Source organism: Haliotis rubra, unplaced genomic scaffold, assembly GCF_003918875.1.
Source record: "Haliotis rubra isolate DU_JTF1 unplaced genomic scaffold, ASM391887v1 Scf178, whole genome shotgun sequence".
Taxonomy (NCBI): Eukaryota; Metazoa; Mollusca; class Gastropoda; order Lepetellida; family Haliotidae; genus Haliotis; species Haliotis rubra.
Window position 1 is genome coordinate 1614853 of NW_025765758.1, and position 65078 is coordinate 1679930.

Genomic DNA, 65078 nt, shown 5'->3' on the forward strand with positions numbered 1-65078 from the left:
TCCAGTACCCCTGACGAGTTGAAACGAATATTTCTTCAGCGATACAATTAATTCCTCCAAAGCGCTTCTGAGTATTTTTTATCATCTGGAAAAAAAATATTTTTAATGTAGGGTTTTTAATATTGTACAACACAGTTTAAGATACCATACATACTGATAGGCTCATTGGAAATCATTGACATCCAATGATCGAGGGAAAAAATACCAGCGCCTTGAGCATGCACTAGTGCGTGGATATGTGCGCTATATAAATATCCTATAATAATAATAATAATAAAAACATCAAAATGTGTTGATTGCAAAGGTGGGGAAAACGAGAAGTCTCGTGTACATTTCTTCAAGATATAACGGTTTGTGTATCGCTGCTTCAGATATACGTGGTCTCAGGAATACGCTAGTCATTTGGGCTGTTAGTTGTTGTAAGAGAACCCAGATTCCAGCTGTCTCACGGCGGGACGATCAGACATGGACTTCACACTTTGTACCGATGTGACCCTGGGAATGAACATATAGTTCACTGACCACCACCAGAACTTGATCACAGGTTAACGAGCTTTAATTATGTGAATGTTATTTCCAGAAACATGTGAAATTAGCAGATAATGAAGCTTGTCTTGGCCATCATTAGTGACGAGGTCTAATGACGTCACCGTATCCCCGTCGTCAGCTGACACTCACACGTACAATTATTATGCTAATGGACATGTTTTTTCCGAAGACGGATGTCAAAGCAGGTGGTAGGGGTTGCACGGGTACGGGCTGGGACAAATCTACATACTGCAGTCCACATCATAAATGTCTCTCAATGAAGCGAATTACTTCGAAAAAATAATTACAGTAACATTAATTAATATAACAATAATGGGGAGTCTTTTAACTAGAAGCAACAAAACCCTTTCCATGTTTGATCATACGAGGTTCTTATTACTTTGGACAAAAATAATTACAGTAACTGTAATTTATATAACAATAAAGTAAAGTCTTTTAAAACATGTTTGATAAGACAACGTTGTTATTACTTCGGACTAAAATAATTACAGTAACTGTAATTAATATAACAATAAAGTAAAGTCTTTTAAAACATGTTTGATAAGACGACGTTCGTATTACTTCGGACTAAAATATACTCTTCAAAAAAGAAAACTTGACATAGGAAAAAAAATTTTAGTGAAATTTTAGGAACATGTCCCAACATGTGGGGGAATGGTTGCCGACGACAAAACGGTTGCAAAAAGAAACGTTGAACAAAAACGTAACGTTACACTCACGTCTGTGGTGAATCGCTAAAATGCACCCTACGTGGAATACACGTGCATCATGAAATTGTGTATCACCCTGAGCTGAAGCCTATGGCTGTAGGCTTTAAAGAGCCATATCAATGGTACTCCACATGCATTGCTTTAAGCCACTATAGACGACAAGAGAATGAAAAGACTGACAGAAGCTCAACGACATAACGTCATCGGCCGTTTACAAGGACGGACATCGCAGCATGAGGTGGCAAGGCACTTCAGCGTGTCCACACAGACCATCTCAAACCTATGGACCCAATACAACAATACTGGGAGTGTTAATGACAGACCCAGGTCAGGTCGACGTAGAGTTACCACCGCCGCCCTAGATCGCTACATCCGGTTGAGACATCTTCGTTCAAACACCATGGCCGCATCATCCACAACATCCCAGGACTACGTCGAATCTCCGACCAGACAGTGCGCAATTGGCTATGGGAAGCCAGACTTTTTGCCAGAAAACCAGTTCAACGTCACGTCGTTCCCTTCATCAACGTCAACGCACACAGCACTTCAGCAGGAAGAATACCTACATGTAGTTTTGATTATCCTCTTCAATCTGGTTTAAAGGCAAAATTGTTGTGAAATTTATATGGAAAGATCACTGAAAATCTGTAACATCAGTTGTTCGCGAAAAGAGCAAGCATATGTTCTTCCATGACAAAAGCATGAGTTGATTCATTGAGTCACTGTAGGGTTTGAAGTTTACCATAATTGTTCCAAATATTTCCAGTTCAGTTCTAAATCTCCGAATATTTTCTTTTTGAAACCCATTGATGTCGTGCAGCTGATGGTGAATACAACTTTAATCACGGCGAATAGCACGTTCTCATTGACCAGAGAAATGGATGGCATTTGCAACAGATGCGCACACTAGTAGTAGAACCAGTTTGTAATACAGTGTGCTACATTCGGCCACAGTGTTAGAACGAAACTGGTCATGTTCAAGTGTATGAATACACAAATCCAATTTTAAAGTGGTAAAGTACATAGTATAGTACTTTTTAACTAAGAAAATGTAATCCCAGTTATACTCTTCAAATAAATAAACGCATAAGCCGTTTTTAGAAGAATGTATTGCGTTAGTTTAAGAACAATTATTCCAGGTAATCTGAATGGTAAAGAGGTGACATTTCTCGTCTATAGACAAAGAGTTCGCCAACACAACATCAACCTTTATTGTTGTGATTCTGTTTACTTGAATAAACAAGATGGCGTCATAGTGTCAACGTCAGGACCATTGGCACCGTCTCGGCACAGACTGGACAAGTCGACGAAGTCGCTCTTGCGGGAGTCTTCACCACTCTTCCTGCGATGGCCAGTTGTGGAAGTGTCTGAAGCATGTTTTAACGTTGACGTACACGTCGATCGAGTTCACCCCATAGGTGTTCTATCGGGTTTAGATCTGGTTATCGGGAAGGCCATGGCAAGACATTGACGTTAGAACTGGCAAGCTAACGGACCGTGATGAGTGTTGTATGTGAAGTAGCGTAGTCATGCTGGAACAACTCCCTCTGTAGGTCCTTAATTGGAAGCATGTGACGTGCAAGGACTTCGTTGATGTACCGATTTGCTGTCAAATTTCCCTGAACCACCACTAAATCAGATCTTTGTGTGTTGGATATCTCACCCTACACCATGACACACTCTCCACCTAATCTGTCCACCTGTTGAATGCCATTAGGGGCAAAACGTTCATTTCTCCGAAGGTAAACACGCTGTCTTCCATCTCGCCGGTGAAGAAGAAATCGTGATTCTTTACTGAACCAGACTCCTTCCAGTTTCTAAGGTTCCAGTTCTTGACGACACCACCGCAAGCGATTGTGCCGATGGAAGTCACTCAAAACGGCTGTGGCAAGACGATGAAGGCAAGTGAGCAACCCTGATGTAGAAGTCCTGGCTTTGGGTGGTAACTCTTGGACGGCCGCTTCTCGGGCGATCTTGGGCGGAATTCGTCTGCAGGAAACGACCCCAAAGGCGAGATATGGTGCTCTGATGAACGTTGAAACTGCTGACTGCGATTCCTCAGCTTCTGGGCGGCCTATGGCCATGTTTTGATTTGCGGCCCTCAGTCGTGGCATGATGATTTCCTCTTTTCCAGACAAAAACGAACGACATAATTAAACACAACGTTTGCATTTTTACAGTGATCTATACCGTATGCTTTTCTGCTTACTTGCATTTGCATTTTGCTTTGCATGTTGTTGTTTTTTGGCGAATATTTCTTCAAACGCTTCTAAAGCAAGGGAAAAAATTACTCCATGACATGAATTTGTTTTCCACAAAACCTGCTTTCAAGTTTGAGGTTCATGAAGTCTTTACTATTTAGAAACAATTAAGACAGTGCCTATGATCAAATTCCGCGTTGTAAAGAACCCAACTTACGGCATCAAAATGGAGATTTTATGTCCACGTCAGTGACTCTGCACTGTTACACTTGAAGCGCCGGTGAATCTCTCCATCACCTCTGCATGCTCCACAGCAACTGCAGGACCAACCGTGCTGTTGGCAAAGCCAGAAGACATCAGACAACATTATATACCACTTCACACTACCAATCCCAGCCTCATATTATTACCTTCATGATTAGCGCCACAACATCAGTTCTTTGATCAAATTGTTAGTTTAAGTGACATATCAAATGATACCAATATGGCGCCAGTTTGTTATCAGAGGAAGAAATCTGCCAATATCACGCATGGGTTCCAACAAACTTTTGCTTCCTACACATGAAGATATGTCCATTCATCTTCAGTACTTGATTACAGATTTCAAATCCACGAAAAGGGAGAAATTTTACTGAGTCCCGCAAACATACCACCAAAAAGATCAACCAAGATACAGCCAAGGAAGCGGTTTCGGTTTAGCATTCCTTCTGTAGGAGTGTGTTATGAGCATTGTAAGGACCAAATAAATTTTAAAATAGCCATTGAAAATCTGTTTTTCTCTTTTTGCTGAGACTGTTTCAATAAAGAATGTAGTCTACAGGAACCCGAGAATTAATATGATGTTGCCCGTATCTCTATATTATTTAATCTTTTTAAAAAGGCAAGCGTGAGTAAGTCAGGAATACAAGTTCCCTACCCAGAGACAAGAAGAGGCCACAACACTGTATGAGTGAGTGAGTAAGTTTAGTTTTACGCCACACTCAACAATTTTCCAGCTATATGGCGACGGTCTGTAAATAATTAAGTCTGGACCAGACAATCCAGTGATCAACATGACCATCGATCTACGCAGTTGGGATACGTAGATATTATTGTCGCCATGGGTTACTGAAGACCAATTATAACCTAGATCTACCCGGGTCAGTGCTGTATGACAACTTCAACTTTCCAATAGTCATCTTTCCCGGTATGTCGAGTTTCAGGAGCTTCAGGTTATGGCGTTTACCTCCCAGATCCCCTGACGTACAGTCGAGCAGATATTGAACCTTGATTTTAAAACGTCACACAATCCTCGCTCGTGAATTGTATGATAACATTTACAGCATTTAAGGACCATAATGTCATTTGTGCTTAATTTCCAAATTTGACACATTATTGACACAAATGATATCTGATGAAAATATATGTGACTTGTAACACACGTTCCCGGGTTGTTGTTTTGCTTTGTTTTTTGGGGTTGTTTTTTTTAACATTTGACTTGACTTTTATGACGAGTGAGTGAGCAAGTTGGTTTTAACTATAGCAATATTCCAGCAATATCACGGCGGGGGACACCAGAAATGGACTTCACACATTGTACCCATGTGAGGAATCAAACCCAGGTTTTCGGTTTGACGAGCGAACGCTTTAGCACTATTTATGACGAATGTCACCTATCACTGTATAATAGTGATTCATAATCACACGTCTATGATATATATCTTACGCTGGCTGTTACAAGCTGATTGCCAAGTTAGAACATCACGTTTACCGGAAATCAGTCCGTAAAAATAGTGAAACCAACAACAAAGAAACGTAATATTATTGATATATTAACTTTATTCTAAAAGTAAAAGCGTTTACAAATCGACACAAATCACTGCAATTTCAATGACAGTACTTACAGTACGAATTCATTGGCAGTACAAATCCAATAATATTCCTTACTCTGTTCAAGTATTCTACATATTCCCCACATTTCATTTGTTTCATCCATGTACACATTCCCATACCATATTCTCTGAGTGTTTCAGCTCTAATACTTATTCTCCCTTTCAGGTTCTGTGAATATTCCCTGAACGCTTCACGTATGATCCATATTCCAAGAATGTTTCAGGTCAGTCTCGCGGTCCTGTCGCTCCATATTGGTTGGTTGGTTGGCTATTTAACGCCGCACCCAGCAATGTATGGCGGCGGTTTGTAAATAATCGAGTCTGAACCAGACAATCCAGTGATCAACAGCACGAGCATCGATCTGCGCCATTAGGATACAATGACATGCAACCAAGTCATCGAGCCTGACCTCCCGATCCCGTTAGTCGCTCTGACGTCGCTCCATTGGAGCTAGAATATAACTATATATCACTTCGTGACACACTTACTCTTAAACACCATTCTTTGCCTTAGAGGTTTACTCGTAGAATTGTGTCTATGATGCTTCCAGCCTATAGACTGAATAATGTATACTGGACAAAATAAGTTTGGGATATTGGTAATTTTATGATTGATATAACAGTGTGTCAATGAATAAATAGATCATTATTCATAATTTCAAAATTTACATATATCCCTAACTGGTTTTGTCCAGTATTTTAAGTACATACCAAAAAGCGCAACTATGATCCATATTAAAGGATTTTTCCCGGTAAGTATATATCTCTGACTTTAACATCGATTGATACACAACCGAATACAGTGAAATTTGAGCAACACAACACTTTCCACATCCATGGGAAATATATCCTAAAGGCAGAGTACAATTCTGACTATATCATGTATTTGTATTTGTTTCAGCAGTATTACAGCAGTACGATGTTGTTTGTAAATTGGAGTCTGGACCAGACAATCCAGTGATCAACATCATGACCATTGATCCCTGCAATTGGGATACGATGACGTGTGTAAACCAAGTCAGAAAACCTGACCACCCGATCCCCTTAGTTTGAACTGTACGCTATGACAATTAGTCTGCATGGATGAAGGTGTAGATTTCAACACTCATTCAATCTTGAACACCAAGTGTGCATGCTGACATTTTTCAACCGCTGTTTAAACAGAAATCCAGAAATATCATCATCATATTAATATCATGAGCATGCCATACATGAAAATAAAATGTCCCTCATATGTTGTATCATATGTATTTCATCAAAACCTTTCACTAGATTTCAAAGCAATGCTTGGCATTTCTACATTCAAACCTCCTTAACAACTTGAACCATGACTTGAAATGAGTGAGTTTAGTTTCAACAATATTCCAGCTATATGGCGGCGGTCCAGACAATCCAGTTATCAGTGAATGATCATCGATCTACGCAATTGGGATACGATGACATGTGTCAACCACAGGCCCTCGTGTCTTTGCGAGTAAAGATTTTGAACAAATATAAAAAAGTGAGATGACCCCCCGACTCGAAATGCCTCACAGCACAATACATTATGATCATAATGTATTGTACTGTGAAGCATTTCGAGTGGGGGGTCATCTCAAAAACATAGTTTTCTTCGCAAAGACACGAGGGCCTGTGGTGTCAACCAAGTAAACGAGCCTAACCACCCGATCCCGTTAGTCGCCTCTTACGACAAGTATGGGTTACTGAAGATCAGTTCTAATCCGGATCTTCACGGGTACATGATTTAGAAGTGCCAGAGAGAAGGCAAAAGCAGAGAGGTGATCCAAAATCAAAGGCTTTAAATGCCACCACTAATGAATATGTTATATAGAATGACACATGACATGTGAAGGCTCATCAAACTAGCTTATACAGAAGCAGTTCACATAAAAGAGTTGAAGACATTCTGAAAACTAAAACAGGAATGAAAACGGTTCCTATATGTTAGGTGGCATGCCTTCTCACTGATCACCAGAAAAGGGCCATTCGAACCCTTCGCTCATTCTGAACATCAAAATACATGGTTCAAAAGGATCCAATGCTATTCATGATTTCATTTCTATCAGAGACCCGTGAAGATCCGGGTTAGAATTGGTCTTCAGTAACCCATGCTTATCATAGGAGGCGACTAACGGGATCGGGTGGTCAGGCTCAAACACTTGGTTGACACATGTCGTCGTATCCCAATTACGTAAATCGATGCTCATGCTGTTGATCACTGGATTGTATGGTCCAGACTCAATTATTTACAGACCAATTAGCTGGAATATAGCTGAGTGCGGCGTAAAACAAAACTCACTCATAGAGGAAGCCTTCCGGTGATGCTGATATTTATGGGTGAGGCTATATACACGTGTTCGTCACTACCCCTGAGGATGGCGGCTGTACGACTTAGACCACTGATAGACATGACCAACACGCGGCACATGGAAAGCACGTGTAGGTCTAGAATGACTTTCTCTAACCCCTCACACGTATAGTTCTTAGACCTGTCGATGTGAACAATAGGCCCTTCATTTTCAACATATGTTTCCGGAAAAGCCTTCTGAAATCTTTTCCTAACGTTCTCCGAATCAGTGGCTATGAAGATTTTGTAAATGTCCGATTGATTCCAACTTTGTAAAAATGCAAGCACTTTTCTTTGTTTTGGTTTCCTGGTTTTCCTATATTCATCATTTGGCATAGTCTGGCTTTTGCCCATACGAAGATGCGCGCAGATTAATACCTTGTCTCCTATCCTGTGCTGTAGTGCATTAAGTCTGTCAGCAGTAGAAGGTGATAGTCGGAACAATAACCCAATAATATGTTTATAGATGTCGTATTCAGTTTTGTTTCTAGCCCATTCTAATGCTTTGAACAACGGGTTCCTCATCAAATATCCCACACAGTTAACGTTGATAGTGATGTTTACGACATTCGCTTTGAATATATCATTCAGATCATTGTTTTGCAAGTCGAGGGCAAACTGTTTGTTGTCAATGACCCTCATCCTCTGCTGAGGTCGTGCCCTGATTTGACCAGCGTCCAGTCTCCAGTTGACCATATTGGGCTGCCAGAATTCTGCAAGGTTACATGGGGCTTCCATCACTATACCAAACTCTCGCCCCAACATCTGTGACAGAAGATACCCTGTTACAAATCCTTTCAACCGATCTGACAGTCCTCCAATATATGACCCAATACACACACATACAATGTACTTCTTTTTGGGGTCCACAGGCTGAATTTGATTGAATGTTCCAGTAAAAGATCGAGGATCCCTTACGTCTCTGTGTACCTTGTCTGCGTGTCCACCGCGAGTGGGAAGTTTATAATTGTATTTGGGCCTCCTCATATATACGGTGTAACGGAAGCTGTTGATCACCAGCACAATTGTTCCCACGACACAACCCAAAACGAGAAGTCGCCAAACCAGCTGCTGCAACATCATCGATAATCGCCATCAGAAATAAAAGGTATTATGTATACACAGTAAACGGCTTGCTTTAAACTAGAAATAACATTCAGCATGCCATTTTGTTTGATGTTTGTACTGTGTATTGTCATAGCTTTCATAGTAAATATAGTCATCAGAAGGATGCATTAACGAAAGTTCATTTTCAAGATCTGGTATAAACATCCCACAGTTTCAATTGGTCAGGTTTAAACAGTTTTCTGTGTTACATATATCCACTTAATATATCAGACAGAAATAAATTCCCCAAAATATTGGCATCAACAACCATCCATTTCACGAAATACATCTTAAAACCTCTATCCATTATTTGAATCAACCATGTATGTTTACATTGCCAATGTCAGTTTACAAAATCAGTTTTTAAATCTGAATTCATCTATTAAATTGGTTAAGTCGAAAACACAGTATTTTGAATTGTATCTAACCCATGTTTCTGCCTAACAGTAGGAGTCACTTTGACTTAGATTGAATTCCCAAACTCAAGCTCCGTCCATCATTTGAATTGATTATTACGTAATCACAGCATGAGTGTTTGAGTTGCATCACACGCTTCTCTCTGACAGGTTTACCATACATACTTTATGCTTGCCTTCCGGGGGCCACATGGATGGTCTACGCACAGACAGTCCGCCACGTTCCCGGTATATAGGTAGTCGTCGACATCGGCTTTGCCACTACTCGGCTAAGCTTGTCAATGAGCAACATCTGGTGGCTATACAGCCAATTACAACTTCTTACACATCGATGAATCGATACCTTGCCTGTCGTACCGGTGTAATATTTCAATACAAACACGTTATGTGGCGAACCCGGGGATATTGATGACTAGCTGTTTGGAGAACATTGCCTTACATGCATATAGACAAGGAATCGTCACGTTCCTCTTTTATAATGTGATCTGTCACGACTTCAGCGAGGTGCCACGCTTCGATTCCTGTTAGTTGTAATGACAATTATATTTAATGAGCTGCTGATTTTCGTTTAAAGATTATAGATAGAAAAATGACTATGATTGCATAGATAAGATGAATAAGATACGTATAGAGGTATGGCACTATAATACTGATGCTTATATTGCACACTTAATGAGACGTGAGTGGGTATGGTTTTACTCCGCCTTTTAGCAATATTCCAGCAATACTCAGGGTACACCAGAAATGGGCTTCACACATCGTGCCCATATGAGGGATCGAACCCGGATCTTCATCGTGACGAACGAACTAAACAACCCCACCGCCCCTTGCAACAAAGAAGGTTCGATAGTTTCCATATAGAATTTAAGATCTGCAGTACGTATTTGAGTATCAGTTAGGTCTAAAATAGCCATATCAGGCGCAGGAGAGGGGCGGTGGTTCTGTAACACGTCCAGCAACCTCAGGACCGCCTCCGTGGTGTAGTGGTTAGAGCGTCCGCCCGGAGAGCGGAAGGTCGCGGGTTGGATCCCCGACCGCGTCATACCAAAAGACGTTAAAATATGGTACTTGTTGGTCCCTGCCTGGCGTTCGGCATTAATGGGTACAACAAAGACTGGTCGGCTCGGAGTCAGTATAATGTGTCTGAGTGGGGTATTCATGCTTCACTGCGGCGTGGTATCTCAGTTGGGTAGCACTATAAAACCAGCTTAAGTCTGGGCTAGTACAGGCAGCCGCTCATACACATACACATGCATGCACGTCGTCATATGAGCGAAATATTCTCAAGCACGACGTAAAACCCAATTTCACCTCACCTCACCTCACCAGCAACCTCAATGATGTTGATTAATAAGAACAGACGTTAGTGATGTACCCTGCTTGAATTGCCATTAGCTGAAATAATACAAGAATAAATATTACATATTGATGCAGTCATAACTGAACATTATCCGTGAAGATCAGAACTGATATTAACAACCCACGCTTGTCGTTGGGAGTTACTAAAGGGATTGGATGATCACACTTACCGACGTGCTGCTTCTCGCCGTATCCCATTTGTGGATCATATAAAAGAGGGAATATTGAGGTGTGATGTTAAACAACAACAAGCGCACCTATCAACACAACATATCTGGCATACCTTTTGCGTATTCAAATACTTCTTATGACAGTGTCTGAACGAACATATCATTATTCAAGTGGAACTTGATTTGCACATGGTTTCGTTGAAGGACGATAGATTGCCATTTGTTTGAATTTTATATGTACTGTTCGAGAAATCAATACAATAAGCACTAAACAGTATGGATCCTATGGAAGCTAAAGTGGTAATTTATATGAGTAGTTGTGAATTAAGACTTGGTGTTGATATATTACAACGCAGCGAAGGCGGATGCTCTGATCAATCAAGCACAGAGCACTTGCACAGTCTTCTGAACTCAAAATTTAGATTCTGTCCAATCCTTTGCTTGCATTAAATTGGATTTCATTGCTTTCATCTCGTTGCTACCATGCTCGCAAAAGATTATTCGATAAGTAAATTTGCTCAAATGTGCAACTACAGCATTTTCCAGATTAATCAAAATGTCTTTACCAGCAGGGATGGTTCTATAAACAAGTGAGAAAGGAACGAGGATGGAATGATCTATAATGAAATATGATTCCTCTTGTGAACCAGACATCATTTGCTTGTCCGATCAGTTAATAATGGGTGAATGAGTTTAGTTTTACGCTCAGCAATATTCCAGCTATATGGCGGTGGTCTGTAAATAATCGAGTCTGGACATGACAATCCAGTGATCAACAGGCTACGGGCTACACAGTTTGGATGCGATGACGTATGTCAACCAAGTCAGCGAACCTGACCACCCGATCCCGTTAGTCGCCTCTTACGACAAGCATGGTTTACTGAAGATCAATTCTAACCCGAATCTGCACGGGTCCCGATCATGTAATAAGCGGCAAGACTTATCCATAATCATGAACGAGAGAACGTGCAGTAATCTACGTTTATAACGAACAAGCCTATATGTAACGAACTGTGTCTTTCCCACTTGTATATGTCAGCCTTTATGCCTGTAACTACGGTTATAACGAACTTAATTTAGTCGTCACTTTCAGTTCGTGTTTTTGAAAGCAAAGTCAATTGTTCGATTCCGAGAATATCATACTGATAAAGGCAACCATACCCTTCTATAGTCCCAACAAATCTCTATCAAACGCAGCGTCGATTGCACTCCAGTGACTATACCAAGAGGATGTTTTAAACACATATACAAAGACTGATGACACCAGGTGTTCCTGAAAGGGTGGGTGTATTCACAGTAGTGGCACCTGTCATAAACACATGCAAAGGCAAGCGAACTGTTCAGTTGAAAAAGAACATATGGTATTATTCAAAACATGGAACAGCATCGGGCATGGTTTTTATCACTGATGCTTCAAATTTAGAAATGTCCTCCTAATGTCTACACAAAATGTTTAAATAGATTGACTGCATCTTTAAACGATTTAACTTTAATCAAACAACTTCTTAACAAGAGTTGAATGACGCCTTTTGGTGTTGTGTAGAGAATGTTCTCGATTTTATCCTCAAAAGTAAAATGCAAGTCTGGAGTTGCAGGAATATTGCAAGAAATAGGGAAAGTTGATTATTGGAAAGTTGAAGTTATCCCTCCTTGTAAAGAGCGTTTGTTTATCTATGGTGTTTGGAGCTTGCCATTAAACAGTGATACACCATTCCTAAGGAATACAACGTGACATGCACGGAACGGGTCGTATGGCTTTGACCATGTGTCGATCATTAGACAGTGGTTCAACGAGGTTTATACTCAACCTTCTCCTTTATGCTTCAGAGTTTTACTCAACCTTCTCCTTTATGCTTCAGAGTTTTACTCAACCTTCTCCTTTATGCTTCAGAGTTTGTCTCGAAGATGAATTTCCAAATGGAGTAGGTCTCATCTTCCAAAAATGGTCCCATTCTGTGACTCAGCTGACCCATCTTCGTCTGTCTTACAACGTAATAATGAATGATGCTGCAATTAGTTAATCCCTGCATCCGTCGAGAAGGATTCGACAAATACAATGTGATGTTAGACGATAATATGAAACTGAATTCATTCCTGTACCGGAGAAGAGGAGTAAGAGATGGACGGGTTTCCATCTTTTGGACTTTAGGGGGTTAGTCTTATTTTTATTATTAAAAATAAAATAAATGATTCAGCAAAGAGGGTACTGTCAGGCTGGTGAGGCTCGTCATCAGGTCAGGGTCATTGGCTATTCTGCACGCTTCCAAGGTGGTGATTGCGACTTCTCCCTTGTATCACTGCCTAATCACACCCACCAAAAGCTGTTCGGAGAATGTGATAGAAAGGCCGTGTTCCTGGAACAAACAGGGTACTCATATTGGTGAACAGATTGAGATGGTACCAAACCTAAGGCACCGAGGACAAAGCGGAGTCGGACAACTTCGTACTGGTGGTTTTGTTTGTATGTTTGCGTGCTTTCTTTTTTGACCGCATTCCAATGTTCTAGCTATATGACGGCGGTCTGTAAATAATTCTGGACCAGGTAATTCAGTGAATAAAGCCATGAGCATCGATCTACGCAATTGGGATACATGTGTCAACCAAGTCAGCGAGCCTGACCACCCGTTAGTTGCCTCTTATGACAAGCATGGGTTGCTGAAGATCAATTGTGACCCGGATCTTCAAGGGTCCCCAATTTAGTCGTCCAGTAATTGGTTGCTGAGGACCTATTCTGTCCCGGGTCCACAAGGGGCCGTGCTGGAGGTGCTGGCGTTAATTTAATAAGTGACATCAAATCTGCCAACAGCCTTGACAATCTTTATGTTTTTGAGCAGATACACTGGTTTTATTAGACGTTACTTATACCACATTTTTTTCATGAAACAAGCGGACCTGTGAAGGTCCGGGTTAGAATGACCCTTCAGTAACACATGCTTGTCGTAAGAGGCGACTAACGGGATCGGGTGGTTAGGCTCGTTTACTTGGTTGACACCACAGGCCCTCGTGTCTTTGCGAAGATTAAAGATTAAGAAATATATGTTTTTTGAGATGACCCCCGACTTGAAATGCTTCACTGGCTCGCTGGCTTGGTTGACACATGTCATCGGTTCCAAATTGCGCAGATTGATGCTCATTCTGTTGAACACTGGATTGTCTGGTCCAGACTCGATTATTTACAGACCGCTGCGAAATACCTGGAATATTGCTGAGTGCGGCGTAAAACTAAACTCACTCACTCATGAAACAACTAATGTAGTAATGTTTACATGTAATGATAATGCTATGTACGACTTGTAAGACATGTAGGGCTTCGGGGTAATTGTTGCGACATAATTATTGTTTCCAAATAGTGTACACGAGACGGTGAGCGTATAACGCCCCACCAGGTGCATCCGTCATAAACATATGCAAAGGATAGTCAATAGTTCACCTGAAGAAAATTGGGAACGTATGGTTCAATAAGGAATTCCATTGGACATCAATTTTGTAACTGAAGCATCAAATTTGGAAATGTACTGTACTTGTCTACCATAAATCGTCTTGAAAGTTTTACAGTTGTAACCGTCATCAAACAAATGGGCAAGAGTTGTATAACGCTCTTTGAAATCATGGTTAAAATAGCAAAAGTCGTGAATTGTAAACAGTAAAGGCTGGAGCTGTTAGAATATTGCTCGACATGAAAGAAAAGTTGACCAATGGAAAGTCGGTTTGGATGTTTGTTCTTTTGTCACTCTGAATCTTTATGCATAGATCTAAATATGAAACAGTTGAGACCGTTTCACTTGTCTCCTTAATTTCAAGTTCAACTAGGGTAACAGTAGAAAGGAATTGGCTATTTTATGGTTATTTAACGATTAAAGAGCATCGTCATACCCAAAGATTAAAATAAACCCTCTTGGCCAAATTGTTTTGATTTTGCCAACCGGAACCGAAATTCCGATTCATATGCATAAAATATCCGCTAGGAGGGGAGCACAGTTGGTGGCCGCGGGAATGCCTACTTCGTGTGTAAATTGTTTAACTCAAAATGTTACATGGAAGCTATCAAGTAGGAAATCCAACATTTAACGTATTGTTTTCTCCATAAACTTCAAATGACTATTGCTTTCATTTTTCGCAAACTGCCCTTAAGCTCCAAACATTCCAATAATTGAACAACCTGATATGGAGTTCGTTCAGGAAAAGGGAACGATGTCAATTTGGATGAACCAATAAGCATTGCTATTTTAAACCACAGTGGTCACTTGAGTTTCTATACAGAGTTCTTAGTTCACATCATCACAAAAAGACTCATTCACCAAGGCAGTTCCAACGACCTAGTTCCGAAATATGTTGGAGTGATCATTTGAGCTTTAAGATTACTTTGTCACACGGAATCAGAGTAAACACCTGAATGTTTTTGCTTCTTTCATAACTTGAAATTAGTGCTGAGGTTTTAAACAAAAGTCATCTTATCAATCACATTGAAAGGAACGCATTCAATTTCCCAATAGTCAATTTCGCTCCAAGTCCGAGCCATCTTTTCTTAAATCTTCTCGGAGTATTTCTTCCCAATTGAAAACTAACGTCAAGATGTACTCAAAAAATATCTTTTTACTCCGCCAAGATTATAATTATAGTCGTGTTTACAGTTGCCAGGAACAACGTGTTTGTGAAGATGATTTACAACGAATCCTCCACATAACCCGATACATTTGATACTGAATCAATATTGCCATCGCATGTTTGGTTATGAGTGCCACTTGCAACCGTCACAATCAATGTATGAGGCAAGTCAGTGATCTAGAGACCAGAGAATGAGCAGCAGCATGTTGGTCAAGCTTCTGATGTCCCTCGGTTGGCAATCCGTTATTGTCCTTCACAACAAAGACCTAGGTAAGAGTTTAGGTAAACTATTATTTTTCTGTGTTCAACATAACATGTGTGTGCATGTGTGTGTGTGTGTGTGTGTGTGTGTGTGTGTGTGAGAGAGAGAGAGAGAGAGAGAGAGAGAGAGAGAGAGAGAGAGAGAGAGAGAGAGAGAGAGAGAGAGAGAGAGAGAGAGAGAGAGAGAGAGAGAGAGAGAGAGAGAGATTAACACCTTTGAAGTTGTTAATTTACTGCTTTGTTATTTCCATCAATGTTCTCGATTCATATAGAAATTTCTATGCTCGCCAAACATACAAAGGTTGCACCTGCATACATGCTTTTTGTGTTGGGATACCTGAGGTTATGTGGAATGTTGAAATTCTAATTACTTGTTAACACATCAGTAGAGGAATGTGGCGTCCAGTCTGTAAGTTTTTGATTAAAGGTGATCCGGAAACTTCCAGACTAATCCAGCTTCACAAAAAAAGTTTCTGAATTTTTTTTATTATATTTTATAATATAAAACGGAGCAGCCGCTTGTCCAAGATCCGCTGTTGTGTGAAGATTACTGCTCTGACCCTGAATAACTAGACAAAGTAATGATCCGGGAACGAAAATGTATTTTATAAATCTTATACAATATTTGTCAAAATTATTGGATTACAGTTGTACGGTCTATATTGTGTGAAGCCATCAATCACTAGTTCTTTGGAACACGTTTCTGTGCTTAAAAAATCAGAATTGGTCGAATTGGCCAAATATTAGGAACTTGACATCATATCAGGTATGACAAGAGCCTGTGTCAAGAACATTACAATCACGAAACTGGTTGAGTGAAAAATGAGTGGTGATTATCGTGATGAGAGTGATGCATCAGTTACTCAATGATGCTAGTTTTGCTGTCATATTCTCTCACAGGATGATTCTTAGGCAGTAATAGCTTTCAGGCCGGAATTCACAGAGTTCTAGATTACCTACCTCATCCCTACCTCAGTTTCATTCCAACATTCCTACGTCTGGAACTGTTTTTCTTTTGACAAAAAGTTCTTCTCCAGTTTGTTCTAAAATACTTCTTGATTTTCGCTAAAGCCTACTTGAAGATATTGCCATAGGCAATGGCATTTCTGAGCGTAAAAGGTTTGCTGCTGAAAAAATGACATTCTTCCACAATATAGTGAATGTCAAGTCACTGTCAATTTGCAGTGATGATGTCGATTTCAATGTTGAGCCCATCACCGGTTTGGTGCTCTTCAAACTGTTTTAGGAGGCATCTCTGAGGTTTCGTTTAGGGGTTCAAGTGGCTTTATTAACGGGCCTTTCTATTTTCTTAAAACAGATTGGGTATTTGGGTTATGGATTCCGGATTTAGAACAATGTTGGGAATGATCTCGTAGAAGATGATCATGTTGTCTGTCATTATCGAAAACATATTCCCGGTAGTTCGACCTTGGGTGTTGTTCCTCCAACTATTGATATACACTTTAGTTCTGAGAATGATTCCAATTAGAATTTAGCTGGCTGTAACGATTTTAAAGGAGAGTATTGGTCATGAGTATCGATACAGATACAGAGGATATACCCATAAGTAAAACTAGGGCAGTTTAATTTAGAAGATGCTGAAGATGTTCCTTCTGATACTGGACGAAGGGTTTAACATTTTTCTAAATTTAACATGTTTTGAGTTTTAGACATGAAACTCCTTGAGCTACTATATTTGGTGTCAACAAACAAAGAGGTTTGTCAACCTTTACATATGTGATACTCTCACTTATGTGCAAAGGAAAAAGAGAAAAATCGTTTGGGACAGGAACTATCAGGTTACTTTTGAGAAAATCGAAGCCGTTTTATAAATCATAATTTCATTTCATAATTCCCTTCCTGTTGACACATCCTGTGTTTCTTAGCGCGAAAGAAATGCGAAACTTTAATATTATCTTGTTTTTCAATCTTTTTAAGAAGATTTACTTGCCAACACATGGGTTCGCGCCATGCTAAACAGTTATTGATCAACATATCCGTTGCAGATCAGAACTTCACGTTGTCCTTGGAGACATCAGGCATTGCCCACGTTCACTATGACATCAGCTCGTCCACAGATGGTGATCTGCAGAAACTCCTGAGAGACACAGAGCATGTGATCAATCCTTCCTTCCACGTCCTTCTTCTCTCTGACATCCGCACCACCATGTCAGTCCTACTTCAGGTGATAAAATACGTTTACATGTGTACATTGTGTATCAACATGGTATGTAAATATGTTTTCGTGTAAGATGTGTAACATATTGTCACGAAACGGTTATCCCACACACAAATCGGTTCACAATGATTAAAGTAAACTGTATTGTGAAAATACAAAATTAGATTTACATTAAACAACACAGCACATTAGGTAAATACACAAATACTCATTCGTTCTCCTTAATGTTCAGACAAATCCCACTGTTGACTCCCCGTTGATTCCATGTTGAAATACGCCGGTCTCCGTGCTTGAATCCAGAATAATGTTTGAACATGACAAGACGCATGCTATCCAGTAGATAAGACAAAGGCAGGTAGACAAAGATACGCACTCGTGTTGTTATTAAACACGTTCAGAATGTCTCATCGTAAACTTCTCGAACGATCGAACCTATAGCATGCAAACAAAATGGAGTGACCGTCTGAAACTGGCCACGGCAACACTTATCGTCTTGGCACTAATAATTTGGTTTCACTGACAGTTACTACAAATAATTTAATAACAGTTTCAACTGCCTCTTAAACCAATGATAATATATAAATTATAGATTGTATTAAATTTTGGGATTTTTATCCATATTGAGTTATAGTAAATAAAATGCATTACAGTAATTGATAATTAATGCAAATCCCGATTTAATTAACGCTTAATCTTTAGTCATTAATATTTATACAGGATCATACAGAAATGACCTTTAGCATGTTCTGAATAACGACATTATGTGTTTTATGTGCATGACCGTTCATGAATACAAATTCTTTAAAATTGAATGATTGTTACCTAAAATGTATGTTTTTAAAACAATTTTATAAACTGCCCTTGTTTCTTTCAGTGTAGACAAACACCTATTTCACCTCCAATAAAATTAAGTTAAATTAATAGAAAGGAATTATAGTAAGCACAAACATATGGAACATTTGACAGGTTATGATTTCCTATATTTGTTCAATGATTACATGGCTGTGACTGTTACAGTGAGACTAGTTGCAATCTAACACGACATGTGCTGCAGGCAGCATGTCAATCCGAGTGATGTGGTAGATGCTGAGAGTAGGCTGGTCTAATTTGGCGGAGACAAACCATCTGTAGACAATACGCGAGTGGTTTCAGTCCTTGCGTTAGTCGATGGATGGAACCACCTCTGTTGTCTAGTGGCTGGAGTATCTGCACTGAGAGCGGGAATTTGATGGTTCGAACCCCGGCCGCGTCATACCAAAGAATGATAAGCGATTGTACTTGAATTTGGTGCTTGGCATTATAGGAATACGCCAGTGAAGAATACATCCGGGTTAGAATGAATCTTCAGTAACCCATGCTTGTCGTAAGAGGTGACTAACAGGATCTGTGGTCAGGCTCGATGACTTGGTTCACACATGTCATCGGTTCGTAGTTGCGTAGATCGATGTTCATGCTATTGATCACTGGATTGTCTTGCCCACTCTCGAGTATTTACATACCGCCGCCATATAGCTGGAATATTGCTGAGTATGGCGTTAAACAACAAACCAACCAACCATTATAGGAATGGAATAAACCGATGACTTGTGTTTCAGTGGGTTAGCAGGGCGGCGGGGTAGCCTAGTGGTTCAAGCGTTCGATCGTCACGACGAAGACCCGGACCCCACATGGGTACAATGTGTGAAGCCCAATTCTGGTGTCCCCCGCCGTGATGTTGCTGGAATATTGCTAAAAGCGGCGTAAAACCAAACTCAGTCAGTCAGTCAGTTTAATTATGGGATCTATTATTGTCATGGCCCTCCGATCACTTTATGTAACGAGGCCATTGTGTTTAGTATTTTGTAGTAACTTGACAGCATTCAGCGTTCTCCTCGCTTTAACCACAAGCTTGTCTGGTCCAGTCGTTACAGTTATCATGGTAAAACTTCTCATAGCTAGAATAGTATTGCTGGAATATTGCTGAAAGTAAAACTAAACTCACTCAGTAGGTTAACACTATAAAACCAAACATGACATGACAACATACGCGTCCCAAACGCAATGCAAGTTATGGTAGGCTCTGTTAAAGTGACGACGACACATTTGAACTGAAATAAAACATGTAAAAATTACTTCGTGCAAATTATTGAAGGGTCTTTTAATATGTACCATGAGCACATTACAACTGAGATAGGATGTCTGAAATTACTCAGTGCAAATTATTAAAGGATCTGCTAAAACAAAGTATTGACATATCTGAACTGTAAGGCTGACTGACTGACTGAGTTTGGTTTTACGCCGCTTTTAGCAATATTCCAGCAACATCACGGCGGGGGACACCAGAAATGGGTTTCACACATTGTACCCATGTGGGGATTCGAACCCGGGTCTTCGGCGTGACGAGCCAACGCTTTAACCACTAGGCTACCCCACCGCCCCATGAACTGTAAGAAAACACCGAGAGGAATATTAGGGCCTGGTTCAATCAATTTGATGTTTGGAATGTTGAGAAATTGTAAACAGGATTCAGGTGTTAAAATCATCGACTCCTAATTAATTGTCTCTGACTAATACATTTGTGCCTCTTGATACATTTATCGATAACCTAGTAAATAGTTATTCTTTATAGCAATTGATTTGAATTCTAGACATCAATACGACGTGTCAGAATATTCCAGTTCCGTCACGTACATCCAGACTATTGTTCACATGTTTTCTTTGATCAGATGGGAATATGCGGAACAAAGACAAAGTCTGCGGTTGATCTCTGCCATGTGGCAAAGGTGCTGATTGTTGGAACAAACGATTATCTGGAAAAGCTGATGGATAGCAATATTCAAGTAGAAAATGTGGCTGTGTTGGAATTTTCGGAAAACGAGGTGAGTTTCAAATTACTTTGGAGACAACGTGTCCGACAGATTCTATTAACCTTGTGTTTACTTCCTGGTTCTGTGTGTAGAGCACTCGATCAATCTTAGAATTGTATGGCTCACCATTTCAGATAACATCGCGGATTCGATCCTTTGATATCGGTTGTAATGTGATGCGGGCGTGTCCGCAGGTAGTATAAGATCACATTTTATTTTCTATCGGCATTCGTAATTTGTTTGTATTTAAAAGACGAAGTCAAATATACTAAGCAGCAAAAGAAACGTCAGTTTGAAATTTTCCTTCGCAGAAACGGATAACTGTAAACTCATTTAATGTTTTGATTGTATATATTTTACAACATCTCCAACTTTATCTCAGTAATGGTCTCAAAAACGCAACCTGATCTCTGAGATGGTACGGTGTTCTCCATGTTTTTCATGCAACTCATGCTGCACGTGCTGTTCACAAGGACCAGCCTTATAAAATGCAACCCCAAACCTGGTTGAAACATTCACATTACAACGTCAGCAGGATGCCGCGACTCACGACAGCTCAGAGGAACCAGGCGCTAGGAAGACTTGAAGCTGACCACACTGCACAAGCCGTGCCAAGCCAATCACTTCCAGGTCAACGTTCGGACCATCTACAGGGTGCAACGTTTCCGGGCTACCAACACAACAAATGATTGCCCCCGTACTGGCAGACTAAGGGTGACCACAAGACGACAAGACCGCGATGTTGTGCGACAGCATGTACAGAATCCCTTCATCCAGGCATCCGAAACAGCACGCCAGACAATGGGAACACACGGAGACCAATCAGTACTGATACAGTACGCCGACGTCTTAACAGCGGGAACCTCCATTGCGGTAGACCTTACCGTGGACCTATCCTCACCCCTCGTCATCTGCGTGAACGTCTACAGTTTGCCCTCAAACACCACAACTGGCGATACAGGCAATCGAGAACTGTTCTGTTCACAGATGAGAATCGGTACTGCGTATCAACTGCAGATGGCACAACAAGAATATGGCGAGGACGTGGCCAGCGTTCCTCAGACCATGTAATGGAAAGAGACTCATGGGGGGGTGCAAGCATCATGGTATGGGATGGAATAGGCCTGAACCAGAGAGTGGGTTCTGTGGTGTTCCAGAACCTTGGTCCAGGGAGAGGAGGCGGCATCACAGCGGTGCGCCACATCGACCAAGCTCTCAGACCCTACGTCATACCATATTTCGCACGTCACCGGAACAACATTTTCCAGCATGATAACGGCCGGGCCCATACTGCCAGAGCTACACGGGACTTCCTACAGCAGAACGGTGTCAACATTATGCAGTGGCTAGCCCTTAGTCCTGAGTTAAACCCAATTGAACATCTTTGGGATGAAATTCAGAAGAGACTGAATAATGTCATACCAAGGCCGAACACAGCCGATTTATTGCGAGTGTGGTTCCAGGTGTCAATGACCTTCATTAATCGATTGGTGCACTCCATGCATAGACGCTGTGCTGCAGTTATTGCCGCTCGTGGTGGTCACACTAGATACTGAAGTCAAGGGTCTGAATGCACTGCAAACGTTCACGTAATGTCTTGAAATTGTGCTGAGTTATTCATTAATGTGTCACGATATTGTACACAAAAGATGTTTTTGATCCGCTTATTATGTCCATTTCTGTAATGATTTGATTACAGTTCCTATCTAATTTTGAATCCGTACTGACGAGGTTTTTGGCTGCTGAGTATATATTCCAGCTATATGACGACAGTCTGTAAATAATTGAGCCTGGGCCAGACAATCCAGTAATCAATTTAACATAAGCATCGATCTACGAAGTTGGGATACCATAACATGTGTCAGAAAGCCTGACCTCCCAATCCCGTTAGTCGCCTTTTACAAGTATGGGTTGCTGAAGACCAATTCTAACCCGAATCTTCGCGGGTTATGCATTCAGAGAACATACAAGCACATACAAGCAATAAAACCTCTTCCATAATCATACGGACTCGGCAATAAAAGTGTCCATCGGACTTTATAATAAGCATTTGCTTGTAAACCACGAGTACATACAGGGATCCCAGGTGTTCGCAAAACAAGTTAGGGCATCCTGCTAGAATCTGCCACAAACACATGCAGTGGCACGGGCACCACCACATATCTACTGTTTGTTTTGTAATATTATTTTGTAATATTATTTTCATCATAAGAGCTGTTGGTCGAGAGACGTATAATTTCTTTGAAATATTCGTTCAAAACTATGTTCCATTATACCACAAAAGTTATGAAACCAAGACACCAAAGGTTGAAACTGCTTGAAGTATGCTCGACATGACTGGAAAGTAGACTGTTTGAAAGTTGACGTCATTGCTTTTGTCACAGGAACTTACGGATATCATCATCATCATCATCATCATCATCATCATCATCATCATCATCATCATCATCATCTCATCATCAGTTTTATATTTCTAGTTCCGCAGGGTATATCAGCAGCATTTATTATCACTATTGAACAATGTCAGATAATTCATACACCTGGGCCCCGTTTGACAAAGCTATCTTAGCGATACGCCTGTCGTACCTCCTATACTGTAACATAGACTTACGACAGTCGTAGCGCCTCGATAGCTTTTTTAAACAAGGCCCTTGGGCTAAGTTAAACTATTTTTCCAAACTTTTCCCAACCAGAAGACTTTTTTTCATGCTTAAAGATACAGATAGGAGGGAGCAAAATGTGTACCCGTTGGAATGCCTTTCACACACGTTCCCAGACGGAGCACAGCTAATGAAGCTGATCTACCTTTAGAGGAGTTTTAGCAATATATTGCCATGGCAATATCATGTCATAATATTGTGATTGGCTACTGTGTATCATTAATAAATGTCTTATCTGTGCAAAATCTATCCCAAGTGTAAACATGAGCTCATATAAGCTCATTTAGTAAACGTGATGAACCTAATGATGCACGTTATCCGTTGGAATTTCTATGGAGGCATGGTTGCTTTGGTTAGTCCAGAAAGGTTTCAGATCGTGATTACCAGGGACCAGCAGATGTACTTTGTACTGTCACGACTTCTCTTATCACCGGCCTTTTCTATGAATCTGTAAACATATAATTTTCACGTCTTCTTTCACGTCATTCCTTTCATGAAGCTGTTCTGCTTGACTGTATTGATTTTTCCATCACAAGGTATCAACATTTCAGTGAAAAAACAGTGAAGGATCTTTTTGACCATGTCAATTATCATTTGATAATTGCTTTTTGAAGGAAATAGAATTGTTTATAAACTTTTGAGTAATATATATGTTTTGTACATGACACCTTTGTTAGATTTGTCTAAACATTGCTAACATCTGAAGGGATGGTGTAAACCCAGCTAGGTCCATGCAGGAAGCAAAAATACTGAAAGTTCCCATGGTCCCTAATATGGTGATCTACTTTGAGCTGTTGGCAATCTATAGCCTGTTTTGTATTGTATTGTCTTCAATAGTTTCACCATTTTAGATTTACAAACTTGTTTTACATCTATAACTGTGATATTCTAGTTGTTTTTACTGTGCCTCGTTGACAGGTTTGTATACTGTTGACAGTAATTTAACTTTCTGTATTATGAATGCATACTTGTTTTAGTCACGATACGGCTGAAATAGTGCCGACGTGACTTAAAATCGTAACTCACCCACTGCCCCAGAAAGGACAGGTGACTGTTATGTCAGTGTCAGACTGTTCAGATGAACATGCTGCTACAGCCTTTGACACAATCAGAGAAGGTGCGCATACCATTCAGATTTAGTTCCACACCATCAATCATTTAACACCGCTATAGATTGTGTTGTGCAGTTCCAGGGCAATTACACACCTATGATGAAGCTTTACTTTGCTTGCATGTTGTTTAACTCAGGAGTTTTCCAGCTGTTTGAGGGCTGATTGAAAGTAGTCGCGTCTAAATCAGACAATCCAGTGATTGACATGATGAATATCAATCTTCGCGTTTTGAAATACGATGGCATGCATAAACCAAGCGAGCGAGTCTGACAGCCTGATCCCTTTAGTCGCCTCTTACGACATGCACGGGTTGTTGAAGACAACTTAATTATTCTAACACGGATCTTCACAGGTCCTCGAAATAAGGAACTAGGACAGGACTTTACATTACCGGAGACAACTGTGAGGGAGTGAGTTTTACGCCGCCTTTAGCAATATTCCAGCAACATCACGGCGCGGGACACTATAAATGGGTTTCATACATGTGGGGAATCGAACCCGGGTCTTCGATGGGACGATGGGACGCTTTTCGCGTGCCACCTATTCAGAGGTTCGTGGATACTTCACTTAATGATAAGATTTCCCATGAAGATCCGGGTTAGAATTATTCCTCGTGTTTTGGGGCGAGAGGAGTATCTTCTGGGTATAGTTTGGACAGATTCAATTACACGTAGCAAAGGAACAAGAAGTGTGCTTGCATCGGGTGTGGTTCTTGGCTTGTTTGTGTCATGAAGATCACCGCAGCAGTTGTGTCCCCTTGTTGTGTCAGCTGGTGATCCTTGTGTCGTCAAAAGGTCGTCCCGGAACGAATTCCCGGTGACGAGACGTTGATTTTCAATCAAGCGCCTGCTAACATGAACGTTAAATCCAACCTAATTGTTGCCAGTGTTTCGAAACATTCGAAAAATACATGTTTTGTATTACCAAGCTCTTGGTCATGCAAGAGTGAGTGAGCGAGTATGGTTTTGCGACGCTCATAGCAACATTCAAACAATATCACGGCCGGTGACACCAGAAATGGGATTCACGTAATGTGGGGAATCGAACCCTGGTCTTCCGAAAGCGTTAACCGTTACGCTAACCCACAGTCCCATGAACTTCAAAGATGTTTAATGGAGGCTCAAGAATCGTTGCTCGTGTGATGACATAGCAAGACCTGAAACAAGACTGTATATTGGCATTCAGTTTGGAGTAGACTAATTTCTAGGGGTGGGTATTGCAGAGAATTTTCATATTGCGATATATTGCGATGCGAAAGCATGTATTGCGATATGTATTGCAATATATTGCATGAAGTATTTTTAAGCAAAAAACTACTTATAATCGAGTTAATTTTTTATTTATAGAGCAAAAACATAACAAAATCACTAGGCTTGATTAAGCTTTAATAACAACTTTTAATCATGATAAAATAAAAATATGAATAATATTTGGCACAAATGAAACAAGGACATATCCAAAGATTTCCGAGTGTTACGAAGTTTTCCGAATGCAAGTCAAAATACCGGTTTTCGATCAGCGTATCGCAATACGTATCGTTTTCATGTCTGAACCGTTAAATACCGGTAAAACGGTTATATTGCGCAGCCCTACTAATTTCAATGTCCCATTTAATTAACGAGGGGTGCAATTTTCTCGAAAATCCTTGATAAAAAAATTATATGATCTCTTGCAGAACTGTCAACCAGAATCGGTAAGAAATGATTGTGAATGTTATTTACATAGTTGTATGTATGTGTATGATGTTGTGGATTTCCGTGCATTGTCTAGGTCTCTCCAATTCCTAGTAAACATTTGAAATTTCCCTTTTTTTTCTTGTAAGAAATTATACTTCAGAAAATAATTAGTTTTAATGCGTGAACATTTTCTTACTCTAGTTTTGATCATCTTGTACTCCCCAACTAGTTTTTTTAGTGGACTTTGTTTTAGTTTATGTTTCGGCAGCCAGGATAGGTATCGGGTCCTTTACATAGTAGTGAGTGAGTGAGTGAGTTGGGTTTTACGCCGCTTTTAGTAGCAATATTGCAGCAATATCACGGCGGGGGACCCCAGAAATGGGCTCCCCACATTTTACCCATGTTGGGAGTCGAACCCGGGCCGTCAGCGTGACGAGCGAACGCTTTAACCACTAGGCTACCCCACCGCCCCCTTTACCGGTAAAATGTGCATATACAGAATGTCGATGACAAAAAAAATTGTTAACAATATATTTTCATGAATAACACTTCCTCGTGTTTTTATTATTATTTTGTTACCGTTTGTTTCAAAGAGAAATTTATCCAGGATGAGCGAAAAGGATGTATTCACGTTATCATTAGTGTACAAACGATGTACGTTTGTTAAATGTCGTGACCTCCACGTCACGCCACGCCAGGTATTATGGTAATTGATGTCAAAATTGCCTCAAAACCTTCCGATAATGTTCTGTATATACCTTTGAGGTGCATGTGTACGTTTGAGTAGTGGTCCGATAAATTTACATATTCGAAGATTGGTCGCGATTGACTAAATGACCAAACAATCGATCATGTTTTCTCATAATCGAACACAAACAATTTTGAAACACTTGTTTGCAATGACAATATTTTTCACAAGGTTGGTTTTGTCTGTTACATTTTATAAGCACGATCGATCCAAGTCATGATTGAATTTATCTTAAAGAGTCCATGAAAGTAATGTCAATCATATACGAGTCATCCTTTAAAGATGTGAAGTTTGCAAATGCATTATGTGCAATTTGCAAAAATACCCGAAAGAACTACATGTTTTTTCTTTACTTTTTGTGCATGAACCACCATAACCAGGAACATTTGATAAATGACGCTAACCAATAATTGTCGATGATTGATCAGTTGTAATTAACCAATCATCAATTATGCGATTTTAACCAATTCCCAACACTAGTAGGTTTACGAAAAAAATGGACCCAAGCAAGTGTACATGTATGAACATTGTCCTGTCTTACGTTGTCATTCTCTGTACGATTGTGTAGCGCATGCGTGTTGACGCTGTTCCTGCTATCGCTGTGTCCCCTCCGTTAAAGATTTTAACTTTTGTGCGCTAACCACACGATAGTTACCGATCCATCTTTTTTCAGGGATGGGTATGAAAAAATCAAACGGCAGATATTCTTGGGTACAGGATACGCCGTGCCGTGTACTATACTGATATTTAATAGAATATTTAGGATTTTGAGCTATTTTTTTTATCTGTTAATCAGGCTGAATTTGTCTCTCAAGTGAAATTTCTCTCTACAATATACACTTGGATTATTCAAAATGAACTTTCAGCCAATGACAACAAGTCTCTTTGTATTTTGGCAATTCCAAATGACCAATGAACATAGCTGTAGCAAATTAGGAGTCACGTGACCATGTGGGTAATCCGAAATAATTGTCCCTGCTTACTTCAAAGTTAATGCGGAAATCGAGTTTTGCATAAATCTCTGATTTAATCACATTCTGTGTTTTTACTTATCAAGAACGTTAAAATCTGATACACTTTCAATTCAAAACGATTTTACACGTAATAGAGCACACTTGAGGGTACATGTAATACCGACTTAGTAATCACTGTGTGAACCCGCGCTTACAGACTCTGGCCCGGTAGTGGCACTATATAGGACCATGTTTCCTCCGTCCGTCACTGTACTTCATAACCAGACATGGTTGGACATGACAAAGGTGAGAAAGACCTTTGATATGATATACCGAAGATGAGAGTACCGTATTTGTGGAAATCAGCGTCACACCCACCCCACAACACCCCCCTCCCCAACTCATCTCACGTCCTTTTTTTAAATCTTAATGGAGGTGCCTCCAACGTTGCCTTTTCAAAGGCTTTCCTTGTTTTAAATTGCATCGTTGTGATTGGAGGCGTGAAATGTTTCAACTTCACAACGGACGCACTTATGAATGCCCTTTTCTCTCCCAACAGACCCAGTACAATACAACGAGAATATGGACACTGGTATTCCATCCAAAAGGACGGGAGTTCCAGATCGTACCTTTGTCTGTGGATCAACCAGATGTGTTCCCCAATGTAAAGTTTGGCTATAACGACAGACAACTCACCGTTGTCATGAAGGTAAACTTAGCATATTCATGTGCAAACTGGTTCCAGTTTAAAGTTTCCAGTTTCGTTTTAGAGATAAACATCAACCTCTGGATCATTACCTCTATTGGAATATAATTATCAAGTGATTATACGTCGATGATTAGTTACTCGTTCCGCAGACACGGGGCTGCATGTACACTATTTTACATGAACTACCGTTATGTTGATCTGTGTCCAGGAACTTCTTTAAGTTACATTTAAAAGGTTAGTATAACGAATATAGTTCTATGGATATACAACCTCTTTGTTACAACGAATGCCATTTATGAAGAAGTGATTATATCCATAGAGTTATCTCCCTTGTTTTGATCACGTGAAGTATGTTTTTTTATGATGAACAGTATTTGCAATATAAATGAGCTTTGTCTGTTAACACATGATCAGTATCAGCAAAAGGACCCTACCTCGTATATGCTATTGATGAAAGTCTATATATGTTTACAGTTTTAAAAGCAGTTCATATTGAGGTTCTGAAGTATTTATCTCAGTTAGAACAAAAGAATGAATGACAAGCTTCAATCAAATCAAATCATGCAATTGTCCACATCTTCTTATGAAGGACAGCATTTAGTTTGATTCTCATCTCAACAGGACATGTCGTATGACTGGGGATACGAGATTGTCAATGACCGGAAGGTGGTTGGTCTGCAGTTTCGCATTCTGAAAGTCATGGCCGAAAAACTAAACTTCAGGTAAATATAAAACCTCAACCCCAACCTTAGAATAACCGCCGAAACAGTATTTGAATATATGTATGCCGCTATATCTATGAAAGAGATATCTGTCGAACGAAATTCTTTCCTAAAAGTATCATGTAGAATTATAGTTACATTTTCTGGTCATTTTATGTGCAATCAAAACCACTTTCCTCTTATATTGTAACCAGTCTTTATGTTCACAACAGCTACAACGTCATTGCACCAAGAGAGGACGAGTGGGGTAGGGACATCAACGGTTCCTGGACAGGCGTTCTTGGGATGCTACAAAGGAGGGTAAGGTAATTAAACATAGCTCTCGGCTAATTTTAAATTCAATAGCTATTTACCACGAGGGTGTAAGGTATGCGACTGTAGTTTAAATACAAGAACAATAAGAATTGTCTGGCTTGGAAAACTCATGTATATTAATTATTAAGCAGTGTTTAAGAATGCCTAGTTAATGCATATATGGATATATATGATACGAAAACATCAATAGTCTTAATTATCTGTCAAAACAGATTCCATAGAGTATAAAAGTCCGAAGTAGGGATGACTAATATAATCAATGATCAGTGATTACACCAGTTTTTTATGGTATACTTGCGATGAATATGAGAGGCATTTAGAAATTGGAGCAGTAGGGAAGGTTAACAATATATGAGAGTGAGGGCTGTAGTAAAGAAGTTGTTCATCCATATATTGTTATCCTTCCTTACCGAAGAATATCATGTATGTTTGACCCAAATATATTAAGACTCAGTTGTCCTCGCAGGAAGCTGACCTTGCTCCGGAGATGATGACGATCCACAGTGACCGGCAACCTGCTGCTGATTACATCCTGCCTCCTGTGTTAGAGAGCAAGCTGATGATCCTGTACAAGAAGGAGGCAGATGCCGATCAGGACCATCTGTTGGTCTTCCTCCGCCCTTTCCTACCTCACGTCCTGACCATTCTTGGAGTAACCATGGTTGTCTTTACGGCATTACTATCTTGCGTAAGGTACATTCAAATCAGGACTATGGCCTGCACAAAGAAGAATGCTGATTCCGTTGAAATACCCAGAGCAATACCTTCAACTGGAACTATTGCAGTGACGACACTGTTTGAAACTTATGGAGCTACTTTAAAGCAAGGTACGTGTTATTCCATAGCGCAGTTATAATGTCAAGGGGGAAAGTGAGTTAATTGTCCCCGTGGTAAAGTAATGATTCGCAAAATGGATATATATAGTGTGTGAAGCCCTTCCTTGGTATCCTTAGAATATGAGATTGCTGCAAGAGGCATACAGCCATATTTACTCACAGATTCCACATCCAATGTTTATTCCTATGTTTGATCAGAGAAGTTACCAGCACCAGGTAGCCTCAAAAAAGGATTCTTCAAAAAATGTTATAATATTTGATACTTGTGGAATCCAAAGTTGAAACAAAACGTTTGCACAATATCTGTAGAAGAATTAGATGTGAGAAAACAACAAAGAAATTTTGTAAACTTGACAGTTGTATTCTTAAATGATACAAAAACAACACACCAAGATCACAAATCCGTTCAAAGGAATTACAATGGCAGTCTAAAGAGATTTCAAATAGAATGGCATTATAGCATGAAAGCAGTTATTACAGTAGTAAAGATATTTATGATTATAGTCACCTCGCTACAGCATAACCAAGTTCTCAAAAAAGGTCACGGCTGAGTATCCAGAGTGAGTGATCTTCATGCAACCGTTGATCCTCTTGTCATCTGATATGTAATGTGAGATGACCAAGGCAAGAGTTTGCCTTCTTTGTTTATAAAATCTTCCAGAAGTTTCTGTTCTCGAATTTTGTCTAACTCACTGGGTTAGAATAAACTAGATGCTCCCAGATCAGTCTTACACCAAATCCAAATGCAGTTACTAGCCCACAACTGCCCACAACAACAACTCTATGGGATAAGATGCTTGATTGGCGTTTTAGAAGATGCTATTTGATGAACATACAGAATTTTCTGGATTTCATCATCTCTTTATTCAAAAGAATGAAAAAAATATAAAGGAGATGAAATCCAGAAAATTCTTTATGTTCAACTCTATGGGATATCAGGAGAAACAGTTCAATACAAAAACAAAACTGTTTCACGATGAACAACACTGCCACTGAACATGTTATAAGGTTAAGAATACTTTTTTACGAAGTGTTTGGATATACAGAATAACCTCATGTCTGCTTCGATGCGCATATACTTATGAGAAATTACCTAAATATTTTATATTTATATGTCCTTTACAGTTTTCTTAACATTTCACTCAACAAAAGAGTACAAGTACGCCCGTTGCAATTTTGGCTTCTTATGGACATTCATTTAAAAAAATCAGAATCAAAATAATGCGTGTTGATTTACCTGAATATTGTTATGTTTGAAGTTAGATGTTGGAACGTTTGGGTAGCAAAGTGATGACAGGTTTCGCTTGAAATTCCGTAGATCTGAGTTCGATTCCCCACATCGGTTAGTTGTCTGAATTGTGTCAACGGTAAACAATACTCATTCACGAACTATAGGTAGAAGTTGACTCACATTTTTATCTCTAAATAAACTGCGTCCAACCAATCAGGAGCTGGATCAACTATACCAGGCGACCCAGGGCGCTTTCTAATGGCGGTATGGTGGATCTTCACAACAATTGTGTCCGCTGTCTATTGTGGAACCATCATGGCGACGCTTACTGTGAGAATACAGAAGCCGCCATTCACTAACTTTGCTGAACTGGCGGCCAGAGGAGACTACAAAATAGGATATGATTCCTCAAGCATAATATATCAATATTTTCAGGTAAACAGTGAGTGAGTGAGTTTAGTTTTACGCCGCACTCAGCAATATTCCAGCTATATGGCGGCGGTGTGTAAATAATCGACTCTGGACCAAACAATCCAGTGATCAACAGCATGAGCATCGATATGTGCAATTGGGAACCGATGACATGTGTCAACCAAGCCAGCGAACCTTACCACCCGATCCCGTTAGTCGCCTCTTACGACAAGCATGGGTTACTGAAGGTACATTCTAACCCGGACCTCCACGGGTGTCAGGTATACAGAGTAAAGTGCATGTTCTGGTGTTGAATTGTAACACTTTCTCTGGACTAATCCACTAAGACCACGTAAGAGAAACATCCTGCCCCATGTAGAGTTTGTCACGTGTTATGTGTTAAGCCAAAATAGATCGTCCTAGGTTTCAGAGTTTGTCACGTGTTATGTGTTGAGCCAAAATAGATCGTCCTAGGTTTCAGAGTTTGTCACGTGTTATGTGTTGAGCCAAAATAGATCGTCCTAGGTTTCAGAGTTTGTCACGTGTTATGTGTTGAGCCAAAATAGATCGTCCTAGGTTTCAGAGTTTGTCACGTGTTATGTGTTGAGCCAAAATAGATCGTCCTAGGTTTCAGAGTTTGTCACGTGTTATGTGTTGAGCCAAAATAGATCGTCCTAGGTTTCAGAGTTTGTCACGTTTTGTGTGTTGAACAAAATAGATCGTCCTAGGTTTCAGAGTTTGTCACGTGTTATGTGTTGAATAACAAAATAGATCGTTAGGTTTCAGAGTTTGTCACGTGTTATGTGTTGCGCCAAAATAGATCGTCCTAGGTTTCAGAGTTTGTCACGTGTTATGTGTTGAGCCAAAATAGATGACTATATAATGCATGTATCTAGACTGTACTTGTGCCTGTAGCTAGTATGCTGTAATATAGTCAATGATAATGAACAGCATTGATCACATGAGTATATGATGCTCTATAATTTAAGAATACCAACCGGCCCGATGTCCTGGCAATTAGGCAGCGTGTTGAGGAGCTATCGGCTAGTGACCCTGATGTACTCGACTTCAACATGACCAAGCAGTTCCACAGAGTCAAGCAGGGGAAATATGCCCTCCTCTTGGGCACCATTTTCTCCTACTTGGGAAGGACAAGTAATCAGATGGAAGTCATTGACTCCAAATATGCTACAGCCTTCCTTGCCTTCCACCTTCCGAGGCTGTCTCCCTTCAAGGATGAGCTCGAAAAATGGTATACCCTAATTGTAGATTTAAAGTGACCAACCCACTTAAGTCACAAACTCACACAAACCTACCACCCCAAACAAAAACAGCAACAACAACAATAACACACACATCATTACAAATGATGCTTTTCGACCGCGAAAAAATCAAGGATTGATGTATTAGTATCGTCCTTGTTCCATTTCCAGCTCAGGTTTATATTTCATGCAAACCTTTCTGTGGGTATTTAAAAAACTGGCCCAATAAGTCCATGTTTGAATGGAAAAAACATATAATAATTACAAGGATCATGACTCATCATCTATTTTTGTTTCAATTCGACATATACAACTTAGTTCTACAGATGCAATAATACACTCAGTTTGACATTTTGTGCCATGACTAATGGACGCCGTGTCGAAGTTCCTAATAGTTTGCAATAAATTCATATGTCATTTATCAAGGCAACAGATATAGGTCCTGGTTGTAGGAGACACGTTTGGATCAATTAGAAAAATCTAAATATTGTTTCATTGTGCATGGTACTGGATTCAAGGGCAGTCTTGGATTTAATTTGGTACAGCTGTTCAGCTTAAACTCTCTGATTAGTCTGTATAAACTACTATACAGCTGAAAGTACTGGGAAAACATTAACACTATGGCTGACAACATGACATAATGCCACGGGTAAAATCATAACGTGTCAGTCTTGAGTATCCTAAGAAAGAGATTCCAGCTGGAGTTAAAATTTGTATTAATGGATCATTGAAAATGAGTGATGACACCAGGTGTTCGCGAAAAGGGTAAGCATGTCTATTGGTAGAACTCGTCATTCCAAAATTTGTCAAAACAATGTAAGTATTTATAGCGTGGCATTACTTCTACCATGCGACGACGGCCTGTAAACAAACCAGATCTATGGACCGAAACATCCAGTTAATTTTCAATTACGGCTACTGCGTAGAAGTGCGGTAATTAAAAAACCCGTTATGGAAATAACACATTGATAAACATATACTTCAAACCACGTTGTTGGTTTGTTTTTGTTTGTTTGTTATTTGTTATCTTTGTTTGTTATTTTTTTTTGTTTTTCTTATTATTTTTCTTTATTTTTGGGGTGTGTTTTTTTTAACTTAATTTCTTTATTTCTTTATTTTATTTGGGGTGTTGTGTGGGTGTTTTTTTTTGTGGTGTTTTTGTTTTGTTTTGTATTTTTTTTTTTTTTTATTTTTTTGTTGGGTTTGATGGGCCTTTTTGTTGTTGTATTTTGTTTTGTTTTGTTTCATTTTTTATAAATTTTGTTTTTGTTGTTGTCTCATGTCTGTGTATCATTTTGTCATCAACAGTATGTATTCCCTGAGAGACAGTGGCATGCTGCAGAAAATCTTTCAAGAATGGGTGAAACATATTCCCAAGATCAAATATCCAGAAGAGAAGTTCCCTCAGCCTGTGTCTCTGATCAAGATTCAAAGCATCTTCTATATTGTTGGAATTGGTCTTGTCTGCAGTGCCCTTTTCTTGTTGGTAGAGGTTATGTCTTGTAAAAGGAAAAGGACACCGGCCAATAATACTTCATTTAATACATGATTCGAATAGGACAAGCATTTTGTGGTGGAAAACTTTGATATATGGTTTGTTTTTAAAGGAAAATCGCACCTGCCGATGGTACTTCATTCAATACTTGATTCGAATAGGACATGCATTGTGTGGAAGAAGACCTGACATCTGGTGTTTTTAAAGGAAAAGGACACCTGCCGATGGTACTTCATTCAATACTTGATTCGAATAGGACATGCACTGTGTGGAAGAAGACCTGACATCTGGTGTTTTGAAAGGAAAAGGACACCTGCCGATGGTACTTCATTCAATACTTGATTCGAATAGGACATGCACTGTGTGGAAGAAGACCTGACATCTGGTGTTTTTAAAGGAAAAGGACACCTGCCGATGGTACTTCATTCAATACTTGATTCGAATAGGACATGCACTGTGTGGAAGAAGACCTGACATCTGGTATTTTGAAAGGAAAAGGACACCTGCCGATGGTACTTCATTCAATACTTGATTCGAATAGGACATGCACTGTGTGGAAGAAGACTTGACATCTGGTGTTTTTAAAGGAAAAGGACACCTGCCGATGGTACTTCATTTAACACATGACTAGTCTGAACATTCATTGTGTAGAAAAGATCATTTGATATCAGGTGTGTTTTCTTAGATTGGCATTCCAGAAGTTGGCGACGTTTCGACATAGATTCTAATGTCGTTGTCAAGCAACATTAGAATCTATGTCGAAACGTCGCCGATACAGAATAAAGAAGTTGTATATCCATAAAAATCATCCTCATTCTTCATCTGGTGTGTTATAAAAAGGAAAAGTGCACCATCTGATATCTGATTTTAATACTGGATTCGAATAGAACATTCATTGTGTGGAAAAGAACCAGTTTTTGAGATCTGGTGTTTTATAAAAGGAAAAGAAACCTGCCGATGGTAATGCATTTAACTCGCATAGACCATGCATTGTGTGGGAGGAAAACGTGATATTTGATGCGTTATATAAGAAAGAGGACACCTGCCGATGATGCTTTATGAAATACCCGATTTGAAAAGAACGTTCGTTGTGTGGAAAGGAATATGATATCTGGTGTTTTATGAACGGAAAAGGACACCTGCCGATGATAATCTATTTAAAACCGGATATGCATTTTGTGGAACAGAAAACCTGGTTCACTGGGAATAGGACTCAATTCGTATCATTCAATATATTGTACAGCCCAATTGGGGACAGACATATGTTCGTTCACATAGCCAGTGTTAAATCATATGCACAATATATTCTTGACGATCATATTACATATCATATATGCACTGTAAGATATTTTTGTCGGCTGGGAGTGGAAAGAATCGATGCATTACTTTGTTAAAAACTACGAGCAGGTTCACCGAGGCTTCAAACCAGCTAAACAAGGGTCGCGGGACGATGGATCTCATCATACAATTATATATATTTTATTATACATGTAATGGAGTGTGTAAATGTTTATATAGACGTGTCAATGACTGCATGTTTTTGCGATTCACTTTCATGTTCTCATTTAGATCATTAGAAATGCGTGTACGATGGGGGCTGGGTATGTTTTTGGACCCCTTTTTTGCAAGATTAGCAATATCAAAGAGAGAGTGCGTGTGTGTGTGTGTGCGTGCGTGCGCGTGCAGGTGTGTGTGTGTCATGTTCAAACACGTGTAGAGGTAAGGCTTTAATGTGTCCAAACAGTTCTTTTGTCAGGAGGACGACATCAATAACTCCATTCCCATTGCACAGTTAGCACGAACATGTACAATCATCAACTTAAATATCATCCTTGTCATGTCAATTTCACTGAGATATGATCTTTACTAGTTTCGGATATTTACGGAGCGTTTAGAACATATGAAACTACCACGGACCTGTAATACAACATATACAAACTATATATAGCCAGTTTACTCATCCTTTAACACGCGTGTAATGTTTTCACAAAAACAAACTGAGTACAATCTTTGTATCTCTGTTTCTGGTAACGTCATCGGCTCGTCTGTTTCTGCAAAGGTGCCGATTGGATGTGTAAAGTTTTAACGTGTGACTGTTTAATCCATCATAACACATGTTTCAAACAAAGAAACTCAACGTTTTCCTTCTATATTTATACGGTACATAAATGTACACAATGAAAGTGTCAATCAAAACACTTTTCAAAATATTTTAATTCATTTTTTTAAATAATCCCATAGCACAAGATGTGGACTCACGTTTGTATGTATGTATATTTGAATAACAGTAACAGGAGATATCGTAGAATTGGGAAATTAGTGCCAACTGTTTGGAAGGGTTCCATCATTACACAAATTAACGAAGCATTTATTGACATTGGTTCCTTACAGTAAAGATTTGGAGAGACATGTAAACAACCTTTTGATTAAGGGATATTGCCTGAATAAAATCGAAGGTCTATCTGGTCAATAAAAAAGAAGGTCATTTTGGTCAATGGCTATATTTTATCTAAAATTAATCATGGAAAACATTGACTTAATGTTCAGATACAAGGTTATGCACAGTAAAAGATAGTTGAGTAAATAAGGCAGTCTTTCTATTGGGATTGATTGCAAACAGTAGAACCTACTGTCCAGGCTCCCAAAACATTTGTACCAGACCACAGGGCTGATAACTCACTCACCACTGAAATATCTTATTAATACCGAAAGCAACTTCAACTATATCCCTGTCTCAATCAGTCATGTCGTAAAATATTGTAAATATATTACTTGATTTGTAGCACGCATTTTTCAATCCCATTTTAATAAATTGAAATCATCAGGTCATTTGGGATTTCCAATGTGAAGTCATTGATGTTATTTTAATGTATTGTTTTGGTTTTGTAACGTGAAATTTATTATTCATAATTTCCGAAAATCTAATTTTTAAATATATTGACTTTCATTATTACGTCTCCCAATTAGTGATGGTTATTAACTAATTCCAAGGTGTGTGTATCTTGAATCTACGTTGAGATACAAGGTTCTACACTGTTATGGGGGTAATTCACATGTCCGTGAAAAGCGCGATCGCAAACAATAAATAACGGTGGATCAATAGGAAGGAACAAATTAATTGGTATGAACAAAACTAGAAGAATATTTTTCAATTTAAAATTGTTTAAACAAATTTCGTCTCTGTCAGTGTCCCATTGGGTTATATTGTAGTTTACAACCATCATAGCGATTGGCAGTCAGCTTGTTTGTTCATTTTAGAAGGACGTTTGCTTAATTGTGTTTATTTTGGTTAATTGTGTATATTTGTATATGTACTCACTAAGTCATGGCTACGTACAATAGGTAAATGCATTCAGTGTCTTATCCATGCTATACACACATGGTTAGCCCGCACGTGCACATACACGTCTCATGTGAGGAGTCCCATGCCTTTAGCCACCTTAATCAGATATATACTAGTGCTGATTTATACTTAATGGCCCTGGTAATCAATATTCAAACATACACATGGCAACATTGAAAACACGGGTGCGAGCTCTTTCAAAGATGTCATACGTTGGTTCAGAACTGTGGAACTGGCATATGAATAAACATTGATCTTGATGGTCAAAGTGTGTGACTCAAATCTCAAAAAACAATGTCATTCACTGTGAACCATTCTTGAGTTGTCTGTTTATTATATGGCCTTAAGAATGAATTTGACCATCAATACTACCAACATGTAACTCAAGAACATTCGAAAGGACTATATGTGTGTGTGTGTGAAAGGACTATTCATGTGTGTGTGTGTGTGTGTGTGTGTGTGTGTGTGTGTGTGTGTGTGTGTGTGTGTGTGTGTGTGTGTGTGTGTGTGTGTAACGGAGTGATTTTAAGAAACATGTATATATAAGTGCGTTTCTATCCTTCTCAACTGCATTACTCGTTATACAATGTCGTCTGCTAGCACGTAAACAAAAGGGGATAACTCTTCACAAACTAATGAAAAAGGATTAACGGAGTTGTCTCTCTTGAATGAAACCAAGCACTTGATAGCTGGTCAAGGTTGCTTATACTAGAAATCCAATTAAACATATTCCTAAAATTCTCAATAATTTCTGGTCATACTATATATACACGGTAGCATGACTGAGCTGGATATCGGCGCTATACAAATGTTAGTATGTATAGCATAGGTCTTTCGTCTCTGAAAATACCTACCTGTCACTTTTCATGATGGCTATACATATACTGAGATATATCCATATGAGTTATGAAAAGGACATTGCCCTGGAATGATCTGTCAAACGGGTGCCCTTTGTACAGTGTATTACCAACAGCATTCAGTTGAGTATATGTACGTTGACGGAACGAGTGCACACAATTCTACTTCGAATTATTCGGACTCGTCATGTTCTTGTCCAACAGTCTATCCATTGAGATAAAAGGCTTACCGTTATGCTTGACTGGGTTGACTTTGCAAATGCAAAGGGTTTACATTATGTATGTATGTATGTATGTATGTATGTATGTATGTATGTATGTATGTATGTATGTATGTATGTATGTATGTATGTATGTATGTATGTATGTATGTATGTATGTATGTATGTGTGTGTGTGTGTGTGTGTGTGTGTATGTATGTATGTATGTATGTATGTATGTATGTGTGTGTGTATGTATGTATGTATGTATGTATGTATGTATGTGTATGTATGTATGTATGTATGTATGTGTGTGTGTGTGTATGTATGTATGTATGTATGTGTGTATGTATGTATGTATGTATGTATGTATGTATGTATGTATGTATGTATGTATGTTTGTGTATGTATGTATGTATGTTTGTATGTATGTATGTATGTATGTATGTATGTGTGTGTGTTTGTGTATGTATGTATGTATGTATGTATGTATGTATGTATGTATGTGTGTATGTATGTATGTATGTATGTATGTATGTATGTATGTATGTATGTATGTATGTATGTATGTATGTATGTATGTATGTATGTATGTATGTATGTATGTATGTATGTATGTAATCTCTTAATTTCAAAAAAAAATTATATTATCTTTTTGTATATTGTAAATGTCATTAGCGTAGCCTTTGTTGTAAATCATACAACTAATATTGTAATGTTAACATTTGTATATAAAGCATTGGTTTCGAGTGGGACTTTGTGTTTGTGATGGTCTTGTATCTATATGGCGGTAATATATCTGATCAGACGGTAAATGTTGCCTTACTCACTTGTCCAACAGGGCGTTGAGTGGTTAAAGCCTTCATACCAAAACATCGGTGCTATGTGTGGATCCCATTTCTGGTATTCGTTGCTGTGATATCGCCGGAATAATGCTGAAAGCGGCGTAAATCAATACTCACTTACTCTCGTCAAACAACTGCCTTGCATTATATGGATCACATGAGATCTTTGCACATTTACTGCTTATGAGTGAGGTTAATTGTACGCCGCACTCAGCAATATTCTAGTTATATGGCAGCGGTCTGTAAATAACCGAGTCTGGACCAGACAATCCAGTGATCAACAACGTGAGCATCGATCTACACAACTGGGATACGATGATATGTGTCAATCAAGTCAGCGGGCTTGACCACCCGATCCCGTTAGTTGCCTCTTAAGACAAGCATGGGTTACTGCAGATCAATTCTAACCCGGATCTTAAAGGGTTACTGAAGATCAATTCTAACCCGGATCTTAACGGGTTACTGAAGATCAATTCTAACCCGGATCTTAACGGGTTACTGCATATGAATACAACGAAAACAACTATCCCAGATCATCCAAGGAAACTAACAAAAAATACAGCAGAAAGGTTATATTTGACTTCATTGACAGAAATTTGATATGTTCACTGCAGTGAAAATATCACTTTGCCGGAACCATTTCATGTCTGAACAACGTTTTCTGTCAAGCATCTTATTACACAACACAATAAATGGCAATAAAAACATATGCAATTCACAAAGTTCATTTCTTGTGACGTGAAGTAGGTCATAATGTTACTCGTCATATTTCACTAGTCACATGAAATATCTTCTATTATTTGATTTCCTTACCCGGCTTCTACTTATACGGTCATGGTGTTAACGCCATTCATTATGCCAAGGTACGGGAAGTGATACAAGAAAACCTAAATGGGACTAAAGTCAACCCTGTGGGTGCCGTCACCATACAAGGCAGTCACGACTGGGAATACCCGCCCTGTGTTGTCCTCGGTGGGTATATCATACATGATATTCTCAGATGTCAACACTCCTTCTAAAAACCACAGTGACGAACGAAACATGTAAGTATGGAATTGTCTTTGAATCGCGTCACTCATCGCTAAATCACTAAAATAATTGTAAATGTTAATATTCATATTGTAAGAGATATTATTCCATGAAATAGGAAGAATTTCGTCAAACGGGACGTCGTGAATGCTCAAAACTCGAATAATTCTGACTTATAAAATATCCTTTGCGTAAAAAATACAAATATGACTGGCCAAAATATGTCACAGATATTAAAGGGGTAATGTGTGCCGCTTTCGTCTATTGACATAATTGTGACTCGCTAGACGGTCGGCTATAACACAAGGTGAAAGCGGCGTAAAACCCAACTCACTCACTCCAGCTATGTGGCTGCACACCAAAAGAACCGTGAAGATCATATCGATAGTTGTATGCCCTGGTTTGTGTCGACCTGTGAAGTTCCGGGCTAGAATTGGTCTTCAGTAACCCATACTTGTCGTAAAAGGCGACTAACGGGATCGGGTGGTCAGGCTCGCTGACTTGGTTGACACATGTCATCGTATCCCAATTGCGTTTATCGATGTCCATGATGTTGACCATGCTGTTGATTCCCCAAAAGAAAGAATATGTAATATATGCCACATGTGCGATATTGGCGACGAAAATGTCATGACATTTTTCTCTGTCCCCTTTCTTCAAACGTCATCGGAAAACATATATCTCAAAATACGATGTAAAAATAAAATTAAATGTAAAGAAATGTTTATCTGTAAACAAACAAGTGTTTTACAAAAACTATGTACATTCTGTAATGCAATCATAAAAACTATGCAACCTTCCATATTAATCATCCCGTCATACTATGTATTATTTACTGTATATTTGTACCTCTTATGCTGAAGACCTGTGTTCGATTCCCCACATGGGTACAATGTGTGAAGCCCATTTCCGGTGTACCCCTTCGTGATATTGCTGGAATATTGCTAAAAGCTGCGTGAAACATATTCACTCACTCACTCAATTATGCCGCGTATCCCTGCAGGAGTGTAATAAAAGTTATGTTCAATTCACTGGATTGTCTGGCCCAGACTCGACAGACCACCACAATATAGCTAGTATGTTTCTGAGTGCGGCGTTACACTGACTGACTGACTGACTGAATTTGGTTTTACGCCGCTTTTAGCAATATTCCAGCAACATCACGCGGGGGACGCCAGAAATGGGCTTCACAAATTGTACCCATGTGGGGATTCGAACCCGGGTCTTCCAACGCTTTAACCACTGGGCTACCCCACCGCCCCTCGGCGTTACACAATAAACACACAAACATATCTTACCAAAATACGTTAAAAGGTAGCTCGGAAATAGGGGTACCGAAAAAAATGTCCATGTTAACTGAGGTATAGTATTTGAGTGGGCTAGCAGTACGAAAACTGATTGGTGCCAACAGCTACGGGCACTTGTTCATTTCATTAGTGCAATATTCTTGAACATGACTCAAAACCATTTGAATGTCCCCTCACCTGACATAGTTGGATCTTATTCTTCACGCGTGAGCTAAATTCCATTCATATGCTGGTTGACGAGTCATACAAAGGCACATGGAGGTGAATAGAATTTGTGTCTTGTCAATATATTTCTATGACATGTTAAAACGAAAATGTATAATCGACCATGATAAGTGGCGCTGTAAGAACGAGTTGGGCGGGTTGTTATCTTCTCCCCACATACAGGCATATCGATAGGTGTATGCCCTGGTTTGTGTCGACCTGTGAAGTTCCTGGTTAGAATTGGTCTTCAGTAACCCATACTTGTCGTAAGAGGCGAGTAACGGGATCGGGTGGTCAGGCTCGCTGACTTGGTTGACACATGTCATCGTATCCCAATTGCATTTATCGATGCTCATGCTGTTGATCACTGGATTGTGTGGTCCAGACTCGATTATTTACAGACCGCCGCCATACAGCTGGAATATTGCTCAGTGCGGCGTAGAACTAAACCTACTCACTCACTCTTTCTGTGTCGGTTAATGGGTACCGGTATATTAAGTATATACAGGTCTTATACGTAGATGGTTCCTTCAATGTCCCTGGCTGTTTGGTCCGTTAGCATCCTTTGTGCAGTGATTCTTCTCATTATTCGAGACCGCTTCCGTGGTGTAGTAGTTAGAGCGTCCGCCCGGAGAGCGGAAGGTCGCGGGTTTGATCCCCGACCGCGTCATACCAAAAGACGTTAAAATATGGTACTTGTTGGTCTCTGCCTGGCGCTCGGCATTAATGGGTACAACAAGGACTGGTCGGCTCGGAGTCAGTATAATGTGTCTGAGTGGGGTATTCTTGCTTCACTGCAGCATGGTATCTCAGTGGGCTAGCACTATAAAACCAGCTTAAGTCTGGGCTACTACAAGCAGCCGCACATACACATACACACGCATGCACGTCGTCATAGGAGCGAAATATTCTCAAGCACGACGTAAACCCAATTTCACCTCACCTCTCATTATTCGAAGGCAGACATAACCGCCAGAATAACCATGATGTTACACATGTCGTTAGAATTTTGTACATGTAAGTCGTCTTTGTAATTAAGTCAAACATATTTTATTTAGTAGTTTAATCCATTGGCTCATATTGCGTAAATTACGTCATATGATTTTGTTGGGTTTAACGAATACCTGACGAAGGGGAAACATGCAAACTAAAACTGCAATAGGGCATAGTGATATATATGACAATACGATATTGTCAGACAATTCTGTAGTTATTTGTCATTGTTTCTGTTAGGGTTCAATGGAAATTCATAAAATGAATGAATGAATAATGGAATGAATGGATGAATGAATGAATCCTACAGATAAATGCGAAGGTTTTCAAACCATCATAATTATGAAATCAGAAATAGGTAATACAATATTCAAACATATATATCATAAAGGTGCGAACAGTGTCCGTTATATACACAGACAGTAATATGAAGATATGAATATTCGTAATATTATTAACACATGTTGTTCATGATTAATAAATACCTCTAAATTCTATGGTAGTAAAATGCAATGTTATTTCATCAACATCATTGTCATCTTCGCCAAGAGAGAATGCTAACATGTCATGCTCTTCCATCATCAATATTCTAACATGCGTCTTGACAGCATACGAATAAAATACCAATTAAATTACAATTTAAAAGGGAGATCGCCAGCAACCAAAATTTGTTCACCGTACTATCGAAGGTAAGGTTTTCTGTCTCCTGAACGGTTTCCCAGCACAGCATACACCATCCTTTCACCTGCTCACGATTGTACGCAGTTTTAGCTACCAATCTAAAATTTAAAAATAATTTGCGATTAAAAACGTTGGTGGCTATATATATTCTTTAAAGGAATCTATATTCCATTTGTTCTGGGAATGCGATTATATTCGCTCCGTTTGGAATTATTTGAAAATTTGGCTGTTATCAGAAGCTCAGATAAATATAAATATATCAAAAGAAATTGTTCTAATTGGCTATACCGAAAAATATTGTAACCGACTTAACATCATCATATTACTAAGAAAACGTTATGCATTGCCCAGATGATCAGAAAAGAAAATGCCAGAATTCAAAGAAATCCAAAGGGAGCTAACTGACTATTACAGAACTAAATATGCAGTTCATGAGATATTAAAGTTGGATACATCTTTAAACATGAAGTACATTGCATGCGACATTGTGTGGGTCCCAGCACATGTTGGAATACATGGGAATGAGATTGCAGATAATTTGGCCAAATCCGGGTTACAGTTTCCCGAAGTTGATTTATTTAAATTTCAACCAATCCCTAAAGATTTTTAAAATGTTTTATCGAAATCTGTAACAAGGAGTTGGCAACGGTTGTGGGACACAGGTACTACCGGCCGACATATGTACAAACTTAGACCATCACTAAAATCTGGTCATAAAATTCGTCGTCGTAAAAGGCGTGATGAGGTTATTCTTTCACGTCTCAGACTTGGACACTGTGGACTAAATGCTTACAGGAGTATTATAGATAAGACGGTCTCTTCTAAATGTGGCCATTGCAATTTGGAGACGCCTGAAAATATCGAACATTATCTTATTACGTGCCCTGGGCATAACAACATAAGTCATAATCTCAGAAGCGCTGTACTTGAGGTTGATGATGTATTTTCATTAGAAACAGTTTTAGACCCCAATATCAAGTTTGGGTCTGTGCAACGGGCAGTTTTAGATTTTGTCTCGTCATCTGGAAAATATGATGTAATCTAGACAGGCTCTCGAATGGCTTATACAGATTCAGTCCTGTGGTTTTAAATCATTTTAACACTCATCTGAACCTAATGCTTTTTTTTTAATGAATGAGTATTTCATGTTTCAGAAATGGAAGTGATTACTTAAGGTTTTTAATCCGTAACACAAAGCAGAGGTTATTCGATATGTGTATACATCTATCCAGATTAATATTAATAGTGTTATCGTTACTTTTATCTTAACTAAACGATTCCTTTTGGTGATGAAATTACCTATGTTTGTTTATTAAATCAAGTCAATGTGTTGGGCGCAAATATGCCTCTTATTGGCCCACGTCGCCCTAAAACTATAAAACCAACCAACCAATTAAATATGCAGCCTCCATAAATTCAAATATCGACATGTGTTATAACTATTGGTCAAGTTGTTATGAATTGTAATGTGTATGCGCTCTGTTAAATTGTAAGAACAACAAAATATATGAAAAAAGAAATCAATAAATAATCTTTGAATGTCGTGAGCTCTCAGGGGGACAATAATTGTTCAGACAATAATTCCACACTGTATGTTTATTCCATTATAAGTCTATCGCAATTTAGATTGTTAATCAACAACAGGATCTAAAGCAGTTTGAGGGCAAGGGCATTGAGTGAATCGTGCAGGATTGTGGCGCACGTTGCTCATGCTTACAGTCACTGACTTGTCTGGTCCAATTTGTAGGCAGTCGTGTTCCAGGATGCTGGATTATTGTAACTGTGGTGTAAAACAACCGTCAATCAGAAATATATCAACAGCATGAGCATTCTCAATTGGGAACCGATGACAGGTGTCAACCAAGCCAGCGAGCCTGTATGACAAGCATATGACAATAAAGACATACATCTGAGTTTAAATACGTTTGAGAGAAAATTATCCACTCTACTGATTGTACTTACACGCCAGGTAAACTTTGTCTTTTCATCGATCGCGAACACTGTTCTCCCTTAAGCTACAGTGTGAGTGCATAATGTACAAAACCAGATCGCAAGAAGATGTTTTCAAGATATTTTCACTTGAGAGTGCAACAAAAAGGGCTATGTATCTCCTCTGAGGCGTATAATCATGAACGTACACCATCGCAAATACCAATGTTCTTCTTAATGTTTCAGACCTCAACCTTATCAGGCCGTGGAGCTGAGAAAGAAATTTGACAATATGCTTTCCTGTGGCTCGGACGAGGAGGCTCACTTTACTCAGATTCTTCAGACACTCTGTGATGACAGGGAACATAGTCAGTATAAGACCTTCACAAGATGGGCGAATGGATATCTGGAGGATGTAAGATAATTTACCCTGTCATCACTTTAAAACACTTAGATTAAGAAATTTAGACAATAAATTCGCATTACGAACTAAAAGCATGATCATTCGAATAATTGTCCACTGATGTTTTCAACGTCACGGGAGGTTTTGCCCGTGTGTGCAAGCCATGGCGCTTGGTATATGTTGTGTACTGTACTTTGTCTTGTGATGGTGGTTGAACGGATCGAAGGGACAAGCTTTCCCATGAGCACCAATGGTTCTCACCTTCTTGCACGTTTTTGTTAGCTATTATGAATTGTAATGTGTATGCGCTCTGTAAAATGCAACAACAAAACATATATGAAAAATGAAACAAACAAATATTATTTGAATGTCGTGAGCTCTCAGGGGATATTAATTGTTGAGACAATAATTCCACACTGTATTTTTATTCCATTATAAGTTTGTTAATTAACAACATGACCTAAAAGCAGTTTTAAGGGAAAGGCATTGAGTGAATCGTACAGGATGGTGGCGCGCGTTGCTCATGCTTACCGTCACTGGCTTGTCTGGTCCAATTTGTAAGCAGTCATCGAATCCCAATTGCCTCGATTGATGCTCATACTGTTGTCTCGTCCAGCCTCGATTATTTCCAGATCGCTGCCATATAGTTGGGATATTGCTGATTGACGGCGCAAGTAAAACAACAAACAAACACGTGTTTAAATTCATCACTGACGAAATCAGCTGCAAATGTCTGTGATAGAACGTTCCGGCAGAACAATATTTTCTTATCTCTGAGTTTTCGGTTCTTGCAGGTGGGCATAGAGATAAAGGACTTGTTCACAGACCTGTCTGATGGGAAGATATTGATGAAACTGCTGGGGATCATCTCGGGCGAAAACCTTGGTAACCCCAGCCCGGGATTCTTCAAGATGCACAAATTGGAAAATCTGAATAGATGCCTCGATTTCCTTGCGCAAAAAGATGTAGGAAGTTTTTCCTTTAGATGTATGATTCAAATGTATTCGTTCCTTCCAACAGTTTGTTTCTTCTACGATTGTTATTAAGGGATTTGCAGGACAGAATTATATATATGCTGTCACACTAGTTATCTCAGCCAATGTTTCTTATTAATAACCTAGTTGAAATATTGCTGATTATGCTCTGAGAAACAATGATAAATACATCTCTGTGATTACATGCCATAGAAATGACCTTCTCTTCCCCGTATGCATCCCACGTTCTCTTCCCCGTCTCCCAGGATCAGCACTGTGTCACACAGCTGCCACCCAGAATTCCTTCAGCTTGCCACTTCCTTTGGGTCAGCACTGTATGACACAGCTGCCAGAATTCCATCACTTCCATTTCCTTTGGGCCATCACTGTGTGAGACAGCTGCCACCCAGAACTCCTTCTGCTTGCCACTTCCTTTTGAACAGCACTGTGGGACGCAGTTGGTCCCTCATGAAGTCTCTGACTTCCGTGATCCCTTCCTTTGTTTCAGCAATAGTCTGGACTAGTTGAAACACACACAAAACTATGTGTAATGTAATCATTTTAAACACAATCTTAAACCTTCATTTCACCTTATCTATCAATTGTGTCATAGAGAACTCAACGCAACATACATTATTATGTTACAGATATACCTAGAGAGTATTTCTGCTGAAGACATCTTGGATGGAAATCATCGATTGATCCTCGGACTAATGTGGACCATCATCCTCCGGTTCAATATCCAGGAAATCGAAATACAAATGGTGAGGGCCAGTCTGTGTAGACCGACATATATCAGTGATTCCTTGCTGGTGGTTGAAACATTTCTACTCCTATATTTCTTCGTCGACGACACATGTTTCTTTTATGTTAGATTACATCACCCTGCAATGTTAATTCAGCAGTACTTTGAGATGATGTAAAAGATCACCTTCATGTATCTTCAATAAGCTTGGCAATTTGGACTTCTGTACAGAATAAATATCATTTGTTACTGGCATATAACAGATATATCGCCTTGCCTGAATCAGACAGCATCATTTCCTGGGCATCCTACTCTGTTCATTTCTCTTCTTCTGTCTGTGTTTTCAGCTTCTCTGTTTGATTACGTTATAGTTATTTTGAACATCGCTTTCTTATATTTGAAGACCTGGCAGCAGGTTAAAGATTATGATCCCATGTTTCAGGATGAGGAAGAGGAGACTAGTGAGACGAGGTCAGCCGAGAAAGCTCTGTTGCTATGGTGTCAGAGGAAGACTGAAGGGGTGAGTGCAGCAGGGGAATCTGGGTCTGGGGAAGTAGGGGCATGACACATTCCCTTTCTGACTAGCTTAGGGGTGAAAGACGTAAAGGTGCTTAATGAGAAATGTAAATTACAAGACACATGACACATTCCCCTTTTCGCCTGGATTAGGGGGTAAAATAAGTGAAGGGTGTTTAGGGAGACATGAAAGTACAAATCATATGACACATTCCCTTTCTGACCAGCCATGGAGAAACAGAATTAAGGGACATTCAAGACCACACACAAATATGACGTCTTGAACGCCGAAACGTATTTTATAAACCCTTTCACCTAATACTGTTGCAATTGATGACCATGTACCGTGAGTCTCTTCTAAGTGATATTTCTGGGTGTCCACAACATTACAGCTTGTATAATTAGTGTTGATAAGGTGTTGACGACAGTTTGAATGAAATGTATTCATGTTGGATGTTAGATATGTTATTGTGAAGACAATCGTATTGTCATTTATTTGTGTGGTTTCTGCTCCAACAGGAAGAGTCTTAATTCAGCCTATTCACATGTATGATGATTTCAGATATCCAGAAGTCAGGATCACAGACTTCACCACCAGCTGGCAAAATGGCCTGAGTTTTAATGCCCTCATTCATGCTCACAGGTGATGTAATAGAAAGGAAAACTACTCTTATTTACCTTTGTCATTTCATTTTATCTTTGTGTCCAAGATGTCCTGTTCCTTAAGTCCAAGCTTGAAAACAATTGGTCCAGAGTTCCCCTCTTATTTAAGTGTTGAAACTTGTTGGGGATATTATTCCAGGGAATGAGGCGAGGGTGATTTGTTGGATCGATTTGTGAAAGGATATGTTTTCAAGTGGATTTGGGTGAAGTTATAAATTGGTACCGTCACATTTCAGATTGATACAGCTTTACAGAGATGTACATGCCATGGTCCAGTCTGTGTTTTATCCCATTATTGGCGAACCCTATTAAAACATTCTTTGCACGTCTTTCGACATAATATTCATTATTTTATAACTCTCTGACTCACTTTATGGATTTTCATGTTATCTATCTCAGGCCTGACCTGTTTGATTTCAACAATCTGTACCCCTGGGACAAACACGGTAACTTGAAGCACGCCTTCCACATAGCGGAAAGCAAACTTGGGATCCGAAAGATACTTGATGCCGACGGTAGGTGATGTTGATACTCATAGAGAGGTGTGATCATGTTCCATAGTGGAGCGATACTGCTGACTGATATATGGTAGAGGTAGTGACGACATATTTCGGAGGACGTGTACTGGCGTAGTGTGTTGATGTGTGTATAGTACAGAGGTAGGTGTCACTGTCTTTAGTGACATCAATGATGGATGTATGGTACAGAGGTAGTGTCACTGTCTTTAGTGACATCAATGATGGATGTATGGTACAGAGGTGGTGTCACTGTCTTTAGTGACATCAATGATGGATGTATAGTACAGAGGTGTGTCACTGTCTTTAGTGACATCAATGATGGATGTATGGTACAGAGGTGGTGTCACTGTCTTTAGTGACATCAATGATGGATGTATGGTACAGAGGTGGTGTCACTGTCTTTAGTTAGTGACATCAATGATGGATATCTTTATGACATCAATGATGGATGTATGGTACAGAGGTAGTGTCACTGTCTTTAGTGACATCAATGATGGATGTATGGTACAGAGGTGGTGTCACTGTCTTTAGTGACATCAATGAGGTGGTGTACAGAGGTGGTGTCACTTTAGTGACATCAATGATGGATGTATAGTACAGAGGTGGTGTCACTGTCTTTAGTGACATCAATGATGGATGTACAGAGGTGGTGTCACTGTCTTTAGTACAGTCACTGTCTTCAGTGACATCAATGTGGATGTGTACACTGTCACTGTCTTTAGTGACATCAATGATGGATGTATGGTACAGAGGTGGTGTCACTGTCTTTAGTGACATCAATGATGGATGTATGGTACAGAGGTGGTGTCACTGTCTTTAGTGACATCAATGATGGATGTATGGTACAGAGGTGGTGTCACTGTCTTTAGTGACATCAATGATGGATGTATGGTACAGAGGTGGTGTCACTGTCTTTAGTGACATCAATGATGGATGTATGGTACAGAGGTAGTGTCACTGTCTTTAGTGACAATTGTGATGTGCGTTTAGTACCAAATCGAATTATTTCTATATTTTCTTTTAGATGTCTGTGCGCACAATCCAGACGAGAAAGTCATCATCACCTACTTGGCCTCGTACTATGAGTACTTCACCAGGGTGAAAAGTGAACCAGTAGGCACGAGAATTACAAAGGTACAGAAGACAAGGTTTATAGCAAACAAGTGGAGGACATTACACATATTGGATGCATCAGTGACAAAACTTATGTCCGATACAATTACCTATATTGACTTGTAACATACGTTCCCGAATTGGCCCCCTTCCACACTCACCAAGTGCAATAACAATATTAGTATACTTACTGAAACTTCCGGAATCTTTTACAAAAGGACGTTTGAACATTTTCAATTAATTTACCATTGGGTGTATCCCAAAACTCTGACCCGTGACAGAGTATAGGTCAAAGATATGATGGCTCCATAAAAGTGCAATATGGATACCTAAGAAATTTAGCTTTCTCTAATCCGCACATTATAGTTTTGTATTGACAGTGTAAGAATGAGTGCTGTGACCTTATAATAATACGGGAAAACATATAGTTAATTGCACTATACACTGGAATCATATGTAAGGTGCTGAATTAAAGACTAACCTTTGGTTTTTAGTGGAGATGGTTTTAAAGGTGAAAATCTAATACTAATTGTTTCATTGGCATTGTAGAAGTTGGTAAGTCAATAATGAAGCCTATGACGTTATGGATGAGAACTTCTTGTTTATTGCATTGAGCGTGTAGATTCTTACACCGCGTTATCAAGCTAAAAGTGACTGGCTGACCCATGTTTCATTGCTCTCTAATACTGTTGTTCTGCTGGAACCGAGAAATTATCTATTGTTGTTCTTTGTGTCCTACAGTCCTCCGCAGTGTAATACTCTGACCAAACCCAGATTATTTAAAGGTGCTCCAGTATTTTTAGTGTGATTCTGTATCCATATGTTTAGGCCGACAACAATATGTGTGACCTTGAGAAAATGGTGACGGAATACAAGATACGGGCAGATGCCCTGCTGAAGTGGATCCATGATGAAACCAGGAAATACCACCTGCCTTTTTCACCGGAGGACAACCAAAATAGAGACTCGATTATAAAAAGGTATAAAACAGGAGGGAAGCCTTGTCGTACACCAGTTTTCCCAAATAACAACCAACACTAATTCGCCATGGAACACTGCAAAGCACATCCAAAACAGCAATTACAACAGAAAAATATGTTCTTTGTTTGTTTGGGTGTTTTTGTTTCCAAGTGAATATATCTTTCAGATATCGTGAGATGGTGGACATCGAAGAGAAGTATTCAAACATCAAGGCTCAGATGAAGGCCAATAGACAGGACCTCGAGCTGCCTGAAGGCCTGACGATCCCCGATATACAGACCGCCTGGTCAGAAATGGAAGAGGCTAAACGGAAGAGAGAGGACCAACTGAGGGCTAAGGAAAAGAGGTTGGTACAAATGGTTCTAAAATCACTGCAAAGCTCAAAATGGTACACACCAATACCCAGTATGCCTTAACTCGAACAGTTTATCGTCCACATAAATCACCACATAATATTTTCATTGACATCATGTGACGTTTTGCAAAATGCCATTGTTCAATTCTTCAAACAAGCTGAAGCATGTATTCTTGCACACCTCATGTTGTCAGAAATGACTTTTCAAGAGATGTGTCATTTATTAAACGTTAATGAAGTAAATATATAACAACAATGCCATAGACCAACTAAAAGGCAAAACAACCCTGAATCTGATATGAATGGAGCATTAGTGTTGACACCTGATGTTCGCGCATGTCCTACCTTTTCCGGACCGCCTCCGTGGTGTAGTGGTTAGAGCATCCGCCCGGAGAGCGGAAGGTCGTGGGTTCGATCCCCGACCGCGTCATACCAAAAGACGTTAAAATATGGTACTTGTTGGCGTTCGGCATTAATGGGTACAACAAAGACTGGTCGGCTCGGAGTCAGTATAATGTGTCTGAGTGGTGTATTCATGCTTCACTGCGGCGTGGTATCTCAGTGGGCTAGCACTATAAAACCAGCGTTGGACGTAAAATTTAAAAAGAGAAAGTGGATGAACCTTTGTAATAATCAATGGCAAATCATTAGGTTTTTCCATCCTCTAATACAAAGAGTTTGAGTATCTGTCGTCATGTGTAGTTAATTATCGGCAACGTGAGAAAATATCTAAATACTCATATTTGAAATACAGTCTGATTCCTAGAAACCACAATAAGAAATGTACGTATGTGACAACAGTTGTGAGGGAACCGTGGAGAAGAGACGGGAGGAATATGTCCAGGCGTTTGTACAAAACATGTGGGAGGATACTGGTAACAGGAATAGCATGGTGGTGCAGCAGGATGTGGAAACGATGATGCATTCACTGGATAAGGTGGAGAAGAGGATGGAAAGACAGAAAAAGCAGATAAAAGACGAAAAGAACCTTCCAGCACAGCGTGATGTTACAGCCTCGATAGAAAATCAGAATAAAGCCACATTCAACAGTAAATTTACTATTGGTTTGTGATTGTTTTGAAGTTAACAAATAGACAATATATTCTAACGCATTGTATATCGTACAGGAAGATAAGCATGATTGGGAATACGTTACATCTTAACCTATGAGCCCACTTTCTAAGGCGTTTCCTTATTCATTAAATGCAAGACTTTTTATTAATCACGTGTATAGAAGGAACTCAGGAACTGGTACTCCATACTCTTAAATGAGAAAATTTCTTTGTATCCATCATATCAAAGGTACGAGGTATGCATCATAAGACTTTGATTATTTGTATGTTTTGTCTGTTTACAGAAAAGTGGCCAAAGGTTAATTTCATACACCAAAAGGCTCTCAGAAACTGCTCCACTTTGTTGATAAGTGACCTTGAACTCTTCAAATCCAGCATCATTGATGACCTTCTAGCATATGATGTGATGTCTCTGTCAGACAAGGACAGTATCAGAGGCAAAGACACGAGGAAAGGTCAGAACGAGGAGTTCTTCGGCTACATCGTTGGACGTCTGTCTTTTGAGGACTTCCACCGTATCCTGCTTCCAGCCCTGAGGAAGGATCATCCTCATGTGGCAGAGGCGCTGATCTCAGAGTTGGACAGGTTGGAGGAGGAGCATGAGGATGAACAGTGTGTGGCCTGCAGAGCAAGGAAATATGTACAGGTGAAATGAATATGTGAATAGTGCTAACACAAAGAAAGATCAAATAATATACGAGGTATTATAATAATGTATCCTTGAAACGTTTATACATACATTTTAGGGCACTGTTATAATATCGAAATGTCATTACCACATCACAGACAAAACACATTATAAAAAAGAATGTATATGTATATATCTACTAGTTCTTTAAGCCAAGTCTATCAAAATGGTGGAATATGAGTTGATTTTAATAAATTGCAATGTGTTTTGAGCTTCCCATAATTATAATAGTTTAAAAACTACTATTTGATCTGTGAACAATGTCGTAAATGTATGACATTGGTCATTCTAAAAACATGTATGGTCACTCAAGACTTGGACACATTTTACCATAGCAGTTGAGTTGCCACTAAACCTATTTGCAAAAGGCCGACTTACAATCGGCTTTAATGGATGGGGAAAACCTTTTCTTTTGTTCCAATACATACGAATGAAAATAAGTCGACTATTAATTTACAATATCCCATTTTAGGCATGTACAATGTTAATGAAATGTAACAAGTTTTAGAATATTATTAAGATTCAACTTCACATTAACAGCTCAAGAGAATAGCAACGCCTTTGCTACAAAGTAACGTCATTGAAGTTCCTTTATTTGCTGATCTGAAGAGTCCAAGCATGTCCAACAGCGCGAAATGGGCAGAGCTTAAAAGAAGTGTAAGGGACGAACACATAATTGCTGCCATGAAGGGGAAGTATCCAGATTTACACAAGGAGTTCCAGGGACAGAAGTGCGGTTCACTGGAATGTTCCTGTCAGGATGTTCCAGATACCAGTGCGGACCAGGATGACTATAAAACTTGTCTGACACACCTAGACATGGAAGACATTAACGAAGATGTTGATGGAAACATGTTTTTCCAGGGGGGTGGATTTTAAGACAGGTACTACTTTTACGAAACTTGACGTTCATTTAGGCTCATATCTGGTTATTAAATATCTATTGACTCCCAATTAAACCTATTTTTGTAATGACTGTAACCAAAAGACAAACATATCTGTCACGACATACATTTCTCCAGATGAAAATATTTCGATGACTCTATACGACATTATGACTGTCTTGAAGAGCATCCAATAACTGGTAGGTGCAGATCAGACCGCACTCATTTGAATTTGTAACACACAAGATATATCCCCATGTTATGATGTGCTACCTTTTGATTGATAACCAAGATGTTGAGTGAAGATGCATTGGTTCAGCTCAGAGTTTGGAGAGAGTTATTGTGAACGTGTGGAGGATAGTTCAAAATGTGATTTCACAGAGTGTCATACGACTCTTGCTCTGAAGTTGTTCGATCAAGGTTACAACATTCATGGGAAAGCTTTCAAACCTTTTGATGGTTGACATGTGAAGGAAATTATTATGAGCATTATGGAACTAAATACGGAGATCAAATCGACTATTTCAAACAAATGTTATGAAATTTGATACCTCTGATTGACAATCAGGGTAATTTCCAAACGTATGGTAACTCTTTTAATTCAATTCCCAAAACGTATTCACAATAGTATTAACATACGACGAAAATAGTCAACATGTACATGATAATATCTTAATTTAATTCATTACAATAACTTAAAACACATTATATTCTTATGAATGTGGAAAGGATTTGCTTTAATTCAACAACATTGTCAGGGCAGTATAATTCTCTCAAATTCTAACTCAGTCTCTTCCGCCTAAAATAACCATGGACATGATGATATAATTTCAGACTACAAGATCGCCAGTGTTCCGAGAGGAATTTGCCTTATCATTAACAATTTCACGTTCGGAAACGGGGAGATCCGGCTCGGATCTGACTACGATGTATCCAAGCTGACAGAACTTTTCACCAAACTCCAGTTCACAATAAAGGTAGAGAGAGATCTTACCGCATCTGGCATGAAGAAGATTCTCCAAACCTCCGCAGAGCAGGACCACAGTGGGCATGATGCATTCGTTTGTTTCATCCTAAGTAAAGGGACTGAAGAGGGTATCTTGGCAACTGACGGTCAAGGTGTGGCTATGAAGGATCTAACAGAGCCCTTTAAGGCGTCAAGATGCCCATCCATGGCCGGAAAACCGAAAATCTTCATTACCCAGTTTTCAAGGGGAACTGGAACTATGGGTGGACTAACATTGGGAAATGAACCTGGATCGATGAGTAAATCTGAAGATGATCCGGATACATCTGTTGGGGATGAGGCAGATTTTCTCATTTCTCACAGCACTGTCCGGGGATATCCCAGCTACACAAGTTCAAAAAGGGGAAGTAACTTTGTCATCCGTCTGACTAAAATCTTAAGCACTCAAAATGACGACTATGATCTGGTAAGCTGCTTAACAATGACCGCCAATGAGATGTCACGGATCACATGTGGAGACGGTTCACCACCAAGGAGGCAGGTACCAGTTGTCAAGTCGACACTGACAAAAAGGGTCCATTTGACAAGTGATCCAGCGTGGGTGGATGCAGATGAAACTGCCCCGACAAATATCATAGATTGACTTTATCTAATGTTCATCAAGCTGAGATCACAAATAACGGAAGAACACTTACCCTACCCTATTGTTCAAATTGATTTTTATCATTCCACAAACATACTTGGCCAAAATCTTGCATCAGTACTATCGGCGTTTGATTTGACTCTAAAACCTGAAGACATTCCCCTTTCATGGATTTCGAAGCTACATAAAAAAATCTGCACATATGAACTATGCATTGCTGGGTCTAGCAAATGTACCACAAAATCCACGATTTAAAGATTAGACTCGTGAAGATCCAGGTTAGAACTGGTCTTCAGTAACTCCCGACCAAACTTAAAGATTAACCATTAATTCTTTAAAACAATCAAGGGAGTGTTTTCTTTATATTAGCTACAAGTGGAATAAAGTCCTGAATCCCCCCAAACTCAAAGGAAAATTTGCTGGGCATTTTGCAGAAAAGAACTTGAAAAGAACACGACAGACTTCCCATCGTTCTAGTTGCATCTCTATCTTCTTAGGTTGTGGACAATGTGTCAAAAATGAAAGAAAATGTGATCTGAGTTTACTGAGTGAAAAGGTGGACTTCAATATTGAGAACATGTGTGGATACGACGGTTTGGCAAGATGTACTTCCTGATGGACATCAGTTGTTGCCCTCTCTTTGTTTTTCTCTTCCTTTATGAATGTGTAATGTGTCTTCTCAGTTCTAATCCAATTTAGTCAATAGATTAATCTAAGCGTGATGTCATATCTTGACTAATTCTCTGCAAAGGAAAATAAATCAGTCATCGTGATATCTTGGCATAAAGATTCAGAGTTAGAAATACTCGCCACAAGACTGTAAGACAAGAAGGATGGCTTGTTGTTATTATGGTATGTGATCTGAGATTGATAAGGAGTATAAAGTAGTTAGTGTGTTGTTTCGGCATCAACCTATGTTTTTGTGTACAATCTCAATGAATGTTACCTGGATACAGTGACAAAAAGTGTGTAAGCTAACACTTGTAAATATTTTATATTTATATTTGATATTGTAGCTTTCCTTATCATTTCCTTCTGCTATATTATTTTATGTGATAATTCTATAATAACATACGAACAGTCACATGGAAACAACACGATGTCAGTCTGAAACAAGACAACGTCGGTCTGGAACAAGACTATGTCCATCTGAAACAAGGCAATGTCGGTCTGAAATAAGACGATGAAACAAGACAATGTCAGTCTGACACAAGATGCTGTCAGTCTGAAACAGGACAATGAAACAAGACTCTGTTAGTCTGAAACAAGTCGATGTCGGTCTGACACAAGACGATGTCGGTCTGAAATAAAACGATGTCCATCTGAAACAAGGCAATGTCGGTCTGAAATAAGACAATGAAACAAGACAATATAATGTCAGTCTGAAACAAGATGATGTCAGTCTGAAACAGGACAATGAAACAAAACTCTGTCAGTCTGAAACAAGTCGATGTCGGTCTGAAACAAGACAATGTCGGTCTGAAACAAAACGATATCAGTCTGAAACAAGGAAATATCGGTCTGCAACAAAACAATGAAACAAGACGATGTCAGTCTGAAACAAAATGGTGTCAGTCTGAAACAGGACAATGAAACAAGACTCTATCAGTCTAAAACAAGTCGATGTCGGTCTGAAACAAGATGATATTGGTCTAAAACAAGACGATGTCGGTCTGAAACAAGGCAATGTCGGTCTGAAATAAGACAATGAAACAAGACGATGTCAGTCTGAAACAAGTCGATGTCAGTCTGAAACAAGATGATATTGGTCTGAAACAAGACGATGTCGGTCTGTAACAAGGCAATGTCGGTCTGAAATAAGACAATGAAACAAGACGATGTCGGTCTGAAACAAGACAATGTCGGTCTAAAACAAGACGATATCAGTCTTAAACAAGAAAGTGTCGGTCTGAAACATGACGATGAAACAAGACGATGTCAGTCTGAAGCAAGATGATGTCAGTCTGAAACAAGACAATGAAACAAAAATGTAGAACCAATTTTTATGGATAACAACTTCTTTATTTCGTGAGTGCGACGTTTCGATACAGATTCTTGTACCGTTGTCAAGCAGGAACAAACACTCCTGCTTGACAACGTACAAGAATCTGTATCGAAACATCGCACTCACGAAATAAAGAAGTTGTTATCCATAAAAAAATTCTACATTGTACGTTTCAACTTCTAGAATGCCACTGAAACAAATGAAACAAGACTCTGTCAGTCTGAAACAAGTCGATGTCGGTCCGAAACAAGTCAATGTCGGTCTGAAACAAGACAATGTCGGTCTGAAACAAAACGATATCAGTCTGAAATAAGAAAGGATACTTTGTTTGGTACGGTTTGTCTTAGGATACTTGAAAGCAATGCCCAAGACGTGTCTCTTGTGCCTGGTAAAAGGAAATATGATGAATCCATTTCCACTATATGTTAAAACGTCAATAGCATTCCTGTCAATGATATTCATATGGATTTTGTTCTCACACAGTATTACCAAATCAACGTCTTTTATTGCCTACTGCGAGTTTTAGCTTCAAACGTTTCATTGGGAATTACACTTCAGACATGATCTGGTATTTGTACTGTTTCTTTGATTGGTTAGTTGGTTGTTGTATAATGCCACACTCGGCAATAATGCAGTTATATTCTCGCTGCCGGTGGTCTGTAAATTTTCACGAATGGACCAAACAATCCAGTGATCAACAACATGAGCAGTCGATACACGCAGTTGGGATACGATTAGCTGTGTCAACAACGTCAATGGGCATTGGTTCCTGAAGATCAGTTCTAACCAGTTTATGGGTGGTATTTGTATAGGCATTAAGCACGGAGAATCATTGGGCTTTACGATAAATGAACATCAGTTGATTGTGGGAGTGTATCTTGGCGAAAGAGGTTTCAGCAAATATTTCCCTCTGTTCTGCATAACTGCATGACTTGCCAGATCTATTCAAACATGAAAATGATTCTCTAAACAGAGAAATGAAATAAGCGATACCGACGTCATTAGCGCATAGTGTTATATGTCCATTTCCATGCTGGAGCAATAAGGAATATGTTCATAAAAAAGTTTAAAGTGAAAACAGCAAATAAAAAAGGTTTAATCAGATATGCGTTCAAAACTTAGCTAGGTATTAACTAGGTTTACACATCAGTACAAATTATTGTACAATGATTTGTAAAGGCAATTTACAACAGAGGGTCAGTACTTAATTCAATGGCAGTACAATGACAGTGGCAGTATGAAACAAAATAGCATTCATTGCAAAAGTACACCTAGCATTTAACAGTTGCCGAGATTCCATAAGAGGCTTAGGAGATTGATCTTCACGCATCTGCTGATGTCCCGTATGTGGTCATCCCGAACGTTCTATACACTGCTGAATGGGTCTATGCTGCTTTAAAAGATTCCAAACAAAAACGCGTCTAAATATAGGAGTTTGCGTAACACTTCTATCTACTAAACAATATCAACGTAAAACAAGTATAACATTATTTTACAATATATTGCAATACATTTCACTGCCAGAAAGCAGGGGTCTTCAAAACCGAAAGATATTTTTTTTTCTATCACGTAATATATCCTTTTGCTTTTATGAAAGAAAAAATCTGCTTTTGGACAGATCAAAGCCTGATAAAATTAAACACCGTTTAGGCAAACTTATATGCACCCGTCATAGGGCATAGGCGAAATATCCATCAATCAAAATATATAACCACGTTGAATTAAATGAATTTTGTCACATAAATACGATGGATTATTGACCACATCCATGATTATATGAGGTGAGGTGAAATTGGGCTTTACGTCGTGCTTGAGAATATTTCGCTCATATGACGACGTGCATGCATGTGTATGTGTATGTGCGGCTGCTTGTACTAGCCCAGACTGAAGCTGGTTTTATAGTGCTAGCCCACTGAGATACCATGCCGCAGTGAAGCAAGAATACCCCACTCAGACACATACTGACTCCGAGCCGACCAGTCCTTGTTGTACCCATTAATGCCCAGCGCCAGGCAGAGACCAACAAGTACCATATTTTAACGTCTTTTTGGTATGACGCGGTCGGGGATCGAACCCGCGACCTTCCGCTCTCCGGGCGGGCGCTCTAACCACTTCACCACGGAGGCGGTCCCATGATTATATGAATCTATAACTAAGCAAATATCGTCCCAGCTCTGGATAGAACACGTCAGTGTGTAAGAATAACGGAGTCTCAAATTTCAAAAGAGAACAGAACCCCACCCCACCTCAGCCCACCTCACCCCCCAGCTTGAATGTTCTTAGATCGGTTGGTTGGTTTGTTGTTTAACGGCGCGCATCAGCAGTATTCCAGTTATATGCCGGCGGTACCCCAATAATCGAGTATGGACCAGACAATCCAGTGATCAACAGCATGAGCATCGATCTAGGCAACTGGGATACAATGACATGTGTCTCAGCTAATTTGAACAGCATCGTTTAAGCGTAAAAATCATTAAACCAAACATATCATTGCAGGAAGTCTGATCTTCAGCAAGGGCTACCATGATGCTAACTTTTCAGTATTCATAGTAAAGTGAAAGTATCTTCACATATTAGCTATCCACCGATTCAACACTGTCCCTGGCAGAAACAGCTTGTCATGCCCCAGGAGTCGACGCAAAGCTGTTTGTTCACATACATATGCATCCCTACGAAAACTCTTTTTCTACGAAATACAAACAAGTGCTTATATCCAAGGAACATATAGTATGGAAAACATTTCTTTTCAAATAATATTCATAAGAGAACATATATGCAATTATTTAACTGAATAAAGTTGATTTAAGGCGACACATGGTACATGTCCAATTTACTTAAACGAAATTTCAAATTTACATCATTACAATTCCAATAAACAAAAAAAAAACTTCTCATGTCCTAGGTATGCGTGGGTTAACTCTGTTCAGGTGTAACATGACTGGATATATACGCTAAGGTGAGATTCTAACGTCAACAGGGCTACTGTTAAGGTTGTGTACATTTCACATTCAGGGAGGAAAAGGTTAGGGTTTGTATTGGAAACGGCAGTTCGGGTACCAAACGATTTCCGGTAAACGCACGACGTTCCTCGGAAAGAGTAAGTCTGAAGTATTAGTCATGGTCAGTTATAAGTTTCGATTCAATACTTATTCAGATTTGTTTTCAACCTAAGCCCCGACCTAGATCAAGGTACGTCGCTTAGATCGGTGAATGCTCCCTTGAAATGGTAAGCTTTCAACTGCTTTTGTATTCATTACAAAGACTTCAGAAATGTTCATTTAAGCGCCTCTCACCAGAGACGTCAGTACGTACCACGCATATAGCAACACATTCACCTCGACGCTGTTGGCGAGATCTTAACACAAGATTGTATAAGCTTTCTATTTAGGGACTAAGGTAAGTTTAAGTTTCTTTAGCTAATTTTTCAGTATCGGTGTAATGCTGCCATTTATCAGCAAATTGCAGCTGATAGTTCAATGTCACGGATGATAGTAACATTTGATTGTTTAATGGTAATAAGACAGCATAAAACAGCATTATTCATTGTGTGACGCATTTTTACAGTAGATTAGATACGGTCTTCAACCCATTGTCATGGTCTGATGGACCCTTTACTAAGAAGCCACAGATAAACGTTTACCAGACTGCAACCACTCTGTGTCAATTCATATGTGTGTCAATTTATGTATAACATATGAGATATGTGTTTGCGATGTGCATGGTTAACAACTATGCGAAGCTAAAGGTCTGCAAATAGATATGACGTATTGTGGGGGTTTTCAGCTGCATATTCAAAACCAAATACTTCTATGAGCATAAAACTATGTCTGTTTGAAAAGCATCTTCAAACGGTGTAGATGTCCCTATTTTGACTTGTGCCGTTTGTTCACGTATGACAGGCGATAACGGACTTGTCTTTGTATGCGTAGCTCTCGGGTACCACTCTTAACTTCTTGCAAACATTGGTTATCATCACCGTTTGATTATTATCGATAAATACATCCTCCCGCTTTTTCCCAGCAATATGAGTAATGCGCGCGTGCGTGCGTGCGTGTGTGCAAGAATATTGAAGTCCCACCCCATGGTGCTGCCATCCTATGGTGCTGCCATCCTAATGCATGGTTACTGCTTGAAAAAAACATTACACAAAACATTTAATCATGACACACATTTGATGCTAATCCCGACAAAATCTCTCATTGTGTTGGGGTGATACGTAAAATGAATACGTCCAGAGTGAGTGAGTGAGTGAAATTAGTTTTACGCCGAAAACAGCAATATTCCAGCTATATGGCGGCGGCCTGTAAATAATCGAGTCTGGACCAGACAATCCAGTGATCAACAGCATGAGCATCGATCTGAGCAATTGGGCACCGATGACATGTGTCAACCAGAATACGTCCAGATTTAATCGGTTTGATTTGCAGACTAAACGAAATGTTTTTGAAATACTGTTTTTAATTAACCTAGAAATTAGAATTCAAGCATTGTCTTTCAAATATATGTACAGTTAAAACTGCATTCCCCATTGTAGAATAGACCTATATTCTGTTAGTAATGTATGGCATCATGTTGCCAAAGTGCACTGTAGGTCTGGCCACAATTAAAAAAAACATAGAAAGGACGAAGCTTATTTTCTTTTTCTTTTCTTCACTGGTTACAGGCATATTTAGGTAAACTGTTTTCTGGATAAGTGTCAAAGTATACCTGAAATGCGTGTTTGTCGAGCTGGCATGAAATCAACGAACATGTGGAAAATATCCTCAGTGTCTTCTACTGGACATTACCTGTTCTGTTTTTATTTCAATGAAAGATTTCTACAAACCTGACCTGCGTGATATCACCCCACCCCCTACCCTGGTTCCGCCAATGTATTGCACTGTCTCTGACACTAAAATTTGGAAAATGTCACCCCGATTGGTTTATGTCTTATATTTAGGGCTTAATACAATGATCGTTATCGGAAAGCATGTGGTGCATTGAAAACAAATTGTAAAGGTGTCCGTAATTTACTTTATTTTTCCGATACATTTTCTCTTCTTTGTCTTCAGATTGCACCCTTTTGTCGGTGCTTTCGGGGTTAGCATAAAGTAGTATGCGAGATTCAAGGACGAGCAGTGTAACAAATTGATTCAGGATTCATAGTCTTACAAAATGATTGTAGCGCTGTCTATCGAAATTCATATTAAAGTCTACAAGTTAAGACAGTCAAACTGCTGCGATAGCTTTGTGAAACTGGATCCAGGAGTGGAGAGGGTTGGCAGCTTCACTTATAAGGTCAGTATAATCCTTTGCCTGGGGAACATTGCTACTTCACGCTTGACGTGCATATGCCCTTCGCCAAGGCGATATCAAGCAGAAGCCACAGCAAGTTTTACATTCGATCCTGATGAAATGAAATGATAGTGATATTCTGATCTTTAAGAAATCATTGGAGCGGTGGGGTAGGCAGGTGGGTAAAGCCTTTCCTCGTCACGCAGAAGACCTGGGTTCGATACTCCACCTGGGTACAATGTGGGAAACCCTTTTCTGTTGTCGCCCGCCGTGATATTGCTGGAATATTGCTAAAGGCGGCGTAAAAACCAACTCAGTTAATCACTCACTCCCTCAATCAATAAATCATACAAATGAATAAAGATTACTGTTACGGTTACGAGAGTGGGGTGGAGGATCAACAGCATGAGCATACGTATGGAACGACGACATGTGTCATCAAAACCCTGACCACCCGACTCCTTATCTAATCACGTTTTATCTAAAATCACTTATATAGAAATTTAATAATATCTTTTAGAACTATATTTTAGTATGAATTTGTTAATGTGTGAGTTTTACTCCTCTTATAACGGTAGTTCAGTTATATTAGCGCATATGTGCTTGATGTGGAAGCAAAAACAGAATTGATGCGGTAGAATTGATGCGTTTCCCACCTTGTTTATACACTAACGGAATATGTTTCTGAGGTTTGTTAAAACTGGGTGTTCTTTGGCACTGACGTTCTTATTTATACAAAACAACCATGGGTATGATGCTGAAAGTTTAGCATAGTTCCTTTAAAATAATCATGAGGAATCAAACATTCGTAACCACGTTCAGTTCATAGATTCTTGTAAGCACAAGGGACACAACTCTGCACAACTAACTGCAGTGGCCCGCCTCCGTGGTGTAGTGGTTAGAGCGTCCGCCCGGAGAGCGGAATGTCGAAGGTTCGATCCCAGGCCGATATACTGATAACGAAAGACGTTAAAATATGGTACTTGTTTTGGTCCCTGCCTGGCGCTCGGCATTAATGGGTACAGCAAGGTCTCGTCAGCTCGGAAGTCAGCATAATGTGTCTGAGTGGGGTATTCATGCTTAACTGCGGCATGGTATCTCAGTGAGCTGGCATTCTAAAACCAGCTGAAGCTGGGC

At 39.4% G+C, this 65078-nt stretch overlaps 1 protein-coding gene and 1 long non-coding RNA gene across 3 annotated transcripts; both read right to left on the reverse strand.

The window, feature by feature from the left end:
• Positions 1-7569: 7569 nt before the first annotated feature.
• LOC124273203 lies at positions 7570-9440 on the reverse strand. Of its 2 annotated transcripts, none has more exons than XM_046708421.1 (2): positions 9367-9440; positions 7570-8749 (listed from the first exon to the last, which is right to left on the reverse strand). In XM_046708421.1, the coding sequence occupies exons 1-2, from the start codon at positions 9391-9393 to the stop codon at positions 7631-7633; spliced, it is 1146 nt and encodes a 381-aa protein (XP_046564377.1). In that variant the 5' UTR covers positions 9394-9440; the 3' UTR covers positions 7570-7630. The 2 variants fall into 2 exon arrangements, with proteins under 2 accessions (XP_046564377.1, XP_046564378.1); XM_046708422.1 differs by having other exon boundaries at positions 7570-8746; positions 9367-9422.
• A 21698-nt stretch (positions 9441-31138) lies between these two features.
• Positions 31139-38417, reverse strand: LOC124273204. The gene is made up of 3 exons (XR_006897574.1): positions 38407-38417; positions 32319-32321; positions 31139-31212 (listed from the first exon to the last, which is right to left on the reverse strand). It is a non-coding gene; the product is annotated as an uncharacterized LOC124273204 (long non-coding RNA).
• Between the last annotated feature and the right edge of the window lie 26661 nt (positions 38418-65078).

Bases quoted from the DNA above. Each gene is read 5' to 3' on its own strand.
- LOC124273203 (XM_046708421.1), bottom strand. From the start codon at position 9,393: ATGTGGCCCCCGGAAGGCAAGCATAAA. The intron at 8,750-9,366 runs GTATGTATGGTA...ATGATGTTGCAG, and splicing joins CCCCGGAAGGCAAGCATAAA to CAGCTGGTTTGGCGACTTCT.